Source organism: Erpetoichthys calabaricus, chromosome 17, assembly GCF_900747795.2.
Source record: "Erpetoichthys calabaricus chromosome 17, fErpCal1.3, whole genome shotgun sequence".
Taxonomy (NCBI): Eukaryota; Metazoa; Chordata; class Cladistia; order Polypteriformes; family Polypteridae; genus Erpetoichthys; species Erpetoichthys calabaricus.
In genome coordinates, this window is record NC_041410.2 from 871,667 (window position 1) to 943,476 (window position 71,810).

The 71,810-nt window shown below is 45.9% G+C and overlaps 2 protein-coding genes across 3 annotated transcripts; both read left to right on the top strand.

Moving 5' to 3' along the window:
- The first annotated feature begins 10,451 nt into the window (after window positions 1-10,451).
- mag (myelin associated glycoprotein) lies at window positions 10,452-31,490 on the top strand. 2 transcript variants are annotated; one of them, XM_051920808.1, is made up of 10 exons: window positions 10,452-10,567; window positions 11,273-11,641; window positions 11,934-12,230; window positions 14,069-14,326; window positions 16,971-17,231; window positions 18,314-18,604; window positions 19,936-20,056; window positions 20,176-20,251; window positions 24,893-24,949; window positions 29,091-31,490. In XM_051920808.1, the coding sequence occupies exons 1-7, from the start codon at window positions 10,513-10,515 to the stop codon at window positions 20,037-20,039; spliced, it is 1,635 nt and encodes a 544-aa protein (XP_051776768.1). In that variant the 5' UTR covers window positions 10,452-10,512; the 3' UTR covers window positions 20,040-20,056; window positions 20,176-20,251; window positions 24,893-24,949; window positions 29,091-31,490. The 2 variants fall into 2 exon arrangements, with proteins under 2 accessions (XP_051776768.1, XP_051776769.1); XM_051920809.1 differs by lacking the exon at window positions 24,893-24,949.
- Window positions 31,491-54,479: 22,989 nt separating this feature from the next.
- Window positions 54,480-58,150, top strand: LOC114668084 (sialic acid-binding Ig-like lectin 10). The gene is made up of 4 exons (XM_028823710.1): window positions 54,480-54,578; window positions 56,235-56,305; window positions 57,298-57,645; window positions 57,831-58,150. The coding sequence occupies exons 2-4, from the start codon at window positions 56,260-56,262 to the stop codon at window positions 58,148-58,150; spliced, it is 714 nt and encodes a 237-aa protein (XP_028679543.1). The 5' UTR covers window positions 54,480-54,578; window positions 56,235-56,259.
- The last annotated feature ends 13,660 nt before the right edge of the window (window positions 58,151-71,810 follow it).

Consider the following 71,810-nt stretch of genomic DNA (forward strand, 5'->3'; position numbering starts at 1 on the left):
CTGCCAACTACGTTATCTATCTATCTATCTATCTATCTATCTATCTATCTATCTATCTATCTATCTATCTATCTATCTATCTATCTATCTATCCTGCCAACTACGCTATCTATCTATCTATCTATCTATCTATCTATCTATCTATCTATCTATCTATCTATCTATCTATCTATCTATCTATCTATCTATCTAATCCTGCCAACTACGTTATCTATCTATCTATCTATCTATCTATCTATCTATCTATCTATCTATCTATCTATCTATCTATCTATCTATCTATCTATCTATCTATCTATCTATCTATCTATCTATCTATCTATCCTGCCAACTACGCTATCTATCTATCTATCTATCTATCTATCTATCTATCTATCTATCTATCTATCTATCTATCTATCTATCTATCTATCTATCTATCTATCTATCTATCTATCATATAGTTTAATATGTAAAATATGTCTAACTAATCACATGCTAACACAGTTTATCATGGCACCAGAGAGTGGTGGCATGGGACATGCTGGTCCTGTGCACACGTCCTAACTCAGCCACTACGGCCCTTTCCCGGCATCTTCCTCCAGGCGTGACTATCGCCCCCTATCTGCTCCTCGTTTGCAGACATGTGGTTTGAGCCAATCATTGTGTGATGGTCTAATGGCAGCCCACTATAAGTAAAATGTACAGTAGGTCATGGAACGGCCAGCACCAGTCACAGAGGGTGACCCTCCCATATCCCTAATCGGACACTTGATGGCTGTTTTGTGACGGACGACGTGGGTGTTATGTGATGCTGGACGTTATGTGACCGACCTTGTAAGTATTGTGGGCTGTGGTCCCTCTCTGTTACTCTGTCACTGTCACTGGCTGCTTGTGCCTGACGCATTCCATTTGAACCTTTTATTAATTTGTTTTTTATTTATTTTTACACAGTTATAATAATGAGATGTATTATTTAGCCAGATTGGTTTTGTTGTCAATTCTGAATGTGATTCTCAGTGTTCTGTTACTGACGGGTCTACAAGAAGGGGGTCTGCAGGTCTCAAGCCAAACCCTTCTGTCTCATTCCGGTGATACGCCGATGTTCCACGTGTTGGTCAGACACGCAAGTTAAGGGTCTCAGTAGATGCTGAGTGTAGCACCTCAAATAAACATGGTGCCCTCTAGTGGTGGTCTCAGGTCACTACCTGGAGATCCCCCTTCCATGTTCCACCAATGGCATTTTCATTGCCTGGCACAAATCCACACCTGCTCATCTTTGTAGACCTGAGTGGTGGCAGATGACTTTCTAGAAGGGACAAATGAAGATGGTCAGCTGTATCCTGACATCTGGACACTAAAATGGACAGAAACTGGTGGGTGTCCACTTAAATGTCCACGTGTTAAGACTTCTAATGCCCAACTGGACCCCCTCTGTGACCCCTCATTTTGCTCAGTTTCTCTTGTCCTTGTGTATGAAGGGGTGAGGTGGTCTTTAATTGTTGTCCACGTGGCCACCCCTTCTGACTCAGGGCACACACATTGGTGATGTGCTCAGACGCGGCTGAGCGGAGGTCCCCCTCCTATTTAATGGATGCACAGACGCCTTCATCATAAGCCCCCAAACAGGCCATGCGTTGGGCTTCTCCACAGAGAGTGCACAGGACATACAATGGAAACAAACTGGAATGTCATAGGAGGGCACTGAGACAACACGCGAGGAATGTGTGGTGTGGGATTGTCCGTCCTTCAAAAAAATGTCAGATGAATATTTAAAGCTGCCCACAGATGGAGAGCTGGGAGATTCGACTCACGGACAGCGGCTCCAGGACCTCGCTGGCCAGACTGGGACAACTGGGGATTATGAAGGCCTTCACAGGGAGAGCTGATTGAAGAAAAGCAGCTGGACCGAGCAGAGGAGCACCGGGAGCGAGAGGCAAGTCCTGCGTCTGTCTTTGTGAGGCTTAGGGTGAGGGTTAGAGCTCAGAGTCTGGAGGGCACCTTCTCCTCCATAGCTGAGGTGTTACAACTGTGACGTGTGTGTGGAGGACAGGAGACTCTGACATTCATCACCCTCTGGGGCTGAGACAGAAGAGAAGGCCTTCAAATAAGGAGCTTCATTATCAGTAACACAGCAGTACACACGGCTTGGCTGGCCTGATGGACTCCATCCTCCTCCAGGCCTCCATTACCTGGCACATTCATAAGAACGAGCAGACAAGGGTGGCACAGTGCAGCGCTGCCACCTCACCACAGAGAGACCCAGCAGCGCCCTGCGAGGAGTTGGCATCTTCTCACCGTCTGGGTGGTGTTGTCCATGGTGATCTGGTGGAGTGACGATGCTAAAGTGGTCCTGATGTGTGTGTGACGGTCTCCACAGTGTGATGCCCTGGCATACTGATGCTATCTCCGCTCTGGATAGGCAGGTTTAGCAAATGGATGGATGACACTAAGCTACATGGACTGAGAGATCGTGTGGAGTCAGCTGAGTCTTTATAGGTGGACCTGGACAGATTTGGGGGGACTTGTGGGAGAGGAGACATAATGTAAGTAAATGTAAAGTTTTGCACATCCATCTTCTGAACTGGCGTTTCCAGAGCAGGGTCACAGGGAAGCTGGAGTCCATCCACAGGAATTTTACGTTGTGAGACTCGGATACACAGTAGGGGGTCTAAAACGTGCAAGTCCTCCTCCTCCTCCTCCGTCTAGAGCTGGGCCTGGCGGGAGTGGGCAGGTTATCTGTGTTGCTTTCTTGGGCTGTGAGGTGACAGATGTGGAGGTAATGGTGACTTGAGGGTCCTTGAGGCCCCTATTGTCTTTAATGAGCCCCCAGGACGACACCCTCACATCGGAGCAAATATAAGCCTTAAACATATTGTTACAACTCAGCCAGGGTTCCTCCTGTTTCATGTTGTCATGTTGCTCGTTTTTGATTCTCTTTTCATTCATTTCTGTGCTCCTTGTGTTTCAATACCTCGGTGATGTTCCATGTGTGTTGTGGGTGGTCCCCCAGGAGGCGGGGTCACTTGCCAATCACTCCCTATAAATGTGCTGGGGGTTTCTGTGTTTATTTACCGTAGTTCTGTGTTCTGGTGGTTCTTTGGATTTTGGACCCTTTAGCTCCGTTCTTTGAATGTCCGTACTGCGACTCGTTTACTTGCATTGCCTTTTGGGCTCTTGTGTTTTTTATTTGTAAAGACTCCGTGTGTGCCCTCATTACTAGCCAGGGTTTGACGGTGATATCCCCCTCTAGAGGACTTTTTTGGAAGTGTTTTATTTGGATTTTCAAGATTCTTTATTTAACGCATACACAGTTATACAAGTGCAGCATGTAGGGAAATGGGCCCCGAGTCGGCCATGAGACTGTTAACAAATAAATCATTTAAATTAAATTCACGTAAATTGAAAAAAAGAAAGAAAATGAAAGGGTGAGACAATAGGTAGGAAAATAGTGTATATCCAAATAAACATTACAATTTAAACAAGATCTGAGGTGCATGCAATGTAACAGAAAAGAACATCTCTGTGCCGTGAAGTGCAGTGTGCCAGTGTGCCAGTGTGCGGGTGAATGTAAAGACTTAATGAACAGTTGAAAGGGTCTGTGGTGGTCTGTCCAGGCTAGGAAGTCTTCTGAGAGGCTTGAGCCTCTCTCTTCTGTCCATAACGCTCCTAAAGCCCTCGTCTGATTTCAGAAGGCCGAACAGATGGCCTGAGACGAGTCTCTGGTGGTCCAAAGTTCTCCTGCTGTAAAGGTCCTGTGGAGATCAGACCACTCAGACCACTCTCTGCAGTTCCTTAATGAGCCGGGCACAGATCTTCCCAAACCTGGACCTGGTCAAGACATTGTCAGATCATCGTGATGTGAAGCTGCTCACCGTGTCCACTACAATCCCATTGATGCTGAGGGGGCAGCAGGACCACTGCTGTCTCCCACCGAAGATCAGAACACCAATCAGCAGTGATACGTATGTCTGTAATACGCCTGTTTAAGTGCCGTTCATTACACGTTGGTTTGAAATATCAGGGTACCTCACTTTACTTGTAAAAGCAGAGACGCCGAGCTTTCCAGTGTCGCGGACAGCTGGGGGTCCTGACCGGCCGGGAGGGTAGGAGGGAGAGAGCGTAGTCAGGGTGTAATCTCCCCTGGGGGCACTAGAGGGCAGCCCCCTAACAGGGTTGCTGTGACACCACAGATTCCCACAGGACACACTGGGAGTTCGATGGGTGCCACCTGGGGGAGCTGTGGAAGCTGCAGAGGCCTACTTTGGGCTTTCATCACACCTGGGAGTGAGTCCAGACCTCACCAACGAGCCACCTTTAGCAGCTCAGAAGGGCGCCAGAGTCGGGAGGGAGAGGAGGAGGAGTGGAGGGCACGAGAGAGAAAAGAAGAAGAAAGAAAGTGCCGGGTGCTCTAAAGGGCTCCATTTACTGTACTCTGCTGCTTGTGGGGACGGTTTGAGAAGCGGCCGCGCTGAGAATGAAGTGTGCTGTGTTTGGAGCTTGGACCTGGTGCCTGTCTGTCTGTCTGTGTCGGGTCTGGGCGGCTGGAGCGCCCCCTGCAGGCCACACCACTCACATACATACCTCGTTTACCGTTCTGCAGTTTGCTTCTCCTTAAGCTCTGCGTGTTTAGATTCGCCATCTTATCTCCTGGTCGACTGTGTACATTGTTTGAGGGCCGACTGGACGATGCATTTCAGAGGTTTATAGCCAATGGGAGGCCATGCTGCCAGCCCTTCTTTACAATCCGATAGAGCCAGTCGGGCAGCGGCCATCAGTCCAGGTCAGTTTCAGGGCTCATTGGTGCCGGAGAGTGTCGTCATCTCCTGTTGCTGGTAAGATCACTTTTGGCGGTCGGCCGTTTCTAGGAGGACATGGAGGTGAGACGTTTCTTCAGTAGCTTGTCGTTCAGTGTGTCGTGGTGGTGCCTGTTTCGTATTTTTCCTTTCTCCTCACTGTTTTCACATCCGTATCGTGTAGGACGTTCATAACTGGTGAGCCTGAAAAGGTGGATGTCTGCTGAATCAGAGGTCATAAAGCACTTGATGACTTCTAGAGTCCAACGTCTCCGCTCTACACACAGAAATACCCCACTATGCACAGGCGGAGATTTACGGCCATTAGAGTGCAAAATGAATTACAGTAATAAAAAGTAAAGTGCGGAGAACACCTAAAATGTCACGAGGATGAGTCAGGAATGACGTGTGCGCTTGTGGCCGTGTTCTCTGGCTTGGCTGTGCGGCTCTCCCTCGCTGTCTCTGTGGCCGCACTTGTGACGTTTCCACCTTCATCAGTCAGCCTCTCTGGTTGTTTCTGTTTTGCTCTCTTGTTTCTCTATGTTTGGTGCACCAGGAGTCACAGCACAGACTTCCTCAGCGTCGTCATCATCAGTAGTGGACGTGGACCAGTGTCCCACACCTTCTTCATGCTCCCCACCTGTTTGGCTGTTTCTGAGCTCCTCAATCCATTCTGGATCCCTCCGCTGTGGTGAAGCTCCGTCTCCTTATTGTGCAGAAAGCCTTTGATGGATCTCAGCCCCCAGTACACCTTATACTTTAAGGAGACCCTCTGTGTCGCCCAAGCCGTTCACTTCCTGTGACAGTCTTGCTATAGTGCCTTGCACGTTTGACTCCAGCATCCTCTGAGCTTTCACATTGTGACCATGGATGACACTGGCCATTCTGTCAAGTCTGAAGGGGAATGACAATAATTGATGATGTGGACAGTTTGTGGACCTCAAAGAACATTAACACGTGGGAAAGAACATTTAAACCAGCGCTCTGTTCATCCCCTTGAGTTGCAAACCCCCTACCAGTTGTTTTGTCATAGGACCAGAGAGATGGAGGGCACCTGCCATGTCCAAGTGGTGTTCTCATCGTGGGGTCAGGCTGCTTGCACCGAGTTGCCATACTGAGTGGCCTGCCGTAACCTCTGTTATGTGTGACAATCAGGCACATGGCTTTGACCCCATGTTAAGATGCTGTGCCACCTGGGAGATGTTCAATCACACGATGAGCCGCCCCTGAGAGGTCACATCTTAATAATGAGATTTACAGTCGGGTCACACAAGCCACCTCTTTAAAACAGGCCACTTGTCACCTTGATTTTTGATACGCCCTCACATTTCAATTGTCCTCCTTTTTTAGGGACCACATTTTTAGTAAATTGACCAGCATAACCAGTGCCAACCAGTATCAAAGTAGAAGGAACGAATATGATAAAAAGAAAATGGAACAGCCTATGAACACGTATCGTACAGAATAGGGGCAATGTGGTCAGGTGACCTAAGGGGGGCAGCACCGCCAATGGCAGGAGGACATAATAAGAGGGTCCACAGCTGGAGGCGGACAACGAACATCAGCCACATCAGGTCATATCAGTGAAAGTCTTAGCGTTGATTAACTGACTGACAGTCTGGCTCTGGAGGATGGCGGCCCTCACCTTGACTGTGTGTCTCTGTTTCTTTTCAGAGGATCGTCGTCCCCCCCCGCCGATGTTTGTGTAGAAGACGTCTGCTCATCCGACGAGTCACCAGGTAAGACGGCGACGGAGAGACACGCGGAACGGCGAGGTGTCGGCTCGGCCTCCATGTTGAGACACGGCCCACGTGACGCTCGAATGTCGGGGACAATCAATTAAGGAACAAAAAAATTATATATATATATCATTATCATTTTAAGATACAATTATTTTTATGATATTTGGACAAATGATAAATAATATGTGATGTTCTGGAAAAAAGAGAATTTTACTTCTTAATAATTTCATATTGTAAAATGATTTTTAATACTTATAAAGCATATGTAATATTATATTTTTAAATTCATAATTTCTACATTGTTTATTAACATTTTTGACAATTAATACATTTTTGTAATATTTCATAATTTTTTAAATATTTAATTATGTACAAATTATTTATACAATTAGTCATTTATCAAATTTGAACAAAATTATAATTAATAGCATTATAATATTTGGATAAACAGTTTGAAATAAGTAATATAATTTCTGTCCTTCTGTAAAAATGATTTTTAATAATGCAAAATTTCTTTCATATTTTGTAGAAATATTTGTAGCAATTTACTTGTAAACTATGTAGCTAAAGGTTTTTATAACGATTTTGATTCCGATATTTTTGAACAGTCTGTCCATGTTTTAATAACAAAGAGCTGTTTCATATTTAGTGCCACTGCACCCCCCCTGCCAGCCTCACTGCTGCTGCCCACCCAGCTGCCCAGCAGGCCTCTGCACTTTGTCCTTCATTTGCATGTGGCCTTTTGATGTCATTACACGGCAGTCCTCGGGGACCCCTTGTGTGGTGAGTTGAAGGCCCCTCTGCCACCGGCCCCTCTTCTCACATATTTTCATCTACAAAGTGACCCCCCAATCATCAGTGGACGTCCGTGTCCTCCTACTCCCCTCTGTGGTTTCAGCAGCCCACCTTGTGCTCCGCGGCGCTCCTCAGTCGGCCCCACGTGTCCTACAATGGAACGCGTCTTTGGCCAAAGCCCAGGCCGTCCCACATAAGCATGAGGGGAATTCACTGAAACTCCACAGGGTGCAGGTCACTGGAGTGGCAGCAGCAGCACTCGGTGGACCTCCAGCCTCAGCCTTGGTACAATGTGGCATGCTGCCCAGTGCCACAGTATGTCACCTACTGACCCTGAAGGCTTTGTGTTTTCCTTGGTATGGCAGCTCCTTAGAGGGCCAGGGGGCCTTCCTGTGAGCTGAAGGGTCGACGTGCCCGGCTGGCCACTATGTCTTTACTCTCTTGAGTGGACACTTCTGTTCCCGGCAGATTGTTTGGCCTGCTGTCCTTTTGAAGGTCTCAGTGCCTTCAAATATTGCTAAGCAGTAAAATGAAGAATAAAGAATTTCGCACAAGGAAACCTCATTTACTGGCTAAAGAAAAGGCAAAGTCTGCAAAAACGCCAAGCGTAGTGAAGACCACGACAGGCTCTGGGGGCCAAGTAACCCGGGACCACCTGTCACGTGGCTTGTGCATTCTGTTACCTGCTGCCTTTTATACCAGCCTGTCTCATGGCGCCCTTTCTACATCTCCGTCTGTTATATAGTGCCTTTCACGTCTGTGTTTTCTGTTACAAAGTGCCTTTAATGTCTATCATATAGCGCCTTTCTAATCTTTCTATTATGCACCGCCATTTGTATATGTCTTTTATGGAGCCCTTTCTACATCGCCATCTATTATATAGTGCCTTTCATGTCTATATGCTTGTCTTGTTTTTTATAGTAAAGCGTCTTTTCTGTCTATTATTCTGTTATTGTCACATGTACAGTCCAGTAATATTATGGCACCTTCTTTCATTTTCTATTATTACTGCCTTTCTATATCTGCCTAGCTGTTTTATAGCGTCCTTTCTATTATACCAGCAAACCTGCGATTCTGGAAAGAATCGCAAATCTAAGAATGGCAATCACTTTCTGTTCCCTCCGATATTTAGAGGGAAGAAAAATCAGGGTGAGTGCGTCCTGGGAAAGTTTTCATTGAATTAAATAAATATATTTGTACTAAAGCGGTTTCTTTTTGGAGCTGTGACTCATCTGGTTCTGGTGTTTCAGAAGCGCGTTGTAGGCGCCCTCGTTCATTGTTTTTATACATGCGGTCTCGTTTTTGTTTTTCTATGGCTGCGTCGTTAGCTAGAAGTCGTTTGCTGACGGCGGCCAATTCGCGTGCTGAAGTGACGATGGCGGTGGACCCGGACTTGGAGGGCTACATTACTAAAAGAAGGAGGTACATGCGGTGGTGTGCGCGGTCGCGTTCGTTGTACTGTGTACGGCTTGCTTGTGGCCTCTGGCATCTGTGCATATACTGTATACACCCTGGCGTGTACGCTTTACCTCAAGTTTAGTTGTGTTGTTCGGGCGCCACCTACTGACTCTGGGAGGCTGCTGGGTTTGACTCGGGGGCGCTGAGGCGCAGTGCGCGTGCGCGCGCTTTCGGTGCATATATACAACCTTCTTTTAGTAATATAGATAGTGCCTTTCATGTCTGTAAGCTTTTCTTGTTTTCTACTATAAAGTGCCTTTAATAATGACCATATAGCGCCTTTCTTAACTTTCTCTTATGTGCTGCCTTTAGTATCGGCCTGTTTTACTGCGCCCACCCATCATGTATGTTGTTTTCCATTGTATAGCGCCTTTATTATTCCTGATTTGTCAGATTAGTGATCTCGTAGAGCTTTTCCCCCCTCTCTATAGTACGGTGCCTTTCCTTTATTGTCTGTTACATGACGCTTTTTCTCTTTTATAGCCCCTCGCTTGTCTGATCCTCTTCTTTGTCCCTTGTGCTCTCTGAGCTGGTCAGTTCAAATCTCCTGTGGCGCCCCCTTCAGTCTTGGGTGGTCCTGAGAGGAGTGCGTTACAGTAATCTAGTCGACTGAAAACAAACGTGTGAACTCATTTCTCAGCATCTTCCAATGATATAAGTTTCATCCTCTCAATCTAAGAACTCTGGAGTAGGTGCGACCTACAGCTGCATGGCTTCTACAGGTGTGACGTGTTGTATTTTGTAATGACTGTGTGACTTTGAGGTCACTTAAAGTAGTTTTAGTGGCCTGCTTTATAAACGTTCAGCTCCCTCCTAAGTGACTGCAGGTGTCCACCTCAGTGTTAAATCTTTGGTTGCTCTTCTGTTCCCCCCTTCGGTAATCGTGGGCTTCTCTTCTAGTCGCCCCCCCCCTCTGATGACGGTCTCCTCCTGTCCGTCTGTCACTCACTCTGCAGACGTCACACTGAAGCCAGCACCCTGCCGTGAGCTCCTACTGGAGGGGACAGAGTGCCACCTGGTGGTAAGGACTGAAGTCACAGAGTTGTCCCAGAGAGGCTCCACAGTAACGTTATGGAGAGCGGGCGTTCAGCGAGGTTAAACATTCGGCTAGAAGTGGCCCACCCCATGGGGTCCTGTTAGATTTTGTTACTTCAGCCAGCTGTACCTGAAATAAAAAAGAGCTGGAAATCATTCAGCGTTCAAACCGCTGAGCTCCCGATGGGTCTCAGCCATGGAGGTGTTGGAAATGAACGTCACAAAGCTGACAGCAACGGCGTCACAAATGTCCTCCTTAACATGCCCAGGATATATAAATAAATGGCCTGCAGGATGCCAAGTGCTCTGCCACAGAGCCCCCGAACTCCTCGCCATCACCCTTACACCAACTTGTGACGCCAAGTGTCCCGTTCATTTGCTGATCTCCGTGCCCTGCTGTGGCATCAGTGCCAATGTGACCTGGGAGCCCTGAGCAGTGCCATCACCAGACCTTCATGATAAACTCCTTGTAGAGGCTCTGAGAAGAGCCTGGGAGGCCATTTGGCCCCGGGTTAGGTGGTCTTGGCTCAGTCTTTTTCCTGATGGCTGAAGGCTCTGCTCCATCTAGCGTTAGTCTGCTGCTGCTCTCTCTGCTTGTGTTTTCTTTTATTATGGTGGGCGCTATATGAACATAAATGTGTGGCACGGAGGACCTGCTCACCTGCTTCTTGGTGTCTCTTCTCTGTTTGCAGCACTGCAGCGCCACCATGAGGACCACCACGTGTCTACAGTTCGTCCTTCCTGTTTTCTTACTCATTAAAGGTAAGTGACCAGCAGGACAGCAGGTCATGTGTGTGCGCCCATCAGTCACCAGTGTCACTTAATGATGTCATCTGAGGAGCTGACTGGTGATGTGATGCAGGGCAGCGAATCAGAGGTGTGCGTTCTGTCCTTGTAATGTGTCTATTGTGTTGAGGATGACTTGTATTGTGTTCTGTCCTGTCTACTGTGTTGTATTGACCCCTTTATTTTGACACCCCCCTGGACGCCCAGCCTACCTGGTAAGGGGTCTCTCTTTGGGTTTTTTTTGGGGGGGGAATTTTTCTTGTCTTCTTAGAGAGTCAAGGCTGGGGGGCCATCAAGAGGCAGGGCCTGGTAAAGCCCATTGCGGCCCACCTTGTGTGATTTTGGGCTACACAATAATAAATGGTATTGTATTGTATTGCTGTGGTGGGCTGCTGCCCTGCCCGGGGTTTGTCTCCTGCCTTGTGCCCTGTGTTGGCTGGGATTGGCTCCAGCAGACCCCCGTGACCCTGTAGTTAGGATATAGCGGGTTGGACAATTGATGGATGGATGTATTGTATTGTATTGTATTGCATTCAAGCAGCAGCCTTGTGGTGTAAAGCTGAAAGCAGCCGCTGCTGGTGGTCCGCGATGTCTACGTGATAAAGGTCATCATACGCAGATGTGTACAGGTGTGGTTGCAGCATATACGAATGTGGTCTCATTCCAGGCGTTGCATTGCAGGTGTCGGCTCTCAATGGACAGTATGGATGCCCAAGGTCATGTCCACCATGAAGAGTTCCTGCATCGTCATCCCATGCAACTTTCAGTACCCTTCTGGTGTGAGGCCTCAAAATGGAGTCCATGGCATATGGTACTTCGGAGACCCCTACCCTCAAAAGTACCCCCCGGTTGTGTTCAAGTCCCGGACGGACATTGTTCACGAGAGTTACAAACACCGCACCAAGCTGGTGGGAGACCTGCGGGAGAAGAACTGCACGCTGCAGATCAGCAACATCGGACTCGAACACGGGGGGAAGTATTTCTTCAGAGCGGATTTGGGGGGCTCCAACGTTTACACCTACCCCGACTTTTCAGACGTCAGGGTCTTAGGTATGTGAGACGCTCATTCATTATTTCATATGCCTTGTTCTACAAATAATAACGAATATAACGATTGTGTGATGATGTCACTCGTTGTGACCCGGGCGCTCATAATGGATGCCATTAATATCATGACCACAGCCAGGTGATAAAGGTCACAAAATTGGTGACAAAAACAAATTCAAAGTGGTGCTACAATAGTGTCGCTTGTTGTAACAGTAACATAACAGACATTTACAACGTCAGCGTAGTGCCATCGCTTCCCGAATCTGTAAACCTCTCACGTCTGCTCTCTTTCCAGACAGCCCCATCATCGATGAACCCGAGGAGATCATCAATGAGATGGCAGTGACGCTGAGCTGCTCTGCCCCGAATAACTGCCCTGGCATGACCCCCGAGGTCAACTGGTTCAACACAGAAGGGTTAGAAGAGCCACTCGTGACGGTCAAATTTATCGACGATGTGGACAACACCATGGTGTCCTCTGAGCTCTCCTTCGTCCCCTCGTACACCCACAACGGCAAGGAGCTGGGCTGCAAGGTGCACTACCCCAACACCAGCCTGTCGTATGGAAGCATGGTCGCCCTGGACGTCAAGTGTAAGTCTTCACTCTGTCCTCTGTACAGCTTTGGTGACACATTATCCAGTGATGAAGGCAGGCACTGGCTGTGTGTCGGTCACTTTGTCATCCCGCTAGTAAGATGTCCTCTGTGCAGGTGAGCAGTGCAGCGTTGTACTCGACAGCCGCTCTAGCGATAAGCCAACAAGTGAATCCCTGGAGATCCTGAAAATGGCTGTGAACAGCAAACAAAGGTGCGGTGCGTGGCAAGAGATGACAAACGAAGGCAGGCGATCGAAAGGAGCTCAGAATGTTTGACAGGAGCGGAGCCATCTGAATGGCAGAATGCATACAAGTGTGAAGCCAGTGGGACTAGCAAAAATATCTTCAAGTGGGACCGTCAGATAAGACGCACTCAAAGGGCGAAAAGGGTCAAAACTGAGAGATCGAGAAATCGAGAGACAGAATAGGAACGACAAGCAGATCTCTCTATTATAATAAAAAAGTCCTGGGACGAGACGAGACTTTCTCACAGAGACACGTTCCTGACCCACGAGATGAGACTTTGTGCCAAGAGATTTAAACAGGCAAAGAGTAGATGATAGCATAGAACGTTGTAAAGAATTCAAAAACGTTTGGTGCGTTTCACATGCAGAGCAGGTCAGAGATAAAGGAAGTACAAAAATGTGAAAGTCTCAAAAAACTGATAGTAAAGATCTCATGAGCACAAACAAACGGAAAATATTACTCGGTGAAATAACGGAACAGCGAAAAGAGATTGAATATATTGTTCGGATTTAAAGTTTAAGTCGGAGACGTGTAGATCATCTAATTTGTGTTGCCTTCAGGGAAAAGTAGTGAAGAGGCGTATCTGAGAGAATTAAAAGATTTGTTGTTTGGTGAAAGTGAAATCCACACACGTGAGGGGCTGAGACGAGAAGTTCCTGGTGCGTAATGCAGGCCCCTTGGCAAGTAAAGCGAGAAGGTGGCGAGGCCCCCTAGTATGGAAACAAAAAAAATAGCAAGCAAAGAAGACTGTTGAGGAATTAGTTTAAAGAATAAATACGTTCAACAAGAGGAGTTTTGAATCCGCAAACTCGGATGAGGAAGAGCTCACATTCCTCGCCTTGGGGAAAGAAAACTCCAAAAGGAGTGCAGGAATGTACCGTTTAGTACAAAAACCACCCATAAAAAATATGAAACAACTTCATTCATGACAATAATCAATAAATCAGGTCCCAGGACCCAAGTCTGAGACCCCTCTAGTGTGCCAGTCAATGGGCTCCGATGGAATTAGAACTTCCTTTATCTGCCTTTTTCATTTTCTTTCTCTTTTAAATTTCCACTATTATGTTATAATGTTGATTGCATGTGCCATCTGTTGGAATGAAAAATGGAATGGAATTTAGTAGAACATGCAACAAAATGATTCTTCTTCCCTTCCTGAAGTGAAATCTCCCTCTAAAAGGTTTAATCAACTGTGATAAACAAGGAATTCACTGAAGGGAATTTGGGACTCACCATGGCAGATGTGGAGACTCCATGTATGAGTGGGGTGTGCGTCGGCCCTCAGCCTGTGTCTATGGTGAAGGACAACAGGCCATGAAGCACATGTGTACAATTAGGGCTTTCCAAGGTGGCACAGATGATTTCCTTGAGATTACGTCAAGAGCGCCAGAAGCAGACATTCAGCTCCGACCTCGTCTATCTTCTCATCTGACCGATTTATGTTCCATATATGATGTACGATAATAACAACACGTGATAGACCAATGAAGCAGGGCTACACTACAGTGGTTGTTTCTCCATCTTCTCAGCTGGCCATGTACTTCCATGTTTTTCCTTTAAATAATTTATCTTTTTTTCTTTGCTTTTAGATCCACCCCGAGAAGTGGAGGTGAACATGTCCTTAGAAGCGATGGAAGGCAGCACGGTGGTCCTGCACTGCATTGTGGACAGCAACCCCCCTCCGCTCATCACGTGGTACCTGTTCGATGTTCTCATCAAGGAGGAGGAGGCACAAAACTCCACGCTGGTCCTCGAGAACCTGCAGCCGAGCCAGGAGGGGATCTACACGTGCAACGCCGATAACAAATACGGGGAGAAGAACAATTCCCTCTTTGTGGCCGTCAAGTGTGAGTCCCACCACTTTACTGGCTCTCTGTTCATTAGTGATGACTAGTCGTGAGGGAATCGTGTAATCGATAGCCCCCCACAATTCCTCGTTGTATAATTTGATACCCTGAGAGACACCGGGATTGGGCGACTTTAGCTGTTAAATTTGATGTGCCTTTCAATAGAAGTTATAAGAGTCCTGCAGTGAGACGCTAGCCAAAGGTCCGACTCCGCTGTGACCGTAACCTGACATCCGGGTGACACATCAAAGACTCCAATAGGAAGCCTAAATGTCATTTTAAAAGTTAAGAAGCCAAATCTTTTTTGTGCAATGTGAGTCTCTGCTGGACCCCACTATTCTGAAAGTGGTGGGCTTAGACATGGGTCACTTCAGTTGCACTGAATATCGTAACGTAACGTACTTTGTACACATGACGGTCCTTTAAACATAACGTAAAGCTTAACAAAGGACAATGTAAGGAGTGTTGGGGTCCTGGAGGCCCCCCATTTAACTGGGATGTTTAAAGGACACAAAGTACTTAAAGGGTTGACGTAACACCGATGTATAAAACGTGGAGCTCCGTGTTCCTGGGTGGATGAGCTGATAACGAATGTGACTTCCGCTGGCGAGTTCGGTTAGATGCTGTGTTGACCAGAGGGGGTGGAGTTTCACTGCCGCAGGAAGTGACCTCAGTGCCTGTTCCTCATCCTCCATTAGTTAGTGGCCCTGTCAGGCTCTATTGCTTGCCCGTTTCTTTCTCATCAAGCCTGATGATGGCATCCACATCTGTCTCTAGCTGTGTGTTTTCGGATGGCTCTCCTGGGTCCACACGTCCGGCTGCTTTGGGCCGAGCGTATATAACAGTGGTAGCCATGGGGGAGCTGCTCCTGAGCCTTGTCTTCCACCAGCACACGGGTCCCCACTTGGCACAGTTGCCCCCAGGAGCAGCCTTCTTCAGGTCTATACTTCTTTTGACCTCCAGGTGAGTGTTGACCAAGGTATAACTGGCCATAAAACACCATGCAGAGCAGACGATTAGGGGGCATCCGTATTACATGCCCTACCCATCTTTGGTGGCGCTGGGCCATTGTGGCCTCACTACTCCTGCAGTTGGTCCTTGCAGGTATTTCAGAATGGGCAGCAGGTGACATTCAGATTATGAAAGTGCTCAGGGGACTTGCAGAGGTGGGTGCTGATGCAGAGTGCCTGGTAACCCCTAACTTTAGTGTGGAGATGGAAGTTCTTGTTTTGAAAGACCTACTGGTTCTGGATCTCAGTGTCCTCACCATTGTCTTCAGACAGAATACCCCCTAGATACTTAAAAGATGGGACTGCTGAGATTTGAGTGCCAGCAGCAGCGATGACAAGTGGTGGTGTGGGTGGGATCCTGGCACTCTACTGACAGACCACTACAGTCCCACTAGTGTTGACAGTCAGTCCCCTCCTGCTGTACGCCTTCACTGCCGCAGCAAGGACAGCCTGGAGGTCTTGTGAAGTGCCAGCCACTAGAGGTCAGTAATCTGCACTGCGCATTGCCGCTCCAGAATCAGCTCTCTGGGCAGCTTTCTCTCCATGGCAGAACAAAAGCCATTAACCTGGGCAAAGCCCACTCAAGTGTTGCACCTCTAAGACCTTCCCAGGTCTGATAGACTCAGCGTAGTTCTTGTCCTGCAGCTCTCTTTGTGGTTAACGGTATTTTATGCCAGAATAACGATGAGCTCCTGCATACTTGAGACTCTAAAGTCCAAAGATCATCTCAGAGTCCGTGGTTTAAGTAGCTCTCCCTGTAGTTCTCATGTCACTATGGTGGGCTGCGTGAGTGAAAGTTCTCAGTGTGCCAACACATTTTAAGACCACATATCATAAAGAGTCACATTTAATGGGTACATTTCCCTCGTTTCTCATTATTTTGTGCAGTTTTATTACACAATGACAGCCACCTCGTTTTTTCTGTCAGTTCTCACAAAGTGGACAGACCACAGATCAAAGGCTGGCGTACCTCCTCAGTGGGCCTTGTTTAACGTCGGGTGCGAAACAAAGGAAATAATAAAGGAAACGGTTACTGGCGTGAATTAGGAGGTTGGAGTTCAGGAGCTCCGTCTCTCCTGCTTGCACGTCTCAGACTTTACAGGCACTTCTGGTGAGTGGACTGAATATACAGAGCTGGGTCTACAAGGGGCGGGGCCTCTTGGAGTGCTGGGGGTGTGGCCAAGCGTCTTCCTGGAGCTGCCGATGGAGGAGAAAGAGAAGTTGGCGACAGCGGCCCCTCTTGTCCCAGGGTGGGAGTCCTTACCTCACAAAAGCCCTGAAGGTGTCCCCGTGTGTGTGTGTGTGTGACACTCTATGTCACATCGTAACCGTTATCATGGATCAGCGTCTATCAAAGAGAACTCCTAACTCTTTTGAAATGGCCCTCGTTAATGACTTTGGTCCCAAACTCCAGAACTTGTTTGTCGTGTAGAGAAGATTTAACATTACACTTTTATATAAATGTCAGCCACTCGATGACATCCTGAAGTTCTTGTGGCTGTGATGGATGCTGAGATCGGCTGATGACTCAAATGGGTCTTTGCATTGAGTGGTCAACAGTGGCACACACACCGACCGGGGTAATCGTTTGCCGGACTAACGTCTTTTGTATTTTTGTGCTTTTTCCTTTTCAGACCCCCCACGGGAGCCATCAGTTAATTCTTCAGTGACCATACAAGAAGGGACGACCATCACACTTCACTGCAGCTCCGAGGGCAACCCGGTGCCAACACTGACCTGGTTCAAAGACGGCACCTTGGTCAGCAGCATTGTCTCCGAAAGCCAATCCATCCTTGAAATCCGCGACATCACCTTTGAGAGTGACGGCAACTACCGCTGCTTAGCGGAGAATGAACACGGCCGAGCCAGCGGCCATGTCAACGTGACTGTCCAGTGTAAGGACGCCTTTTATTTCGCCTTGCAGCTAGAAACTGAAAAAACAAGGGTGGGTGAAATGACTGCAGCCTGGTCGTAATGAGAAGTTAACGTGCCACTGTAGTAGTAGTAGGGGTACATGTAGAAGTGTAGAAACGACGACGATCCAATCAACAAGCAACACGCCGGCACTGCCTCAAAGCCCATTGGATATCAGCCTCCTAGGAATTAGCATTAGTGTGTCCACTGTCATTACGTCCGAGTATGCGGATTCATGAAATCACAAACAGCCGGCTTAAGCGTTCAGTCAGATTCATTCAAGCTTTACTTTTATGGCAAATCTCACCTCTGAGTGCTTAGCGTGAATTCAACTCCATTCAGTTCATTTCTGTGTCGCGCTCATCACTTCTCGAGGTGCCGTAATGGCGTCACAGGTAAACTTTAACCGTAACGATAACTAAAACTTCAAAATGACGTTTGGCTTCCCAGGTCCCTCCTAAGTGATTTAACTCTCATTTCGTTATGAAGTTCAATCTTTAATTCCTAAGATATTATCAGAGATGCTATGTGGAACTCTCGTCATCTTGACCAGCGTTTCTCAACCCACTGTTTACCATGTAGTGTAAGCGTCTTTGTGGCCCACCGGATTGATGAATCGAGCATGACTGTCAGAGTTGGGGGGGTCTAAGACGCGGCCCAATTGCAGCCCATTACCATTATGAACAAGAGCGACTCGCGACTCCCCAGTGGCTGCCCAGCGACACGACGCTACCCACTGGTTGAGATCTCCATGCAGTCAGGTGTTGTTAGGAGGCGTTCACTGGATGTTCAGTTTTTAAACCCCCCACTATGCCAGGAAGATCAGCCACATTTCTAAACACAGAAACCGTTTTGTATTCGCTGTGCACTCGACATTCGCGGTTTATGATCTCGTCCTCCTCTGCCTTATGATCGCTGGTTCTCGTCTTGGCTTTTCCGTTCCTCTCCAGTGTGTCTTTCTGGCTGCTGACCTGTGCAGAGGAGAAGGAGGAAGAGTTTCGATAAAAGTGTATCCACAAATCGTCAGACTCCATTTTAAACTGTGCTGCCTTCTGTTTTCCAGTTGCACCCGTGTTCCTGACAGAGTCAAAGTGCACCGTCATTCGGGAAGGAATCCAATGTGTGTGTATGGCCTCTGGAAACCCGGAGCCAAGTGTGGAGTTCACCCTGCCGGATGAGAACCTGACGATCAATGAGACGGAGGACGAGTTCAGTTACTACTCGAGCACCGACGGCTACGTGGTGACCGGAATGATCAAGCTGAAGGAGAAGCCGCCGACCGGACTCAATGTCTTATGCACCATGTCCAACGTCTACGGCAACGAGACCATCAAACTGGAACTGCAGCAGGAAAGTAAGTGCCGTCCGCCATTCTGTAGTCTCATGGGGACCACTGTGACCTTCGCAATGACAGCTCAGCTCTGCTAAAAGCCTCGGTAGTGGGCAGCAGCGAAGTCCGCCACTGGAAAGGCTTTACCTGGTGGGGCTTCTTCTAAAAACTGCCCTTGGGGTCCTCCAGGTCGTGCATTGTAACTGTTTGGGGTACAGCTGACAACACAAGCCAGGCAGCATCTCGAAGGCCTGCAAAATGGATTGAGTTTGTTAAGGCGACATTAACAGTAGCATTTCAAAATGGCTGACTTAAGACTATCGTTTGATTCTGTACTGTTCAAGGCAGGACTTACTTCAGTTATTTACTTAGATGTGCAGTTCCAAGGTGGACGCTGTGTGGCCTCGTCTACAGTCTGTGCGTCTGCAGATTATCAGGCGTTAGGCACATTTACTGTTTCAAGTTTTATTAACTACAGAAGTCGACGTCTTCATGGTTGACTCGCCTAATGGTGGTCACCTCACCTCCTCGTCACGCATGCCAAGTTCATCTTTTCACAAACAAAGCTGCCAGTTCTTTCCACTTCAGATTGACTCTGACTGAGTTGTTGTGACTGGGGTCCACAGAGGGCACACGTAGCTGGCGGCCAAGTCCTGGGATGTCCTTGAATGCCACCTTATTATCTGCTTTTACAGGACGGCTTTTCTCTTGTCACATGTTGTGTTTATTTTGAACCCGTGTTCTCCGCACACACACCTCACACACGTACTTAGGGACCTTCAGCCACAGCTGGTGTGTCCATCATAACCTCAGCCTTGCTCTCGGTTGGAGGACGTTGACAGGAGCCCCTCTGCTATTTGCTGTTTAAATCTCCGCCCCTTTTTTGAGGTCTGCCTTCACGAGGCACTGGATTGGTTTAGAAATGTGACACTCAGTCAACCGTCCAATCACATTCACATTTGCCTCCAGACACACGTCCGGCTCTGTGAGACGAGCCAGTAAATGAAAATGAAGAGAGAAAATAAACGAGCAACACAGAAGGAAAGAAAACCCAGTAAGGTGCCCAGTTGTGTGTTCTCATGCAGAAAGTGGGCAGCATGTCACATTTAATTGGAACTAGAATTAGCGTCGGGGTCTGTCCTCAGGGGCCGGCCATTCGAGCACTTGTTATGTTTAACTCATACATCAAAGTGACTTCCACGTTTGCCAAACAGACTGATGAGGGGCACTGCCAGCTGCCTTATTCTGTACCCGCGAGTGACAAAGAGATGTGATGGGTGTCTGGTAAATGTCATGGGTCCCATCCTGCCATTTTAAGCCACTCCTCAACTTCTGTGCTCTCCTGTACTTTACAGAAAAGATCACTTTGGCGGTGGTCATCGGCACCGTCGGTGGAGTGGCTGTCATCGCTTTCATCATCGCGGCTGTGCGCTACATTGGGCGCAACAACCAGAAGTAAGTGACTCAGTGCACATTGTGCAAAGTGACACTTCACACAAAGCCCAGCTAATCAAATTCCTCTTCCTCCTCTTCCTCGTTTTCATCTTCTTCTCTATCACATCACCATCTTCAACAAGGGAAAATGTGTCGGGCAGCGCCCAGCAGCCAGAAAACCCACCGATGATCTACAGCTCTGTGAAGAAGGAAGCCGAAAGCCTCCGCAAGAAAGTGGTGAGTGTCATTTGGTTCTGATGGGATTGTCACCTGTTGAGGGATGGGGTGACACTTAGAATGAGAGGGTCAGGTGACAAGGGGGCGCTCTATGGAAGAGAATCGGGGCCATTGTATAAAGCAGGTGTGTCCAACTCCTGTCCTGGTGGGCCGCAGTGGCCTCTAGCCCTTTTCTAAATCAGTGATCAGTTTTCGCTGTTAATTAGCTCCTTTTCCCTTCATTTTAATGGCCCTGTTTTTAAGGATTCAGTCCTCTGAGTTGATTTGTTTGTTCATTAAATGAAACGAGCCGACAGATGAGCAGCTGAACTGGAACATCCAACTCCAGCCAGTTTCTTAATGAGAAGCCGTTACTGAATCTCAGGACTTGTTGCTGCTCTCGTTCTGCCACAGCAGACTGTCGATTTTCTGTTTATTCTAAGACCACCGTCAAGATGTTTGGGTGACCTGAGCAGACCAATGTGACTGAGACCCTCACATTTCTTTATTTTCAGGTGAGCTGGTCATGTGGCAGCTCATTTTGTGTCTGATTATTGTTTGGCTGCTCATTAAGGAAAAGAAACAACTAAGGGGGTCCGAGTCACGTCAATTAAAACGAAGGCAAAACAAGTGAAACAGCAGCAAAAACGGCTCACTGATTGAGAAGAATGAAAACCTGCAGCCACTGCGGCCCACCAGGACTAGAGCTGGACACCCAATAAAAAATAAATAAATAAATTATGATGAAAACGTTATGGTAAAAATGAACAACAATAACCATACTGTATATGGAGAAAACGCATTTTATGGATTCGTTAATAACATTTCTTGATTTTTTTGATGCTTAGTGAAATGTTTTTTAGTTATTTACTGTGAACGTATTGTTTTATTTGTCACAAATTGTCAGGATCAAGTCAAGGCTCGCCCTCGTTCATTCTGTTCACTTTTCCGGATTATTATTAGTATTGTTATTTATTTTGTGATGTCACAGCGTCCCCATTTTGCTTGCTGCCATTTTGTGTGTTGCTTTACGGGGGGCCGCTATATCATTAAAGGCTAGCCACCTGAGTCAACACCGATGTGACGCGTCCAGACAGACGGCTGTGTGCCTGGACTGGCATCTTGACTTTGTGTCAGAAACTCGCGATTGTCCACTATGAGAGAAATTATAGAAGGAGCAAAGAATGAGGAAGAGTTGGCTTGGCGTTGAGTAGGAGAGACTGAAAGCCATTTGCAGTTTGGTGACTTGACATCGCTGATTCCTCCTGTTATGCGCCCACATTTTTATTTCATTCTCATTGTCTTCTGATTCGGCGGTTTTGGCGTGTGCTGTTTTCTTTTCCTGCCCTTATTTTTCTTACCTATGTTTTGATGATTTTTTTATCGTTATGTAATCATTGGTTACACGATGCTAGATTGTTATCGCTCTCTTTTTACGGACCTGCCATTCTGCAGTGATAGGAGGTTGCAGTGCCGTGTTTGTGTCGTCAGTGGCCAAGAATCGAAAGTCTTCATCAGCTCCAGCTAGTAAGCGCCATACTACAGGACGGGGAGCCTGGCGTGTTTGTTTTCTTTGGAGTCGGTTGTCATGTTCGCTTTTGGGTAGATGACCTTTGGACTTTCTGCTTTGCACTTTTGTCGTCACAGCAGTTTGCGATTTCTATTGGTCATCTCTCTTTCCTTCTCTGCGTGTCTCATGGCCTGCCACATTCCTCACTTTGGCAGACCACACTGGACCTGCTGGTCTTCCAAATGCACATTTCAGAACTGTAGCTGATCATTTTACACTGATACACAATGTATGCAGTTTGAAATTTGCATTGTGGGAGTTTCGTAATTTTGAAACTTTTCTTTTATAAAATCCAACCATAACTGTATAGTCGTGGAATCACACTGCGGTAACTGCCAGTGGTGGGCCGCAGACCTGCGATGTCTGGATGACAAAGGTCCACAGCGGCCTGGCAGCAGCTTCTGTAAAGCGTCAGCTGATGGAGACTCCATTGGTTGTTCATGAGGGGTCCTGACTGTGAGGCAAAGTGAGGTGGGGCACCTCGTGGTGACATCAGCTGAGCTCTCTCTCCCTCTCACTCAGCCCCCTATGCCGCCCCAGTGCCAGGGACCACCTCCATGATCACCTCACTGCTTTTTTAGCATCACGTCTATTTATTTGTTCACCCCCAGTTAGTTATCGTGGGCGCCGCCATTCTCTTGTATTTTTCGAGTTGGAGACCTTTGTTGTTTCTTGTGATGCGGTTTTGGTGTTGAAAGCAGCGTGAATCTTGTTGTCATCACTGAGATGTCAACATAATAAAACAAAACTCTCAAAGTGTAGCCAGCGGTGCGTGTGAAACATCTTAGGTCATGGACTTTTAGCTAATAATGTTTTGAGTGTAATTTTCGGTTTTAGTACTTTAATTTCTTTTTGACTTTCTGTCCGTTTTAAACTTTGCCTTTATTGCACCAGTCACATTCTTTCAGTTAAACACAGAACAGTCGTTATTAATCTTAATCTTCACCCCCCACCGTAACCTATTGTCTATGTGGGAGGAGCAAAAGCTTTAGGTTCGTCAAAAATTTCGATCTCCGGCTTTCGATGGATCTCGACACTTTAGGGTCCCCTGATACCGAAAACATCGATATCTCGATGATGGGTGTCTGCGTCTGTCTGTGTGTCACCATTTCTTGAGAGCTAAAATGGCTGGATGGAAAAATACCAAACTCGAAACTTACGCCTGTTATGAGATGACGATGTGCTGAGAGTTTTAGAGCAAATCGATGCAATGGAAAGAAGCACTCTCTAGTGGAACCCTCAAATACCGGAATTCTGCAATTAATTATGAATTCTTCTCGTCAATTATTATTGTAATGACCTCTTTTATGTATCAGAAAGATCAGCATGAGAGTGATAAATAATGACTGAAAACGTCAGAGAATTGCTCGGGTTCCAGGGGCACAAAGCCTACTGATGCTCACATCTGTATTTTTCCCCACTGTCTTTTCTATGAGTTGGTATTTTCAACCATTTTTATATTTAACGCCTTACACTGTTTAGCCATAATTCCATTCTGATGGTTCCAAATTCTGAACAAATCACTTTGAGAACTGAAGAATACAGAGTTTTCGAGGTGAGGTCCTCGTCTGACTTGCCTCAATCGTGGCACTGGAGATTGGTGGTGTGGCGCATGTCGGTCAGACAAGCATCGTGAGGATATTTGATGGTAGTCATGGCAGTAAAACTTATGAACTGACCACCTCCAATCTGCCCGATCCAACAGTCAGCAATGGCTGCTGTTCCAATCCGAGGGCCTGACACTGGAGCTGATGAGTTTAAGACTGGAGATGTGGTCTGAGTTATGAAAGCAGGCGTTTCATAGCCCCAATCTCTCTTGGTCCACAGCTCAAGAGGCAGGCTGGTCACATTGTTAATTCTAGCCCTGCTCAGCTCCCAATGGATTCCCTACAGAAAGGAACAAAGCCAGCAGCGCAGTCCTCCCGACTGCAACTTCTCAACCTTCACAGCAGCAGCAGGATGTGGGCAGTCAAAGCCTTGAGGAGGACAAGTAGACACTGTGGTGAATGGAAATGGAGGAGTGGTGGACAGGAAGTTGAGGAGTGAGAGTCGTGAAGGTGCCCTGAGGGCCAAAGTACGTGGAGCTTATTGTGTACAAAGTGAAGACTCGTCCAAGGACATTAATGAGATGGTGGTCGCCACAGCCCAGGGGCCCTTCTGAATGGACTGACAGCTTCATGGGAGGCAATGTCCCGATGTACTGACGTGTCAACTTCTGTGTATTATGAAGTTTTTGTCTGTTAATTTGCTCCATGGCTGCCTCTTTTGCTTTGACCCCAGTGGTATTTCTAAGATGACATTCTGGGATGGGAAGTTGGACAATTTAATTAAAGATGAGAAAGAAGTCCGCAGCAACTCCAAACCTTTTGTCGTGCCCCTAAAGAGAGGAACGAAACACAACAGAAACCAATAAATCAGCAATGCTAAGCTGTTTCTGCAAAAATCAGGAGACAACTAGATGAAAGAATAAGAATTTGATCCAAAATATTTTAAGATTTCGTTCCCACAATAAGTAAAAAAAAAAATATAACACACATGTTACCACTGGCTGTTAACATTCCTAACCAATCACGTCTCTTCTATTGTGTCATATATTTGAAATGTCCAATCATCAATCAGAGGAAATATAAAAAGCCAAATCCCTTTTCTAAATGATTTTCCATTGGGTGGCTGGTGCTCATAGCCACACCCCCTGGTTGGCCCATTCTGAAACGTCATTGGCTTCCCTTCTTCTGCTGCTTCATTGGTCCTAAGAACGAACTCCCTAGAATCTCACTGAGGTCTGCGGCTTGGCAGCACAAACTGGACATCTCCCACCCCAACAGCAGGCGTGAAGGCAGTCATGGTGGTGCCCCCTGCTGCCCACACCTGTGCTGAGCACAGTCTCAGAAGGAGACTTAAGCCACCAGTCCCATCATGAACCCCAGTATGAACCGTGGAGATGTTTCTGTGGCGTATTTGTTACTAGCTTCTTTTCTCTTTGTTAGCTTTGGGCTTTTATTCTGTTAACGTTTCCCATAAAGTGGAGACCTTTGACGTTACTCTCAGCTGACCAAAGTGCCCTGCTTCTGTTTTATCTTTCCTTCTAACAGATTAGGACTGAACTTTTGGGTTCAAAGTTTACGTCAATCCTTGAAGAGCCCTACATGGTAAGGATTCTGTTCAGCCCTAACATTTCACCCTTTTCAGCGATGACTTGTGTCTTTTACTGTCCAAAACATCTCCATCACCTTCATATCATCACGAGCACCCTGACTGTCTGCCTGTAACAATCATCATGGCCTTCACCATGGGTGCCTCACATTAAATGACGAAGCGATGGACGACCGCCATCATTATGAGTAACTAAACATTAAAAGACATCCTGCATCGTCCATTGTACTGCATCTTCACTGTCTGCTTGATCCTCCATCGTCCACAACCCTGAGCTGGATTAGCTAGTCTCACATGTGAACTAATTTGATCCTTCAAGTTCGCCTCAGCTTCTGTTAACTATTACCGCAACTAAAATACATTTTCATCTTGTTACATTTTTGGGTTTTGAGTTTTTTTGCATTTATTTCTTAATTTTGTGTGTATTACGGATTCATTTGTAATATTTTCTTGTTAATATTACTTTATAATGTCATGATATTTAGTTTGTTTAATGTTCATTGTTTATAGTTTTGGCTGCCATTTTGTTTATCACACCTGTCACCATGTTGTAGGTTGTTTTGGGCTTTGGCCGCCATTTTGTGAATAGCAGCACATCTCTATTGCCATCACGTGATGCCAGGGAGTTGTCCACTGCTGTGCCACATCAGGAAAGAAGGAGACTCCTGGTGTCCGAGATTTTGGATTAATTGTGATGATGTGAAATGTGAAAAAGTGAAGCGTCTGGCGACTTTGTGAATCTGCCGTATAATGTTGTGTGGAATACGACGTACATACTGTATATACAAGTACGACATCATTTCTAGAGCACATTTTCATACAAATGATGAAGCTCAAAGTGCTTTACAAGATGAAGAAAGAAAAGTGAATAAAAAAATAATATAAAAATAAGATTAGGCACACATATACACACACACACACACACATATATATATATATATATATATATATATATATATATATACAGTACATATAACCACACACAGACACAGAGTATACATTATAAACACACACAGTGCATATGCACACACTGTTATGGCTGACATATTTCATCTTCTTCTTCTTCTTCTTCCAGTTCTACATACTGTAGTGTCAATGTCCTCGGCCAGCCTTCACCTCGCTTCTCAGTTCTGCACCTCCTCCTCAGTCAGACCCCGTCACCTTCAGATCTTCTTTTATTTGATTCATTGACTTCTACTTTGGCCTCCATCTCTTCCCCTTCCTGTCACTCTTCTGCCCTCGTATTCCTCGTCTCTCATGTCATCGCATGTCCACTTCAATCTTCCTTCCTATGCTTTCGTAGATCTCTCTCCTGTTTCTGTTGTCCCTCTGATGGTCTCGTTTCTTATTCTGTCCTTTTTTGTAACATCACACATCCCTGCCCACCTTCTCATTCCTGCCAACTCCAACTTCTCCTGCGCTCCCCTTACTACTCATGTCTCGGCTCCATACGTCATTGCTGGTCTTACCACCTCACCTGTAACCTTGGCCTTGATACTTCTGATACTTTCTTCCGATTGTCCCATCTACAGAGTGGGTTACCTCAGCGTCTGATTTTCCATCTTGGGCTACCACTGATCTGTGATGTTTAAATTTATCCACCAAATCCTGATTGTCATTACACCTCAGATATTCGTCCTTCTTCTTTCTATTTATCCTCAATGCTCCTCCAAAGGTCTTCTCCATTCTTCCAACGTCCTCCTTTCTGGTGTTTCATATGTTTCATATACTGTATGTTGTGTTTTTTTAATGACTTGGTGGGACATTCAGACTTAATGTTGTTTTTTTTTTCATTAGCGTCTAATGAAGTCAGATTATACCAGAACATTATTAATGAATTATATTAATGATAATAACCTGCAAGATAAACCAAAATGATCGAATCACAAATGGAGAAATCTGCAGCACATCAGAGAAGCACTCGTTCCTCTTCAGAGGTTTTCTTCTTGACATTTGAGCCACATTTCTGTTGTTTTTTCTATTTATTCTTTTTCATCCTTCCATCATGCCCAGTATTTTCACCGGGAGGCGTCCAGAGCACAAAGCAATAGTTACACACGTGTGGGTCGTCACTCCATGATAACGGAGATGAAGTGGTGACCTGACTGAAGTGAAAGGAGTGAGTGCAGTGGGGCCAGCCAGGCCGTTACCTCAAATTGAGTTCCACGAGGTCCCCACTGGTTAAGGGCGGATTTCACACAAACGTTTGGAAGATTTCCTTCACCCTGAGAGCCTCGGACACATGCAGTAAATGAGCAAGTAGTGGAGTGGAGAGCAGGACTTTATTGGCCCTCCAGTCTTGACTTGATTTTACTTTGGACAATCCACTGGTGAGCTTGTTGGGCTGAATGGCCTGTTTTTTGTCAAAAATGCTCTAATCAGCGGACTCGCCACCTTTGAGGAAGTTTCATGTCATCAGGCAGACTCCTTCAGTCCAGCTGACATTACACAGTCAGGGTGACAGAGGAGTCGTCCTCACCACACAGACCACACTGATGATCTGGTGACATCTGCTGCCATTTTCTTCTTCCCTAATAATCTAAATGACTGTATGAATGGCATTGGCACAAATGACATCCGGTTTTTGTTGTTGTTTGTTGGTTTGTTGTTGTTGGTTTCAAATTGGACATTTTTAGGTGCCCAAATACTATAAAAAGTGGAAGAAATGAAGCCTTTTAGTGCAACTCTAGGGTCCGTATTGTCTCATGCGGAGACTCCACCGAAATTCTTACTTATATGTGCTAATCGACATGTAACAGGTCATCAATCTGTAAAAATGAAAATGGAATTAATAAAATTGAAAATTAGTGAATGAAAATGGAATAAATAAAAATCATATGGTTACTCCATGAAATAGTAAAAACAGTCACGTAGTATTATAAAGCACCTTTACGGGATGTTTAAGCACTGGGCCTTAACTGTTACCATTTAACATCCCATTCACGTTATTTTTACAATTTGAATTTACAGAACAAAGGACTGTGTAGCAAGTCACTTAAGAAGATCCACAAACAGAAGAAGCAGTGATGTGACATCGACTGATCAGAAATACTGTGACAAAGGAATGTGCCAAACACCACCCAACCATCTCAAGCCCACTTACTCAAACTCAGACCATATTGGGGACCAATCACAAGCGCACACAAACTGAGGGTTCCATTTGCTGTGACCAATTGACCCAAACTGCATGCCATATGGGGAAAAGTCCACATTGTTATGTTCTGGAGTTTCCTTCAAAGCAAAATACTGTGAGGCTCTGAGAAGCTGCTACTCAAGCAGGCCAGGATCTTCACTGGTCTGTCCAGCCGAGCCTCACCTTAACCCAGCTTGGTCCCCGAGGCTAACTGCTGGCGTCACCCAGAGCAGCCCCTAAACCGGGGTAACTGGCAAAATGATGATAAACGTAACAAACGTACCACAAGAGGGAGGCTGGCCGTAAACCCACAGCTTGTAGTAAAAGAGCAAATGAAGAACCTTTGTAAATGAAAGATTTATTAAATACAAATAGGAAAACACAAAAGAAAGGCTCGAAAGAGCAAAAGAAGGAGCAAAGGAGTTGCCTAAAAGGTAATCCACAGCAAACAAGTCCCAATACAATATTCAACAATCAGAATCCTTAAAACAAAGCAAGGTTTAATCAAACATGCAGAAAATTCAACACAGAAAATGCAATACTCACTGAAACTCAGCAAAAGAATGACTCCCAACTCCTGAGCCTTCTCAGCCGAGTTAAATATCCTGAGGGATGGGCGGGGTCAAGAGTGATGATGTCAGGTTGGCTCCACCTCCTGTGTTTCCACCCACAAAGAGCAAGGAACATAACTACTTTTAAAGTGACAGTGCACTATCAAATATGAAATCATCTAAAGTAATCTGAAAAATAATGAATTTACAAAAGCAACTTTAAAACATAAAATACACATAAATTTGAACAGATACATACGAAACATAGACATGGTAAGAATCAGACATGGGGCTTGAATCTGGAATACTGGATCTATGAAGTAGCAGTGCTAACTACTTTGTTATTATGCCACCCCAGCTAATAAATATGCAGTAATAATCATCATCATCATCATCATCATCAGCCTACCCTTTGTCCCATCAATTTGCTGACAAACTCCTTCTGTCTTACAGGGCAATGACGGCGAGTACCAGTACCCCAAAGGCACCTCGGAGTCGGAGCAGGAGCAGGAGCTCAACTACGCTTCTCTACAGTGTTCGAGCCATCAGTGTAAGGAATCCTCTGTCCAGACAGACATAGTCAGCGATTACACGGAGATTAAACGAAAATGAGACGAGCTCCAGTGCCCTCATGCCAAGCTGATCTTCCCCATTCCTCATCTCATCACAACGTTTGTGGCCTTCCGGGTCTGACGAAAATCAAAACCCGAGCGATGCACCACAAAGAGCCAGTCTACTGCCGAGTTTAACGTCCGTCCCTCACGGTGGCCCTCATTACGATGCCCGAAGAAGACCCTCCCCAGAGCCCCGTCTCGCCCCTCTGTGTACAGAACTGCGTAGAACTGCACAATGTGTGACAAAAATAACAAGCTATTGAGATGTGTGAGCTGGCGCTGAGGAGGGTGGTGAAGTGCAGGGCATTTTGAGGGCCGTTTTGTTCCCTTTATGATGTGTGAGAATCCCGACCTAAAACATACAAGAGTCATTGGGCTCAGTTAGTTTTGAAGGATTCACAGCATGCAGAATTAAAGTAACTAATCCGTTTTCTCCACTGTCACCTGGTCTGTCTGAGTGTTTGCACACAGGAATAACCGCAGCACACAATCCAAACTGAAAATCTCCCGTGCTGAGTAAAGTGAACACACGCAGATCTTTGTCTAGAATTCAGAAATGGGGCCTTGAAAGATGAATGAATGGCCCGCTTAGTCAGTGAAGACAAAATGATATCCTCAGCCCTTCCATTCTTCACATTGATTTCATCCCAAGGTAGGGAGCAGCAAAGAGCTCAAGGTGGGACGACATCAAGTAGTCGATGAGCTGGTGGGCCTACGGGTGGGAGCTGGAAAGTTGAGTCCATCAAGACATCTGAATATCGTTCCCCTCTTTATCCTTGGTAAATCATTGGTGGGTGTCATTTGGTCTCGACTGACGATAAGATAAGAGTGGATGAAACTTACAAACGGCATTGAGCAGAACAATGCGTGCACAACTGTATTCTCAATTCAATGTGTGGAATAATTTGCATTTCTGTTACGATTTGAATTTCCAGGAAGGCTTTTCGCAATCTACACATCTGTTCTGGGGTTTGCACATCCAAGGAATGCAATTCTGATGTTAGTTTCTTCCTGCCGTGAATCTGGAAAGAGTTTCACATTTTTAACGTCTTCCCGTGACACCGTTTTGTGCTGTTCATGGGCGCCGACGTTTTGCATCGACCGTTACAACGGCAGTTACTCACCATCCCCTGGGAGTGTGCGCCGTTATCAGTGGGTCCGTATAAATGTCGGCACGTGGGGTCTCTGACTATCGGAGTATTGGATACAAACGCCAGTAAGCATCTTTACTTTACAATTCTAGCTCTTTTGGATTACCGCACATCTTTTCTGGCATTTGCTTCTTTGATTTTTGTTTGGCGATCAACACGTGAGAACAGGAAGGTTTGAACAACTTTGTCTTTTCTTTTGAACTTCTAACCGCTTTATAGTACAAAGTCTTTTTAAGTCGTTCATTTTGTGTCATTCACCTGAAAGTCAAAGGCGTTGAGTTCCTGCCTGGGAGTCTTTTCATGCTTTAATATCCACAGAAGTCTGCCTGCAATTTAATTTTTAAATGAAGTCCTCTAGTCCAAAAACTAGCAAACCACCAGATGTGTGCATAACCTCAACACGGTCATGATGGTTGCTAGGTAACAGCAGTCGGGGGCGGGACTTGGCAATGGCGGAAACAGAAGCGCATGGCGGTGCGTATGGATGTGGAAAAGATTCACATTTGAAAATACGTACTGCACTGCTCCGCGGCGATATGGTCGACAGGCGTAAACCGAATTGACGACACCGACGTAACTCACATCACGTGTGCTACGGAAACAAAACGGGCGAACATGGAAGGGGGAAACAAAGCTTTAGGAAGCCATGTTCCTTGTTTTGTACCCCCAAAAACTCTTTAGGGGGCTTTGTGTTTAGCAATCATAACAGGGCCTGCAAAACCAATGGTAGTGTCGGTGAAACTGCGTGCGAATCGAAACGGCCATCACTACTCACTCAAATATGTTCGCATTTACCAAGGAATAAAGAATGTAACAATATTCAAAGTTTAGGCCAATCCAACACCATCAAGTAGATCTTTTTATAAAATCGTAAAGATAAAAGCTATCAAGCAGCACAGAGCCCTGTAATTACCCTAAACAAGCACCGCTCTTCAAAAGAAGCTGAATATTTCTAATTAATTCCTTTCTCCGTCATCTTTATAAATTTTAGCAACAGTCTCTTCCCAATTTAAAGTATTTTTGTTTCCCCTGTACTTCTGTCCCTAGTAATGTCACACAACAAGGAATGTTCTAGAAGAGCGATAGCCTCGAAGATGGCTAACCAAAAACAAACATCAGCAGACCAAACTGTGAGATCAGAGAGAATCGAAAGTCCAAAGAAAAAGGACAAAGTCGTTGATCAGAAGAAGCCAAAAACGAAAAGAAAAGTCGTAAACCGAAGCACAAATCCAGCACGCTGCCACTAAATGAGTCCACCAAGGGACAGATTTTAAAATTGTCACTTCCATGATGTCACCGGAGCTGCTCTCTCAGTGACATGATTCCTCCAAGCAGCGTCACATAAACATAAGAGAAGAAGTGTTGGGACCACAGGTGTCCATCCAGTCCAGGACGACTCCTAAGATATCGAGGCTTCAGTTCTTAAGAATAGCAAGAGGACGTTTGAAACCCTGCAGTGTCCTCATGTAATACAAGAACACAGAAACATGCAAAGACTTCAAGGTCTGGGATGGACGAAACTCCATTTAATGACATGAAAGAAGATGAAGATCACAGTCACTATGAGGTCACCCTTTGGTCAGACCGCTGGGCCTCCATCACTGCTGGTCCAAGCAGGCCGTCCTTCAGGGCTGTGTGTTCAGGAGAACAGAAGTGCTGGAGGTGACCTAACAGGAGCTGTAGAGAATATCAACTAGACGTCTGGCATCCCATCAGACCAGTCCTGATAAGGATCACGACATGAGACAACTGAGAGATTAGGTCACCAAATGAAAGGCCATCGTTGCCATCTGGTTAGCTAACATCTCACATCCACATGTTTGCAGATTCCAATGATTGACCATATCGGAAGTTATTCTTCATCAACTGCCTAACTCTGACAAAGGATCTCACAGAGATGTTCAACATTTGCCGAAACCAAAACTGATTCCACATTTTGACAGTAGATTTGTAATTCAATCACTTTGACGTTTTTTAAATCAGTAAATAAGAAATGCCCAGGCCCACATCTGAATTACACCACACCTTCACACCACAAGATTTGCAGTTCCTTGTACTGGGCAATGCCACAAGAGCTGAGGATGGCAGTGCCCGTTCACCTGCACTGTCTCCATCATGAATAAGATGGGACATCTGCTCACTTCAGGATTCTTCATGAAGGACTGGTTGCCAGTCCAAAGAACAGACTGGTATTTTTATAAAACCATTACATGTTTATAACGTAAGACACATTTATGTGCTAAATATGCCAATTTAACATCGAAGGTGTGAACTTGATGGTACAGAGTGGGACAGCGACCAGAAGAGGAGATCTGCGGCCGGGTGTTCTGTTTCAAATGTCTTTTATTAAACAGTTCTAATAGGCGCACAAAGACAAGCACCAGCCGATTGGATGTCATCAGTAGTGGGCGGGGCCTCCTCTGCACATCCCATCTCTCGCTCGCCCTCACCACCTCAGCCCCCCTCTCTCTCTCTCTCTCCGTCACTCGCTCGCCCGCTCCTCTAACCCTCTCCCTGTGAGCGAGGTGCATGTGTAAAGGCTCTATACGCCTGCATGTCCGTAGTCGCTAGATATCACTCACTGCATTTCTCAGCAGACTGGCTCCGAGGACCACCTTGACACATTTAAGTCAGAACAAAATGATCAAATAAGCAAAAAGACGACAGCAGCAGAGAAGAGTGTGTCTGAAAGCCCCATAACACCCCAGAAAACTCTGACGTCAGCGTGCCCCTGCCTTCCGGTGGGCATCTCCAGTGTTTTGTACATACAAGGACTGTATGCATGAGAAATACCCGACTAACCACTGCAAGTCAGCTACCAGGACATCTGTCGTTCGGGCCCCTTGGGTGAGCACCGAGGCCTGAAGTGCGGCTGCAGAAATTTAAGCAAAATGCAAAGAAACTTACCGTAACTTAACCGTGTGTGATGCTAACGGCTTTTCAGTGATGGCCAGGCAGGCAGCGTGTCCCCCTGAGGGCAGCACCTTCATGTCATTTCCTTGGATCTTCTGCTTTAACCTTTTTAATCATGGTGTGAATACAACAAACAAAAAAAACTGTTTTTTATTGTGTAAATCTCAAAAATGAGGAAATGTGAAAAGCGAAAGGCAGCAGGAGCGACTCCTGAACGGCGACAGGCCGGCCTGAGGAAGCTCCTGGCTTTCTCCAAATCTGTATAAAGCGGGCCCAGCTCTGCTTCTGCTGCCTGGCTGTGCTCGTGTCGCAGCGTCACCTCAGCCTGTAAATACACTTAACACCTCGACTTCGATGAGCTCACTCTTATTTATTAATGGAATTCTGTAAATAATACACCAATAAAGGCCACCTGTGAAACGGATCTGTCTGCCTGAGTTCTCTTCACATGAGCCCGTCTTGTGCTCAGATTTTATACGATGGGTCAGGAAGCCTCGATTGTCTGTGTCGCATTCTTACAAACGTAATTCATGTCACTGTTATGTGTTAACGCGTGGTATTCAGGGTAAAATGCTAACCAGTTTACATTCAAATGAACAAAAACAGATAAGAGAGGGCGGCGAGGCCAAAAGGTCTGTGAAGCGCCCCGCCGCTCCAAGTTACGATCACGTTTCTCGTTTTAGTTTTGCTAAATCCATGCAATGTGCTTGTGGGGTTTGTTTCTGGTCTCTTTATGGCTCTGCTGAATATTTTGGCCTAAAGTAATCGTTATTAGAACATTAGAACACTCTAGACGAGAACAGGCCATTCAGCACAACAAAGCTCACCAGTCCTCTCCACTTAATTCTTCCAAAAACATCAAGTCAAGTTTTGAAAGTCCCTAAAGTCTTACTGTCTACCACACTACTTGGTCGCTTATTCCAAGTGTCTATGGATCTCTGTGTGAAGATAAACTTCCTAACGTTTGTGCAAAATTTCCCCAAAACAAGTTTCCAGCTGTGTCCCCGTGTTCTTGATGAACTCATTTTAAAGCCACCATCTCGGTCCACTGGATTAATTCCCTTCATCATTTTAAACACTTCAGTCAGGTCTCCTGTTCATCTCGATAAAGGCTCAGCTCTTTTAATCTTTCCTCATCACTCATCCCCTGTAGCCCTCAATCAGCCTAGTCGCTCTTCTCTGGACCTTCTCTTGTGCTGCTGTGTCCTTTTTGTAGCCTTGAGACCCAAACTACACACAGGACTCCAGATGAGGCCTCACCAGTGTGTTATAAAGCTTGAGCAGAACCTCCTGTGACTTGTACTCCACACATCAAGGTGCTATATAACCTGACATTCTGTGAGTCTTCTTCATGGCTTCTGAACACTGACGGTTAGTTGATAGCTTAGAGTCCACTGTGACTCCTAAATCCTTCTCATAAGGTGGACTCTCGATTTTCCGACCGCCCATTGTGTATTCAAACCTCACATTTTCACTTCCTATGTGTAATTCTTTACATTTACTGACATTAAATTTCATCTGCCACAAGTCTGCCAAAGCCTGTCTGCTATCCAAGTCCTTCTGTGATGATATAACGGATTCCAAATTATCTGCCAATCCACCTATCTTGGTATCATCTGCAAACTTCACCAGCTTGTTCCTTATATTCCTATCTAAATCATTTATTTTTATTAAAAATAGCAATGGCACTAGCATTGCCCCCTGCTGGTCACCACTCTTAACGTCAGTCAGTTCTGATGAGGTTCCTCACATCATCACTCTCTGCTTCCTGTGTCTGAGCCAATTGTGCCCCCATCTACACACCACACCCTGAACTGCCACTTCTTTTAGTTTGACGCCCACCCTCTCATGTGGCACCTTATCAGATGCTTTCTGAAAGTCCTCATCAATAATCTCATCTGCTCCGCTCTGCTCGTATCCTTTTGTTGCCTCCTCATAGAATTCCAGCCTGTCAGTAAAACACGACCTCCCTCTTCTGAGCCCACGCTGACTGTTCCTAATAACTCCTGTCCTTGTCAGGTGTTGCTCAATCTTCTCCTTAATAATTCCTATTTCAGAGTATCGTCATGCGTTAGGACAGACGGTGCTTCAGGTGACATCAGCCACATGACACTTCAGAGGTTGGCGTCTTTGAGGTCACACACCGTACTAACATTTCTGTGTGCTGCTGTGTTTTTGTTTGTAAAAGACTTTTGAATTTCGCCCTCTGGCTTGATTTCTCCACTTTGAGTTCTGAACTGATTATCGGGTCATGAAGTTAGCTTTGTATCGTACTTTATCTCCAGGTTTCATTATTCTTCATAACCAGCCCTCTCTCTGATGGTGTCATGTCATTCGAATGTTGAGGTATTTGTTCATTTCAAATCAGGAGTTTCCTGCTATGCCCAGTAGGCACGAGAGTTCAGAGGGTGACTGGAAGACAAGGACAGAACCAGAAGAACATCTAATGGTAACCTGAGCCAAGATTCGTGAGTCAAGAGGAGCCCAGAGAGTCCAAGAACCAGAGAAACAAAACACAAAGGACACGACTTCTGAAAATAAGGTTTGAAGGCTTTTGGAATCCGTGTGGTCAGATGGGGAAGCGGAGCCCTGGGTGACCTTTTATCTGGTCACATCGTGATTGACAGGCCTCGCCCACTTAGGACACACCCACTCCAGAGTGGTCCTAGCAATGGTATTCATCAATGGTGTTGTCAGAACGGTGGTCCAAATCACAAACCAGGATGAAAACTATAAGTAGATTTCAAAAATAAATGAAGCCAATGAATACCGAAGGGTCTAAAATCCCCGAACAGAAGCAGATGATAGTCAGAACAGGAGTTGTTGACATTTCCATTTCTCTCAACCTTAGTTTTATTTCTCCAGTTTAAAATTCTACCCTACGTGACTGTAAGCTGTATAAGTCTGAGTGTTTTACCATTACGAGAATCATTACAAAGTTGTGTTTTTAATCTCGATATTCCACAACGCCATTTTTGTTTTAGTACGGATGTCGTTCTCTTCATGGATTAGCATTCTCGTTACTATGACGATGTTCCCATCATCCACCAGGAGCTCGCGGTTGCTGACGTGATTTAGGCTGTCACTCTACCCGAGGTCTGGACTTTATTTTTTGGTTTTGTTTAAACACTTGCTGGTCGCTGATTCTCTGCTTTATTTTTGGTCCTCTGATAGTTTAGTTACATTTAGGTTCGGTAGAAGATCGGTTTGACTTTTTGGTTTTCGACTCTGGCACATGTGTTTGACCACATCTCGTTTTCGGTTTCTAGTGAAGAAGCAGGACCAAAACTGGCACATCATCACTGTTCTCTCCAAATGAAATCAAATCACTGCACAGCATCCCAGAGAAAGACCACAGCAGGCCGCCTTGGCACGTATGACACCAGACGGAGGTTTGCCAATTGCTTTATCTCATTTCCTGACAGGGGCAACTACTTCCTGTAAAATGTCCTTGACTGCTAAATTGAGTTTGATCAGCTTCATCTTTAATGTTTAAAAGTTTTGACTCTTTCAACCCTCCGGAAAAATCAAATCTCCAACAAAATAAAAATGGTTCTTTGTTTGCAGTCTTTTGTTTAGTCTTCTTTTTATTTTTATGGATAACTGCGTCATCTGCCCACCCCACTGCACACACAGGATGGGTCAAATATTCCACTGTCTGAAAAGTTCAAACCTTAACCACACGCTCACCTGCTCTTTCGCTCCTTTTCAGATCCTCTTTAGACCATTAAACGTTGTTTCGTTTGTAGAGTTGGAGCCCCCGTCTTCATTCACCTGTCTGAGATTGCGTCTAAGAACTCGCCGGATGGCTTATCATACGAGTTTAATCGTTTGGTTTTCACTCATTTTGGCGTCCTGATATCCACTTTTGTCTCTTTCGTTGGTTAATAAATGATAACTGACTTCATATCTCTCGACCTTCTCGTTGTCTCCTTTTTGACTCTGGTTTCTGTTTGACATTTTCTTACTGGCATCTTCCTCAGTTTGCTTTTCTGACTTCATCTCCTGAGCCTTAATCTGAATCCATCTAGGACTGTTTCTTTCTACACAATCATACAAAACAAATTCAAAAATAACTTGGGAGAGCCAAGCAATACAGACAGAGTACATCATACACAATCAGAATCCAAAAGATGAAGACGAGTCAAGAACCAAAGAGCACTGGCACAATTACTCTTTTGAAATCCACAATCTGAAGACGGCTGAACAAAAACCAACAGGAGTCCAACGTCTCAGTGAAGAGTGAACTGGAGTTTCTTCCAAGGCAAACGATGATGTGAGGCCTCCAAACGCAGGCTTCAACTGGAGCAGGCCCAACAATGTGGAGCTGGCAAAACAACTAGATTGACAACAAAGGCCCCACAAGAGGAGGGACAACCATAAACCTTTGGCTTGTGGTTAAAAGGGCAAATGAAGAATCTTTATAAACAGAATATGTTGAAACAAAAATAGCAAAATATAAAGAAAGGCACAAAAAGAAGCACAAAGAAGTTACCAAAAAGACAACCCACAGCAAATATGACTGAATGCGATATCCACAAGTCAAAATCCTTGAAACAACGCAAGATATCATCTAGAAACATCTAGAAACTCTAACAAGAAACATCGGTTCTCCTGAGACTTCTCAGCCAATTGAAATATTTGAGGGAGAACTCAGGAAGTGTGACTTCAAGGTGGCCCCGCCTCCCAGGGCACCACCCACAAAGAACAAGGAACAGAACTACATTTAAAGGGACAATTATAAAATCAACACAAAAATGACACATGGGCCTGAAAAATAATAACTCATAAAGGTTATATAAAAATAATAAAGGTGGGCCATCAGCTGCAATGTCAAGGGGGTCCGGGCCACAGAGGCTTTATCCTAAGTGGGAAAGGCACAAAACCAAAGCAATAAATATGAACATAACACAATACTTTAAGCAAAGTATTCATTTGCCAAATATTCTCAATCAAAAGAGACAAAACTAATCCATAATAATATTCAGAAAGTAACATTCAAAAGAGCGGAGGAGGAGACCCTGGCTGATGAAGAATGAAGCACTGAGGACTCAAGACGCCTGAACTGACCACAGACAGCTCTCTCTCTCCCCCTGGTGGTCACTGGGACAAACACGTGCGCCTCCAGTACGTCTTCCAGTCGTCGGTATGTTTGCTGCCCTCCTTGATGCCGTCAGTCCACAAAGGCACAACCACTTGTGAGAGCTGCAGAGCTCCAGTGCTGTGTCCCATTGAGCACAGGACCCTAAATGGGACATAAATGGGACTCTTGTTTGACCAAACCCTGCAAAATGGCCTCCTCTTCCTTTCCTGCTCTTTCAGGTGACATTCTTTGTGGTCACACCGCCCACCTCATATTGGCATTGCCATAATTAACTTGGACTTTCCGTCTAAGAGGCTCTCTGATGTCTGTGGCAAAACAGTTTGTAGCAGAATCATGTCAGCCTGAAATTCATTTTCACCAAGAACGTTTTCCGTAAAGAAGCATTTTTAGGACTTTGCAAAGAAAAAAAAGTCTTTTTTAAATGTTGTGGATCTTTGGGTGTCAAATGCAGGAAACCAGAGGAGCTTTCAACAACTTCCCGTTGTCAGACTTCTGCTCTCTAATTGCCCCTCGTCGTGCTGTCGCCCGTATCGAGAAGTGCAGAGTCAGCGCGGGCAGTGATGAGACGTGGCGTCGCTTGTTATGAGTACCTTCTTCTCAGTTTTCAGAGGGGCTTTTGAAAGTAAAACTCGGGAGACCCTCAAGCATTTTGGGGCTCTTCAGTCAGAGGGGGTGACAGTGCCACATACCTTAAGAAAAGAAAAGTTACGGTCAGTAACAGCAATGGTAACAAGAGCCATGATCAGAAAAGTTCATAAAAATAATGGCAAGAAAAGATAAAAAGGCAAAAATAAGCTTCAGCCCTCTGGTCCAATCCAGAATCCTTCCAACTACGCCAGAAAAGGAAAGGCAGCCCCTCATCGACACAACGTCTGGTGCTGAAGTCTCCGATTTCCAGACACATTTTCAGTTCTTTGTCTGACTCATTTTCTAACCTCCTTTTGTCTGACGGTTTCAGTCCGTCTTCTCATCTGTTTGTCCCTCTCCTTGTTTTTTACCTACGATTGGATGCCTGATTCACCCTGTGGTTTTATTCTTCATTTTCAGACAACCCAGACAAGCCAGTAGTCCCCAGAATTGAAGCAGTCATGGAGAACACAACCACCTGTGAGAGCTGCAGAGCTCCAGTGCTGTGTCCCATTGAGCACAGGACCGTAAATGGGAGTGTGGAGCAGGAGGATGGGACCACATGTGTGTCATCTGTTGTGACATTCTGAGCTTCTTATCTGCTGTCGAGTGGTTTATAATGGGAAACATCAAAGTGAGTGAGGCATTCAAGTGAAGGTGAAATGAAAGATTTCTAGGACTTGTCACTACGGCGTACTATAAGCATTGTGCAAATGTAAAGCTCAAAGTTTGTCCACCGTACCCTGAAACCTCAGCAGACTTTCTAAAGGTACCGTAATGGCTGATGTGGCCCTCTCAGCTTCAGTGGAGCTCAAGGACTACACTTCTTCATTCAGAATTCCTCACATCTGTCCATGATTACATTTAAGAAGTTTGATAACTGAAACCCCTCTAACATTTTTCATATGTCTTGCAGTTTTTAGATTCTCCAAAGAGCACAGAAGTGTCAATAACTCCTGACACTGCAGTATCAGAAGGGACAACGGTGACCCTGAGGTGCGGCTCGACACAAACCCACCGAGTTCCTACACCAGGTATCAAGTAAATGGATCTGCTGTCACCAAATGAGGATCTGACTCAGAGTGCGGTGACCCCTAGTGACGGAGGGTGGTATTACCCCATGGCAAAGAGCCAGCGTGGAGCTCAGAACTCTACTACTGTGACTCGGGGTATGCAGGGGACATCCTTCTCTTTTTAAATATTCCATGAAATTTGACTCAGGCTGGCAGGTGGTTTTCTAAGTGTTATTATAGGATATTAGTGCTGGCCATTGCTTCTATTTGGCGTTTATTACTTCAGTATGCACAGTAGATGATGTGTGAAACATGACCCTCAGCAGCAGGACACTGTTACTTGAGGCACCACATAAGAGTTAATGGAGTGTGTAGCAGAATGACGTGGGTCACCTCTGTCCACAAAGTATGAAGGACCTGCCATATCACAACAGCCAAGCCCTGAAGCATAAAGCAGGAGCGGCCTACAAGCACACGGGGCCAAGCCATACATCTCAAGAAAGGGAGAGGGGAGCAGTGGGACCCCTGGCGCAAAAAAAAAAAAAAACAGAGACTCTTAACAATAATAAAGTTCATTCAAAAGTACAAAAGCAACAGCTGATATCAGAAATAGTCAAAGAAACAAAATAAATACAAAATAAAACCAAATAGGAAAGATGAGGTGGTGCAAATTATTGGAAAACAAACCACCAAAGAGAATTTAGAAAATTAAATGAACCAAAGAACACAAGAAAGAGTGTTAAAGTGAGGTGGCGCAGGCCTTAAATGGCCAAGAGATCCCCACTGCTGTACCATCAGGTGGTCCTGCCCCCTTTGGTTTAACATATAAAACACTAAGAATGACGAGAAGGATCTGGCGGTCATAGTGGACTCGTCAATGTCTACTTCAGGGGTGTCCAGCTCTGGTGCCTGCAGGTTTTCATTCCTGCCACTTTGCTGACCAGTGACAAGTTTCTGCTACTCCCTGACTTCTTTTCCCTCCATTTTCATTGACTTGTGTGAAATGAATTGACTCAACACACTTAAAAAAGGTTTGGGGTAGCCACCCGTATATTATTCCTAGCTGCAAAAGAGTCTTTTAAATATAGAGATGTTCTTTATACCGAGTCCAAAACAGAACTGCCGATGGTTTGTCAGAATGGTGGTTTTAAGGGATAGGACAGGAAGTGATGTAAGGGAACCGGAAGTGATGTTCTTCATTATTCAAAGTAGATGCCGGAAGAGATAATTTTCTAGGCGCCGGAACCAGAAGTGATATTTTTCTGGGTGCTGGAACCAGAAGTGATGTCTTCTGTTCTAAATCAGACAGGTTTTCCTGCGGCTGGTCTGCAGAGATAACAGGAGAAAGTTTAGTGCACCCCGCCAACCCCTGGCCTGGCGTGGAATTACCTTTACTTGGTCCATACAATGTCTTCCTAGTCACACGTGTGTGACACTTGCTTTTTTGAGACTCAGACCCCCTAATTGTTTTTTTGTTTTTCCTTTATTAGCAGCCAAACAAAACTGAGATGCCAAGCTAGCCCACGCATTGACCCTTCCTGCTGTAAGAAGGAAGGCCGTTTCATGCCAGAAGGCGCACAAAGCTGGGTTCACACACTTGTTGGTGGAGTTGACTAAAGGAAGCCGCAGGAGCACAAGGAGAGCCTTATACACTCCACACAGGAGGACCGACTTCATCATTGTGTCGCCATTTCTTTTTCAAATGCTCTCTCTATGAAATTCACAAACTCAGAGCCCCTCATTTCTCTGCCCAGTTTCCAGGCTGACACATTTGGACTGTCAGGTCTTTAACTCTTTCTTATCTTCTTCTTCTTCCTTGAGAATGCTAAATGTCATCTCTTTTTTGTCAAAAGGACATCTTGTTTCACTTCTTACGCTTGCCACCTTTGCCCTTTTCATTCACTAAGCTGCCAGAAAGCAGAAGCCACGTCGTCCTGATGCTGCCCGTGCTCGTCAGTCTGCTCAGCGGGGCCATCTGTCTGCTAGGAGGTGCGTGCCAGGAAGTAAGGGCAGGCTTTGATCTTGCTGGTGTTATTTATGGCAATATGTGATCATTTGGTTAGGCAAATTATTTTCTTTTGAAGACTCTTATCTTCAAGTCTTGAAGGTCATTATTTTAAATTCTTTGCTATTTTAGATTACATAGATTAGACAGAACTTTATTTATCTCCAGGGAGAAATTTGGATTTTTACAGAAGCTCAATAATAAATAAATAAATAAATAAATAGACAGTATGGGCTGAGTACAGCAGGATCGCTAAAAAGAAAGAAAATGTTTGCCTTGGCAGTCCCAGTCCCAGCAAGGCGCCATACTGCTGTTGGTACTAAGGAGCCCCCAGTGGTGTTTCCTGACACACTTCTGATGAACAATTCACGTCTGCAAATCCTCAGTGTCGTTTTGTCAGAGACGGAATGTGCCGCATTGTTCATAATGGCATTCAGTTTTGTCTTCATTCTCTCCTTTGCTACGACGTCTGGGGGTCCCGAGTGTGTCCCATAAGTAACCTTCCTTTTTAATTCATTTGTTGACTCAGTGGGCTTCACTTGATGTGATGTCACCAGCCCAGCACACCACACTGGCCATCACAAAGTTATAGAAGATGTGAAGGATGTCACTGCCCACATTACTGTCTGCTCTGCCCTTTCTTCTTTTAAGACCAGTCCAGCCTGTCGTTGATGTGGACCCCCAAATACTTGGAGGAGTGCATCTCGTCCACATTTACTCCCTAAAGAGCGAGCAGACATGGAAGCTTTTTGGTGCGGTGAAAGTCAATCAGCATTTTCTTGGCTTTGCTGATGTTAACTTGCAGACAATTCTCAGAGTTCTCCCCCAACTCCTCTCCTTTGTCTCATCCCCCTTATTGATACCCCCCATAAGTGCAGAGAATTTCTGACTGTGACCTGAACGGCTGTTATATTTCCAGTCAGGGGTGCACAGAGTGAAGAGAGACGGTGACAGGCCAGTTCCTTGTGCTGCTCAAACAGGTGGTCTGTCTGAATGATAGTCCATCATCCAGGACCCCACAGGCTGACGCACCTGCTTATCTCTGAGCTGACCAGTTAACAGGGATGGCCGTATGGTGTAGAAAGCACTGGAGAAATCAAAAAATCAGAATCCTCACCCCGTTGCTCTTTTTGGTTTTAACACTTGTAGTTTAACCTTTTAACTGCCAACTCCCTAAATATTCCCCATGCCAGGAGAAATCTGAACAATTTTCGTTTTTTTACTTTACATTTATTCAAGCAGTATTTACCTGCTGAAATACCTGCTGAAATGTTTCAAATAAATGGTCAATCAAAGGACGTAGCTTGAACAAGCGGTCACGGTTTGGATCTTTCATATCTGGCTCAGATAACGGGCAGCAGTCCAGTTGAGATGCTGGGGATACACCCACTCATCGCCATCATCCGATGCGTCGTCATTCACAGTATCATGCAGCGCACGTTGCTGATCATCATTGTCGCTAAAATCTTCTTCAGAACTGCTACAATCATGATCAGAATTATTGTCCAAAATCGCCTGCAAAACCTCACTTGAAGTCAGCTTACGTTTTGTCATATTCACAGCTTTCACTTTCGAATCACATCACGTGATCGGCCAATTCAAGCGCAGAGTTGTCGAAATACAACGTAGTAATAATACCCACGCCAAACTGTCAGTTATACTACGCGCCAGGCATTCACATAACCACAGGCAAATGTGCCAGATAATTCTGGCAGTAAGGCGTCAGCAATAAAGCTACGATGCCGGATATATCCGGCAGAGGGCGGTTAAGGGGTTAATTGTTTCTTCACAACAGGTTTTTGTTTTCCATGTGGGCACCTCAGTCCTCCAAAAGAGGGTACACTATGAAAATGGGCTACACACCAAACTGTACAAGCAGGCTTCACACCTGCACAGCTCCAACAAAAAGAACTAAAGGCTTTTAAATATGAAAAGCCCAAAGGTGGGAGAGAGGAAAAGAGTAAAACCTCTGGCCCACAGTAACAAAGCCAAGTTCCCATAATATTGCAGCAACCAGGCTGGAGTTTCAGAGAGCTGGTGAGCGAGCTGCGCATCTTCTGAAGAGACTATCCAATCTGCAAATCAAACTGTCCAGTGACGGTTATGTCTGCAGGGCAGGCGAGATTTGGAGTAACCATTTAAAGGGACATGAAATCAAAATTGGTTTAAAGAAAGCCGTGCATCAGGGGTACAACAAAGAGCAAGAAATGAAGTCAAGGATGTAAGCAAACAGTTGAAAGTCAAACAAATGGAACTTAAAGATTTTCAGCCAGCAATAGAATTGTTTCTTTTTTAATTTTTTTCTCTTACATACAGCTTGGACATTTGTTACATCGCAGTACTCAGGTCATGACCTCCAAGGACACGCCTAAAACAGCCATCGCGTGTCCTAAGAATGGCTGACCAACCGCGTGGAGAGCGTGCACGAGTATCTGTGACAGAATAATCCTTATCAGTGTCCGTATGTGGAGACTAACAGGGGCTGGTCGGAGGAATTGGACTGACTGGCATGCTAAACAGCAGTTGGGGGCCGAGAATGAGGGGTGGGGCGGGATACTGGGGTTCAGCCAGGGTTATTGCCCTGCCTTAAGTTTATTTCTTATCTGTTTACTTTTTCTGTTATTGTTTGTAAATGACTTTGTGTATTATGTTAAGATTTCTGTTCTTAATAGATTTGTAATTCTTTGACTTCTTGTTAAATGTCTTTTGTGTTCTGTCCCATCTCCTGTATGTCGAATCGAAGGAGGCCGGGCCACCTAATCATGCAGCTGGGCCTCTGCGCCAGTAGGACTAAAGTCGAAGCTTTAGTGGGTTCATCAGCTTCAGCAGGGTGATGGAGGGGCTCTGCTCCACGGTTGGCTCCTGCCGTGTTCAAGATGGGATCAGGATAGGCTGCAGCCACTTATGACTCTACACACATGACTGATGACGGCTGGGTGGAATTAACGGGTGACACGAGGTAAGAACCTTTAAGATTATGGAAATATGAAAAGCTTACAAACCCGTATGGCCAGACTGGACAGCTGTGTAGTGTGGATACGCTTGATTGCCTTAAACCAACATTTATAATAAGTGATGTTATAGTAACGGGCACACGTGTGACCCAGTAGTCCCCCAAGTTGTCTCAATTCTTCATTTAAAAGTTGTCAAGGTGTCCACTTCATCTCTGTAACTTCTTCCTTTTTGAAGATATAGCATTCACAGAATAATAGCTAAACATGCTAATAACATTAAGAAGAAAGTAATATGAATAGAGTTAGTGACGCTGACTAACCAGCAGGAGGTGCTACTGTGGTAGAGAGTGGGACTTTAGAGACCCTCAGAACTCAACTTGATGTTATTTTGGATGACTTAAGTGGATAGGAATGGTGAACTTTGGGCTGAATGGCCTGTTCTCGTCCTGATTGTCCTAACGCTCTCCTGGGTGAACTCACAGGGTCCTACAGACTTTAGGCACCGACATGTAGTGAGCTCATCAGCTCACCAGAGGGCAGCCTCTGTATTGTAAGTGGGCCCCTTTGAGCTATCTGGGGTTCAACTGTACCCCCAGACAGGCAGAGGGAGATCTAGGCACGAGACCCCTCGGCTTCCACATGATCTCCTGGACCCTTGAAGCAATTCCTTTTGGAAAAAAATTCACAAAAGATGAACTGCCAGAGAGAAGAGCTGGTCAGGAAGGATTTTGTAACTGAAGTTAAATGACTGAGCCTCACCTCACAGCACTCTGGGGCACCACAAAAACAATTTGCCCCTTCTTGTTATCTTCTGTTTTTATGTATTTGTCAGAATGAATGGCTGCAGATCTGTAGACAAAATATAGCATTACTGTATATAAAGGGGCCCAGAGTGAACGTAGGACACCATTTGTAAAGTGGTAGTTAATATTTGTAAGTTATTAGGTTTTCTGCAGAAGTGTTGGCCCTCTTAGTGACTCTGCCAACTGAACACAGCCAGCTTTGTTGAATCTCACCCTACCCACTGTGATAAGGACGCTGTATAGCGCCCGCCCGACCCGGGCACAGACTCACACGGAGGCACGTATAAAACAACACCAAAGTTTATTTTCTTCAGCTGGAGGGCACGTCTTCCCCGTGAACCCCCCAGCCACAACACAGTCCCAAATAAAGCACAAAACAAAAGCAAACCACAAAGTAACACACCCTTCTGGCACCACCACTCCTACCTTGAAGCGTCGTCCTCTCCTCCCGACTCTGGCCACTGAGTGGTGGTGGCTGGACCCTTTTATAGCCCACCTGGAAGTGTTCCAGGTGATTGACCACCTGGTTCTAATTGCACTTCCGGGTCAGGCTGAAGAGTTGTCCAGCTGGGCTGTGGAATCCATGCAGCACCCCCTGGTGGCCACCCCAGCTCCTGACCGGGCTGTTGAGGACTCCATCACCCATGGAGTCCTGCGAGAGGTTGAGGCATCACCGCCGGCCAGGGAGGCTGCCACCAAGCGTCCCAGGGGAGGTATTGAGTTGCCCATGGTTGCTCCCCCGGAACATATGCAGCAGGGGCGTCCCGGCCGGGCCACACCACCTATTGACCCTCACTGTGACGCTGAAGTTGTCACCACAATGTTTCTACAGCAACCCTAGGCGTTGATCAAAGGAAGTTTCAGAAGAAGAACAAAGTCATTGAAACGTATCAGTCTGAAAACGCTTACACAGGCTCCACCGTGAGAGCCATTATTTATAAATAGTTCAATCAGGAATCAACCAGGAATGGGCCAGGCTGCCAAGAGGGCACCTCAGGTACTCAATCAAGAAATCTCACAGGAAGAACATCCAAAGAACTTCTTTAAGAAGTGCACGACTCTGCAACCTCAGGTCAGGTCAGTGTTCAGGATGCCATAAGAGGAAAAAGACAGAAAAAACAGAAATCTCTGCTATCCAAAGGAAATGTCAGTGCAAAGATGGCTGATGACAGGCCTTTCATAATAATAACAATAACAGACAGGTCAAAGGTCTGCTAAGCCCTGAAGGTACTGCCCAGGCCCACCTGAGTGACACCATCAACATGGACAATAAAAACATGGTGTGAGGTCCCACAAAAGGCCCATAAAGATGCCAGGGCCCTCCCTGGCCTGCCAGAAAAGGCAGCACCAAAGGCAGCCTAACCCCCAACTCTCAGGCAGGCCTCAGGCCTATTCAGGCCCCCAGAATGAGAAACGGCTTTTAAAGTTTAAAAATAATTATGTCAAAGTCCCAAAATATATCAAAATACCTCTCCAAGGAAAGGAAAAGCATAAAAAAAACTTTGGCTTGAAATACAAGTCCACAAAGAATCTTTATAAAAGATGAATCCATTTATATAAACAAAAGGACATAAACTGGGCAAACTAAGGCAAAAGACGTTTCCTAAAAAGTCAATCCAAGGTAAATAAACTCCAAATCTTTGACAGAGCAAATTTCAAGAACAGAAAACTCAACACTCAGAAAAGAACAGAACACCCGAGAGTCGCTAAGGGATTTGCCTCCCATCCTCAATATATGGTCTGGGGGGTCCCATAGTAGTAACGCAAGGGGGGTCCCAACACTCACAAATTACAAGGAAGAGCGGAGAACAGTACAATGTACATGGATACGGACTAAGATTAATAATATACATGAATATTAAGAGAGGTTACCTTAACCCGTGGAACACACACAATTAAAACGAAGAAAGAAGACACAAAGAAGGAAGACAAACACACAAGGCAGGGACAGGCCACGCTAACACGTTACAAGCTCAGCGCCATCGCTCCCTTCTTGTAGCCTGTGAAATTGTCCGTGTGCCAGGGCTGCCACCCTGTTCTCCTGGCAGTGTGTGAGCTGGTCACACCTGAGCGTTCCAGTTTAGCAATGGAGCCTGAAGGCCATAACCATAAACTATTGACAACCACAAAGCAGATGTGCAACCCAACAATCCACAAGGGCAACACAAAGACAGTCCAGTGTGCCTGCTGAGGGACGGAAAAACGCACAGGTGAACAGGCCTGCGGAAAGATGTCAGCTCTGTCCTACCGGATGATGTGAAAGTTCAAATGTCGACGTGACTACGACTCTAACAAAGAAATGCCACGAATGGTCAAGACAACAAACAAAGCACATCAATCCAAAAAAAGACCTGCAATCCAAAAGTGCACAAAAGTTCAACCTCAGCTCAGCTCTGATATCCAAGTCAGTGGTGGAGTGTGAAAGGAGAGATGTGCAGCATACAGGATGGTAAATATTTGGTGTGTCTTTATTTGCTGAATTAGCATCTTACTTGTTATAACGTTTGAAGAGCAAAGAACATCGACAAAGCAGATTTGTTTTTCTACCCCCAAAGCTTTAGGAATGCTGTCTTTTATGACTAAATTGCTGGCCATCTGTGACAGAGAGGATGAGTTTCATTGCTGAATGATTTGCATCTCCTTTGTTTGCCGTTTATCTGAAGAAGAAATAACATCACTTGAGGCATTCCATTGGTGAAGGTGTGTGTTTGTCAGGACAATAAAGGGAGCGGCTGGCAAAGGCCATGTTGTATCCGGACAAAAACACAGCAGATGATGACTGGAAGAAAGCAGGCTGGCCGGGCCTGCAGATGATGAGCTGGCCAGGAAGAATCAAATGAGACTAAAAGTCATTGGGTCCCCTGAAACTACACCTCGAGACGTTACCAGGCGGTATGTTCTTGGTTGGCACAGCCATGTTCTCTTTGCTTGTATGGCACTAGTTACAATAAAATGTATTACCTACGTAGCGTAATATATACAGTAGTTAAAGGTGTGCCACGTTCTCCTGCTCGTTCTTTCATTCTGTTTAATTGCTGGAAAGGAAGGGATATGGGGAGGAAGTCTGAAGTACCCGACTGTAGAGTGCAAAGTGTTTGGGATTTAAATAATTTTACTAAAGCCCACACCGTACTTTCTAAAATCATGGTTCACCACTCACCATTATATTCAATGAGCAAGGCTTGTGTACGGTTTGTAAAGGGTCCTGCGATGGGTCGCCACAGACAGTTTAAGTAATCGACATCACTCTGCCACGACTGCTGCCAGCAGTTCTCCAAGGGGTCTTACTAAAAAAGTCAAGATTGGGCTGTGAGAGGAAAAACTTTAACAATCACTGGTCTGTGCAATAAAGAATATAAAGGGGAAGACAGGGTCATCATAGGACCCTGCGAGACCTCCGAGCACACTCCGAAACAAATCTGGACAGAAAAAGACGAGAGATCCTCACTTTTAAAGGTGGCGGCCTATTAAATGGAGACCACCGCAGGCTTCCTCCAAGCAGCTCCTGCACGGCAGGCTGAGACTGTCTGGTGGCACAGTGAGAGAAGTGTGCCCACCAAAAGAGAGCATTCTGGGAAGGCCCCACCACAGTGTTAATGCCCAAAACACTACCAGGTATGTCACACAACTACTAAGCTGGCAGGTCGTCCACTGAACAGTTCGAGAAGAGTCCTGACGTCTGCAGACGGGTGAACACTACACTGGCTAATGTGCTTTCATGTTTATTGTAGCATGGATTTCATTTGAATTTTTAGTTTTGGGTTTACTTGCACAGTTGAAAATACTTGGCACTGTGAAAAAAATTTGGTGTCAGGATCACATCTTGAAATATGTTTCCCAGCCTGCCTTCCTCCTACTCCTTCTTTCTCTTACCACTTGACATGGCAGGCTGTCCCTGCTGTGCTCTGCTGGCTGTCAAGTGTTATTTTAAGCTTTGCCGGTTGACTACTCTGTTTCTCTCTCTCTCTCTCTCTATATCTATATCTATATCTATATCTATATCTATATCTATATCTATATCTATATCTATATCTCTATATCTGTATATCTACTGCTCATGATGTCAGATGCCGTTCCTGTGGTTTTCGTGCCTATCTGCGCCTCTCATGTTCTCACCTACCCGCTGGCTATTCCAGTCCAGGCCACTCCTGAGCTCTGACATCTCATTCGAGTTTCTCCTCTGATACCCTCACTACTGCTGGGTGGAACCTGAACAAGGGTTCAAGGCTAGGACTCTGTCACCAGTAAGTCCCCATCCGTGACCACATCCCATTGTCTCATTTTGACTTTGTGTTAGAGCAGAGCAGACCACGGACCCCTCACAGGTTTGTTGTGCTGCTAATTGGAGTTTTTGTCTTCCTCTCCTCCACAATTCAATGAGAGATGTTGTGAGGTTTAACTTACGTCAATAGGTTTGGAGTTTCTGTGTTTTACAGTGAATTTGAACAAAAGCGCATGTTATGTGTGTGCACTATGACATTAGTAATACATAAAATGGAACTTCTTCTTCTTCTTCTTCTTCTTCTTCTTCTTTCAGCTGCAGGTGTCTACCATGTTTATAGAAAGTTAAACGGTAAAAGAGTTAGAAGTGCCCATAATCCTAAGGGCACAATGAAATCACTACTCCAGCCACGACTGGCAACTGTGGTGCACTCAGATAAGAACAAGGTAGAAAGCTGCAGCTCAATATACGAAAGGGAAGACGTACATGAAGGAAGTCAAATAACTGCAAAGTAAAACACGATCCTTTATAATGATAATAATAATAATAATAATAATAATTCTTTGCATTTATCTAGCGCTTTTCTCACTACTCAAAGCCCTCAGCAATTGCAGGTTAAGGGCCCAACAGAGCAGAGTCCCTATTGGCATTTACAGCAACAGCAATAATACAAAGATCACTCACGTACTGGTACTGTGGCCAGTGGGCTGAGTAGGGGGATCTGTTGGTGAACTCTGTAGGGCATACAGTATCCCACATCTAATATTATACTGGGATTTGAAAACATGATGAATCGTGCCCTTATTTTTCATCAAATAAGAGTTTCAACTTTGTGGGAATTTGGTGCAGTTCTGATTCCAATTATCGCTCATTTAATTATTCATTTGTTAATTGTCATTTTTTTGTCTATCTTCTCCTTCTTCTTCTTTCGGCTGCTCCCATTAGGGGTCTCCACAGCGGATCATCTTCCTCCATATCTCCCTGTCCTCGTCATCTTGCTCTGTTACACCCATCACCTGCATGTCCTCTCTCACCACATCCATAAAAGTCACGTCGTCTTTCAACCAACTTAATCCAGACGAGGGTCACGGGGGGCTGGGGTCTATCCCAGCTAGCACAAAGCCTAAGGCAGGAGCAAACCCCAGACAGGATGCCAGTCCATTGCAGGGCGAACTCACACACACACCACACAAACACACCACTCGGGCCAATTCAGCGTCTCCAGTTCACCTAACCTGCATGTCATTGGGCTGTGGGAGGAAACTCACATCGACACGGGGTGGACATGCAAACTCCACACATGGAGGACCTGAGACACAAACTCTGGTCTCCTTACTATGAGACATCAGAGCGCCACCCTTAGGTTCAAAGTATGAACTGCAGTTCTAAAAAGAGCCCATTCTCTGGTAGCCTGCGCCTCCTGTTGGATACGACACATATGAGACATCGTTCAACTAAATAGCAGATAACATACTTGAGGACACCTGGTGGAGATTTAGGGAAAGTCTATTTAAGACTTAAGGTGTTCTTCATGCAGAGAATTGTGGGAATCTGGAGGATCTTACCAGTACATGTAGTGGAAGCTGAAACTTGAACAACTTTTATAAAGTATCTTGATGAGGTATTGGATCAGCTTAGTGGTCAGGTAACACACATCCAGCCCCACTTAGATATCAGTTCATGCTGGGCGACTGGACTGGGGGGGTAACTGCTGTGCCAATGTGCCACTCACTCATTAGGAAATGGCAAAAGGACCGTGCCAAGGCTTCAAAGACGTCACCCTTCTGTAAAGATCTCCACCAGTTAATGTGGCCTCATTAGACTTCATTCAGGCAGTGAATTCTAAACACCGTGGACACCTCGTGTCTTGCTGTCCTCTTCTTTTTTCTGTAAATGCCATTTGATTAAATAACACAAGTTTTTATTTATTTAAAGTATTTTTCCATTCTAGGTAAACAGGGACATTTGGCCTGGAATGTGGTGAAAGGTGTGGGCCTGATGATGGAAATCCTTGTGGTGGTCACAGTCAGCATTGTGGTGGACTGCAGAAAGTACGTTGAGACTCTGAGGGGCTTAACATACAGGTGAGAGTGGGCCATTGAGAAGGACTTGCCTATTGTCACACACACAAGCTGAAGTGGACAGCTAGCGTCCTACAATTCTGGAATGGCCAAGACTGTTAGCGACAGCGCCCCCTCTCGCTCTGGGATGGCACTGCTTACTAAGTACAAGCCGGGGAGGTGGTCCTCAGACACACATGTGTGACCCTGCCTGTCATCGAGTTGAAAAAACAAAATGGACAGTAGACTGAAACTGGGCAGGTGGGTTAGGAATGGGACGTCCAAGAAGCTCACCGGGGTGTGATGGTCAGGCTCTCCACAAACATGTGGCCATTCAGCTATGAATGTCGATTCGTATTAATGAGAAGCTCGCTCTCCCTCAGACTGCACGAGGCTGGGTGACCAAATTGTGCACGAGAGGAGAAATGAAGAGGAAGCGCCTGTGCGTGACTTTGGAGTTTCTCACTTGCTCCGGACTCGTCGTTTATCATTCGTGTCCATCACACTTTGTGAGAATTTGGTTAACGCAGCCAGCGCCTTCAGATGCACAACTTCCGTTATGTGGAAGCTCAGCTCATTTCGTTTTTAGGGGTGACAGGGTGACGACGTGGAGGTGACGGAGAGCAGAGACCCACAACCACAAGCTTGAGGAGGGGGTCTGCCACTCCTAAAATTGGGAACGCTTAACAACAAAGGCTGAATATTAACGCAGATTGAGTTTGCAGTGCTGACGGATTGTGCTCTTTACTGTAATCGATCATGTGGGTCATGAGGTGGCCTCGCGATTCATTTATTTAAGGTGAGCCCCCCAGTGTAAGAAGGGTGGAGGGCCGGTGTGCCTGTTTTTACCTACAAAGCGTTTTTTGAAGCAGAAGAAAATCGTATGTTTGACGCTGAGAAACTGCAGCAATGCAAATGTGACAGTGACAAACGAGGAAGAAAGCAAAACAGAATGACAAAGGAAGGCCGTGTCACCGCCAGTGTGACTTGGCCATTGAAACCGAAGCTGCCAGGATGGATCCCACCACCCTACAGCCATAAAATGCCACCAAGCAGGCACATTCAATGTGTGGCTCTTTCTTTGTGTAGTGGCCTGGCCTGACTTGTGGTTGGCATTGCACAACCTCACCCCGCATCCTACTTCCCTCACATCTCTCGCTGGCAGTTGGCACTGCTGCCTTGGTCACCGTCTGTGGCATCTCTGTTTGTCTTCCCACATCCCAATAAACAGACACGTTAACTGTAATGGGATGCGTGAGTGTGCCAGGTGCCGAGTTGGTGCCTGCCGTGTGCCAGATGAGGCCGGGATTGGCTGCTGCCCCCTGTGACTCTACACTTGACTGATGATGATGATGATGATGATGTTCAGTCTGACAGTTGAGTGCCTTTGGGTGGTCTGGGGCTGCACGTCATGGCCGTAGTTGTGGTCCCTGGCATCGCACTTTGAGAGGCTCTGACCTGAAGGAGTTATTAAGGAAATACATTGGCGTAGTTTGCAGTGCTCATGGACTGTGCAGTTTGGCGATGACAGGACCCCAAAACTCATTTATTGCATGTACTTTGATTTGATTTGATTTGAATACCAAACTTCTCCTTTAAGTGCTGACTGGAATTGACTGAGCGAGTGTGCCATGTGCTGGACTGGCTCCTGTCCGCAGTCCCCTCCTGCCCTGTGCCAGATGTGGCCAGGATCGGCTGCTGCCACCTGTGACTCTAATCCTGACTGATGACGGCCATTTAATCTCCTAAGTCAACCAACCCAACTCCTCCTCTCACCGACTTAAATAAGCAGCTAGAGGACGAGACCCACAGTCCTCAGGCCTGCCATTGGGTCCATCTTACAAGACTCAGGGGGTTTTAATCCATGTGGGTCCCTTGATCTTCGGACCCCCGGGACAAGCAGGAGCAAGTGTGGCGATCAGAGTCAGGACCTCCCGGACATGTCTGCTCTTTCCAGCTGCTATGAAACACTCTTTAGAAATTCGAATGAAGAGGAAGACATGGCTGCACCACTGAAGGGGTGGGGGTCTTGTGGTGGGCCGCCATCCTGTCCAGGACTGGGGAGAGGCTGTGGACTGGAATTAGACATGAGGTTTTTCTTTTTTTTTTTAAGACCATTCAGTATAAATACGTTGATCTTTGTTGCCTTTGCTATGCTCTGTTGTGCTTTAATGTCTTGGGAGTTTGAAATTCTGAGCGTCTCTGCTGCAGGGGCAGAAGACTCCACACTGACTCCTCCGGCATACGTGCAAGACGTTTGTTAAGAGTATAAAACGTGCCAACCAAAAGCATGAAGTGGCGGCGTGAAACCCCCTTCTGCCCAATCATCCGCGTCATGTGATAAAAGAGAGAGAGCGGGCGAGTGAGTGAGCGAGAACTTTAAAAGGGCGGACACGGGGGGCCGCTGTGCACTCGTCAGAAGACCACAGGAAGACCAGCAGCACCGCCAGGGTCCTCGCCAGCATCCTGACTCAGGTATTCTGTGTGTTCTTGTCGTCTCTTAGAGCGTCTGGAGTGTTGGATTGAACAGAAATGTCCAGGCAGACTGCTGACGTTTGAATATGCGAAGGGCCACCGCTGGGTGAGGGGGGCATCTGTGCGGGTTGGTCTAAATGTGTCTCGTCACCTCACTTGAGCTTTTTACTGTCGTATGTGTCCTGGCGGACCCTCTGCTTGGTGCCCGCCTTGTGCCCAGTGCTGCTGGCATAGGGTCAGACTCTCCATAACTCTGATGAAGAAGGGTGACCAGGGGGTGAGGGCTGTGTGAGGAGGGTTGACTCCTGCCTTAATCCTAGTGCTGCCAGGGCAGGCCTCACTATGAACTGCATTAGGTGGGACAGTAGGAGAAGGACAGAATGTGTTGGGGTCTCGTGTTGTTCTGCCACTGTGCCCGGTTTGGTCTCTGCTTTGTTTGATGCCAACAGGACAGATTAGGGTCTGGCTGGCTTGCTATTGTCAGCCTGTGCATTGTTTTAATCTCCTGAAATAGAAAACTCAAGTCTTGTATTAAAGAAATGACAATCGCATCATTTAAAACACCATTGATGAGTGTTTAGCTCTGCATTTGCCCTCCAGACCCCTGAGACAAACACAGCAGGATTTCAAGTCCCTTTAAAAGACGTCTGCTGGTGTCGGGCGGCTCAGTGGTTGGAGTGGGACTGAATTCAACTCCTAGTCCAGGCCTGCTGTCCTCCTGTCTCTGGCGGTTTTCTCCCAAATCCACGTGTGGCTTACATCAATGGACAGTCCAGGATGTGCCCCGTGATGACCTTCTCCGTGTCCAGTGTTGGTTCTGTGGAAGAATAAAATGAACAGCTTGCAAGCTACTTGGGGTTAATAGCTGACAAAGCCGTTTTACTATGACGGCAGGTTGTTCATACAGGCGTCTGTCGTAAGACAGGGTGCAGTAAGCTGACCAAAGACAATTTCCAGTTTCTTTAGGGACGCCTCGTCTGTTTGACACAGGAAGATGACCCTTTTCTTCTTTAGGGTCTATCTGACAAGTGAAAAAAATAAGAACAGATGGCCCATTAGCACAATAAAATAAAATGCTTAAGTAAACGATATCATGCTTTTTAGATTAAGTAAGGGGAAGGGGGAGGAAGAAGAAATTATAAAAAGCTAATCGAAAAAATGAAACTTTGCTCTTCTGCCTTGCAACGTAGAATCCAGGTACTCCTCTGCGACTGAATTAAAATCTAATTGATTGAACTTGTCCGGTCTTCCTCGGGGGGTTTTTCTTCCACAGTTCCCACCTTGTGCCCCGTGCTGCAGTGACAGGATGGGCAGGCTAGAAGATGGCTGGCTGGCGTCTTTAACATGGCTGCCCTCAGTCCTTTTCAACAGACAGGCAGTGAGTGACGTTAACCCCCAGGGGGCGCTCACCTCTGCCTCTCTTTATTGGCCCCTCCGTCCTTTTTTCTTTTTCTTATTTCTCTCTTTGTCGTGCTGCTCTGCTCAGTTTCATGTTACTCTGATTTTTAAATACGACAATGAAACTCCTCTGCGTCTTTGAGAACTTCTTTCTTTTAAGGCCGACTTCACGTTTCCCCGCAGTGCCCTATTTGGGTTTTCTTGTTGCTTTTTCTTTAATGGTTTTGCTTTTCTTGTCCTCTTTTTATTGATCCTCAGTTTGGTGACCTGACCAACTCACACAATGAGCTTCACTGAGACCACCGTCCTGCTGTTTGGCCTCATCCAAGGTACGACGTGCACTTTATTTAATTTCGATCTGAGTGTGTGATGTCACCCCTAAACACAGGAATAGCCCCCCTTGGTTTGTTGAAACCCCCCTGTATGACAATCCCAGTTGGTTGATCACAGGCTGAATTCTGATCCCTGGCCTTTCTCAGTCCCACCAACGTGACCCCCCTGCCTACGCCCTGCCAGTTTGGCCGCTTTGACTCAGAAAGTCTGCGGTTTGCATTTCCTAAAGTGTTAATCAGCCTGCTGGTGGGCCGTGAGGCCAGTGTGAGGCCCCCAGTGGGGTTGAACACCGAGACGTGACAGGAGGGCCCACCATGTCGTGGTCAGCGCTCGCTCTCACGGAGCTGCATTGTGAACACAACTGTTTTGAAATGTTCGGCTTTACAACTGAAGATCACCTGCAGCTTGGGTGGACCTTGTCCATGCAGTGTCCCCTCACTTGGGGACAACACCAGTTACACTCACAAGACCACCGGCAGCCACGCACCCGGGCCGATGGGCTTCTGTAGAGAAGCTGTGCTCTTGAGGTCTTGGTCAGACACACACACACACACGTCCTCTGAAAGGCCGCTCTGACCGCGGCTCCTGCAGGCTCTGGCCCTTCTGGCAGGGTCTCCATCTCTCATGTCTATAAACAGAACTTTACTAGCCTGAAGCCCACCAAACGCTGCTTAATTAATGAGCTCTGGAACAGGGGGCCACGTGAAAGCTAAGTCTGAACTTGGGGGACTAATGTTCTGCTAACTGCTGCTCTCCACCGACTATTCCATAAGTGGGCCTCCCTTCCAGGACGTGTTCCCGTCGTTGTCCAGTCCATCACTGAGATTCTCCTCACAGCCTGCTGTTAACGTCCCACTCTGAGCTGTCAGATTTTCATGATTTCCACATCCAGTGTGGCTGGGTATTCAGATGGCATTGTGATGTCACCAGTTGTGACTGAATTGTCATCTAACAGGCGCTGATGAGCTCTCATGACCGTCCCCTCCAGGTGTCCTGTGTGCTGAGTGGTCAGTTTGGATGCCTCAGATAATTAAAGCTGTGAACGGGTCCTGTGTGGTCATCCCCTGCACATTCAGTGTCCCCGACGGACAGACAGGTGGAGGGAATCAGACAGCAGCGTCATGGATAAGAAACTCAACGACTGGACAAACGCTTCCTACCTCAAGTGGTGACAAGAAAAGACATCTGCCGCTAGTCGAGGTGATAGGCAACATGTCAGCAAACAACTGCACGTCCATCATGAGAGAGACACTCAAAAGGCACTCTGACGTGTACTTCTTCAGGACTGAATACTTTAACTACACCTACCCGACAGGGGTCTTCATCAACATTACCGGTGAGTGAGGACCACCCACCACGTCTTCATCTTTGTCCTCCTCATTGTTTCTGCTGCACTACTTTGTTTCCTACAGTTCTAAGGGTCACAGACCTTTGTGTTTATTCGAATGTGTCGATTTCTATCTTTTTTGTTCCTTATTTTATACCGGGGGGTCCACTCACAGACCTCTGTTTGTTTTCCAGGCTCCCCAGACAAACCAGTCATCTCCACACTGGCTGAAGTGCAAGAGGGGACATCAGTCAATGTGACCTGCACTGTCCCCATTCCGTGTCCCTCTGAGCCACCTGAGCTGAAGTGGCAAAACACACTGAATGGGACCGTGACAAGGGGACATATGATTAACGAAAACGGGACGGCGTCTCTGTCATCAGTTCTGACATTTGTGGCCTCACCTGAGCACCACAACAAGAAAATCACATGCAGTGTGGACTACGGGGGGAAAAATCAAAGTAAGAACATCACAGTGAAAGTCCGTGGTAAGATGACTCTTCTGTTAATATAAAGACAGTCTTACAACATAAATGCTTGATAACCCCTAAACTCCGATGAGTTTAAAAAGGGCCACAGTAGGGTGACACTAATAAGTAATGCCACCAGTTATCATTTCTAAAGTAACACATTCTAATATTTAAAGACACACGACCCTTTTATCATACGTCAGGCTATTCCACCCACGTAGCTGACCAGACTCACTTCTCCTGTCTCTCCGTGTCAACCACATATTTGTAATTTGAAAAAGACCAAACGAAAGTCAACTCAGGTGTTCTTTTTGACAAACCGCTCTGAAAATGGAAAGTCCACCTTATGAGAAGATTTAGGAGTCGCAGCGGACTCTCAACTGCCAGACGGTGTGCAGAAGCCATTAAGGAGGCAAACAGAACGTAAGCTTACAGTAAGTTACATAACACACCAGTGTGGACTTAGTGCGGCTTTAATCTCCATATTGCAGGAAAGGCTGACAGAACTGGACCTTCATCAGTGCTGGGACTGGAGACCACTGGTTGAGGACCCCCACTGCCACTAACAATTATTCCACCCCGCTACATAAAGTGATTATGTGCAATGAGAGAGCTCTTTGTTGAACATTCTGGAAAAGCAGCCCCATTGCTTATTTTGCGGACCACTTTCAATAGGGGGGGTGCGGGTCGTGGCCCTGTATAAATAACTTAATTAAATTGGGCACCTGCTGTGAAAGACACTATATGAATAATACAGTGGTCTTCACTGGAATTGAGGGGTCTTTGCTGTTGGACTCTCTTTATAGGTGACCTCCAAGACCCGAGCGCTGAGCCGTCACACGCACTGCTAGTTGTGGTAGAGGGGCTGTCGTCTCTTTAAAGTCAAATTCATGTTTTAAACATCCAAAGAGTCAAACTTAAAGTCCATAAACCAAAGATCAAGAAGAGATTTAAAAAAGTAAAAAAAATAAAAATAATTGAAAAATCCAAAACAGGGCCAAAGAACAAAAGAACAACCCAAAGTCGCAGTCCTAACAATTTGGTTTATACAGTCAGGGGGCCCCGCCACCTTCGGCACAATAGAAGAACAACAAAACTGACCAACTGGAACCATAAAAGAATAATAAAACATGAAGAGGCGAAACATTCACTGAGACAGAAAATAAAGTCAACAACATGCTGCATCTACCGATCAAGAAAATGCAAAAAAATCAAAAGAGACCAATACACATATTTACAAAGAGTTTAAAAACAATTAACAGATGACAGAAATATAAAAAACTCGTTTGAACCAGAGATGGAACCCGTGAGTAGAACAGGACCAGCGGCCCACATTCACACTCGGCGGGGTCTTCACTTCGAAAGCTCGATTATTGCCTCAGCGCCCTCCTCTGTCGTGAATGAGAGGAATTTCCAGAAGTTCTCTACTTTAGCGATATTTCAGCCAAGCTTCGTGTGTCTGGGACGTTGTGAGCGTACAGCTATCAGGATACCTGAGGTTTGGATCACACAACAGGACTAACGTTAGGTGACGTATTTGTGGATCTCGCGTGTTCTTAAACACTTCTGTTAGCCATCAATGCGAGGTGCCTCACAGTGCGTAGAACGTGACCATCGTGGCTTTAGGATTCCTTTACGTTGAATCCAGCAGGTGTTCACTACACTCCTTAGGAGCTTCTCCATCTCACGGCCCCACCACAATTGGTCTTTTTGCTTTTCTTCGTGATCTTCCATGATGTCTCCATCCCTAGCTGTGCAAACCCTCAGCGTTACTACTCCCAGAAGGTTGAGCCCCACTGGTCACCTTTTCCATCCCCAGAGCAGGTAATGGCTACTCAGACACTTGACGTCAAGGACCACCATTTTTTAGATAACCTCACAGTATGAACTGCTTCTCCAATAAGAGTTTTCAAGCCATCCTTTACAACGCAGCCAAATGAGCAGAGCCTGTCGTGAGAAAAGGACACCAGGATAACCTGCTGGCAAGCGGAGACCCTTACCTTGAAGGACACTTTTGACAAATGAGTGCCACAAAGTGACAGATGTGCATGCAGTTTATGGTCTTGTCACACTTGCTGATGTCTCCATCTCTTTGTCTACAGGTACAAAGGAGGCCCACGCACCAACAAAGAAGGCCCACCCACCAACAAAGGAGCCCCACCCACCAACAAAGGAGCCCCACCCACCAACAAAGGAGGCCCACCCACCAGCAAAGGAGGTCCACCCACCAACAAAGGAGCCCCACCCACCAACAAAGGAGGCCCACCCACCAATCTCTGCCATAGTTGGGAGTCTAATGTGTGTGCCGTGTCTTCTGGTGCTCGTCTGCCTTGTGAAGCACTTTAGGAAGTAAGTGTTACACTCAAGTGTTGCACCTCGTTGGTGCTTCTACTGTTTTGCTATCTTCATTTTCTTATATTTTGTTCTTCCACATGTCGTGAATTCTAAGAGTCCATCTCTCTTACTTGTAGGACTTGCTGTTTTTATAGGCTGTTAGTGTCAGTGAGGGGACATTCACCTAAATTAGCTGAGCAGACCACACACACCTCATTATTTACACACAACAGTCGAATTGGTGTTGACATGAAGAGCTTGGAAATTGGGAAGAACACAACAGCCTTATAGATTCTGAGGAGCCATTAATAAAACACAATAACACGAACTGGGAGTAACGCGATCACCATGTGGCTGCCAGCCATCCTAATAATGACAGTTCACTCAGTCTGAGGCTGTCCTCCATAAAGTTGACCAAACTCTGACTGCCCTGACAAGAAGCCCTCTGAACCTCCAGCATTGAGGTGTACCTTAACGATTCAGGAGGTCTACTGATGATGATGTTGTGACCATCAACGTGATCTCACAAACCGACCCAAACAGATCAGCACCTCTCATCAGGTGTAAATACAGAAGAACTAAAGAGTAAGAATCAATGTATCAGTCGTTCCACCTTACAGAGGCTTCTGTTGGTTTATGTTTCATGAGAGCCCACCCTGGCCTGTCAGGGATCCATGAATCAGTAATGTGGTCCTGTGGTGGGCTTACCTCTGCCTAGCAGACAGCAAGTGAGACCTGAATAGTAAGACCCAGAGGAACATCAGGTGTCTCCTTCTCAGCACCTTGGAGGTGCCACTGCTCTGGTCTTGTTGAGAATACTAGAAAGAAAAAGACCAAGTGAGGATGGCGAGTCCGAGCGAGTGCTCCGAAGGAGTTAACTTTGGTTCTTCTTGAGGTTCCTTATAAGATTAGCCTTTGATTCTAATATGGCGTTGCAACTGATAGCAGTTTAAATTACATTTTATTGCACTCTAATTTCACGTGGATCACAAGTTTCTGGTGTAGGGGGTCTTTCAGCAATCTCCTTGTATCCCCCCACACCCCTAGTGTGCCGTTGGAGCAGTTCATGTTCTAACCAAGAGTACATAATTCTGCTCGAGGTATAAAACACTTCGTCTTTGTCAAACTGTTGATTTATCTTTTCACTGCAGTGTATCATCATTTTTATTTAATCTTCTCTTATTCTTCTCCAGTAAAAAAAACAAAACAGAACAGCAAAGACGGAAGGCAGATGTCAATGGCGATGAGCAGGTAGGACCTCGCCGAAGTGCTGCTCATGGTGTGGTGTGGCGCCGTCTTCATGTCAAGTTACCAGCTCCTCTGGGTTTTTGTTAACACTTTACGTAATTTTACTTCAGTCTTGTGGTGCATTCGCTTTTAATCCAAAAAGCACATACTGCAATAATCAGGTCAGTCTGACTAACTGTCTGTCCACATTAAACAACTCGGCCCCCTGTGGACAGACTTTGTTGAAATGTGGCACACATATTCTACCAGCATGTTTGTCAAGATGGTGCAATTTTTGTTGAGATATCTTAAACACAGCGTGATGTACACAGTTTTAAAATTTTTAAATCTCCCTTCGCAAAGCACAAGTGGATCTGACATTCTGGGAGACTTCAACTACCAACTACTTCACTGTTTCAGTTTCAGTGTGACAGCACTTAGTCCAACTTGTATATTTTCATCATGGACTCATCTGAGAGCTGCTCTGATGTCTAACACAAAGGCCCGTTTCTGCTCACATTCGCACACACACACACAGACCCCACTGTCTTTATAGTACAAGCGCTCAGTGAGCAACGACGCTGTGTAGTCACAGAATCCCAGCATGTAAGACCCTTCACATATTGATCTCACAGAGCAAACTTTGATTGCCCTGAATTTGTACCCATTTGGCAGTCAGATGTTGGATCATGTAGGTGCGGGTCGCCACGAATCGCTGCACACAACTTTTTTAATTTATCTGAATTCATTCCAACAGGGTGTCTGCTCAGGAGATTCGATGGCCCTCAGCACCCCAAACATATCCATTGAAAATAACGAAGAGGTTCAATACGCCGAGATCGATTACTCCAGAATGTGCTCCAAAAATGAGAGACGTCAAGAGAGCAAAAGTGAAAATGAGAATGAGTATTCGGTGGTGATGGTCATGGCAAAAAATTAGACTCCCAAATCAGATGAGAGGCCTCTGACTTGCTCTGTAGCCGATGATCAGGAGAGTTCATTGCTGACCTGTAATGGATGTCGTCAATGCAGCACGCTCACAACACTGGCTTCTTGGAGGACCTCTCCGTATTTTGGAGGCATCTAAAAAGATCTAAGATCTTCTACTCAATATCAGAAACAATGACAAACAAAAGAAATTGTTCATGTAAAGTGCTGAGGTGCTCATTTAAAGACAGGCATTCACTTCTTGGTGGCTCATCAGGGACTCATTCAGCGATCGTCTTCAGACGCCAGAATGTTCAAGACTACAGAATATCCTCAGGAATCAGGACCACGTCTCACTTTATCTGCTATGAATGTTTTTGTCAGTAACACGAAATCCAAGCCTGGGTGGGAGTGCAGTTGACCCCTGGCTACAGGGGCCCACCCTCACACTGACAGTTGGGGTCAAACTCAGACCCCTGGACTTGCACAGACCACCCAATGTAAACTGCTTACTGTCCCTCCCTCCATTGCTTCCTGCTGTTCATTCTAAAAGAAAATCATAAATGACATGAAATGCTTTACCACATCTGCAACATTGATTATGAAGAAACATCTCCTGGAAGGGGAATCTTTATTAGTCTGCCAGCCTTTGTCATGGAAGTGCAAAAAACCCCTTTGAGAAACCCACTGGGCTTTCAGGCTTTGATTTGATTTGTTTAGGGGGTCTCAGCTCCATCTTTGATAAACCCCATTGATTGTACTGCTCAGTGGACGGAGCGGGCTGAGTGGGCTCCTCTGAGTGTCAGATTGTTCTGTCTTAGCTCATTTAGTATAATGTACTGTATATTTTTTGTAACTATAGAAACAAAAAAATAAAATTACAATCAGAAATAAAATACACCCTCTGTGTTTAAAGGTGCTCACGTTGAAATAAAAATACAATTATAAAATAACCTGCCATCCTTCTGCCAAAATGTGTTACTTAAATTTGAAGACAGCTGAAGGACACAAAAGCCTGAAGTATTCCTAACTGCGAGTGACGCTGTTGAGAAATCAGAGAAAATGCTATGATTTGGGAGAACAGCCAGCCATAGTGGGGTCACAGAAAAGGTGGGCACACAAAAGTGACACTTGAGGGCCACTGGTAGACTCCACTTGGGTTAGTGCAAAGTCACAGAAAGACATACACAGTATTTAATTAAATGATATCAATGAAATGCATACATTTACTACATAATAAAAGATGAAGGTCTTTGTGTCCAGTTACTCAGAGCAATCTGATTGGTCAGTTTGGCTTTGGGTGCGAGACGCTCAAAGAGGAATAAAGACGCACACTGAGAGAGTGGCCCTCAAAGACGTGGAGAAGAGATAAGATAAGCACTACAAACAATGTGGGCTAAATATCAGATAAGAAACAGGAGTGTTAGGTGGCATCGCCTTTTAATCTCTGATCTTTCCATTTTAACTTTTTACAGGTCGGTGAGGTCGGTGAATCCGCTTACGAGACTCTGAACAGAACAGACGAGCCTTCAGAGTATCAAACAATCAGAGGATTTTTAAAGGACATTTGAATGTCCACAGATTGGGATTTGACTTTTTCGTTACTTTGCATAGTGAGATAAAGCCCCCCTGAGAGGACCTCTTCCTTTTGTGATTCAGATTTTAAGTTTATTTAATGATAGCGACTATCATTGTGATGAAGTAAATCTGACAGAATGGACTCCTGTTGTTTAGCTGATGGATGTCTTGCCTTTACACCTTCTCAGTGTATTTTTGTTCATTAAATCATTTCTAATTTCTCCTCCTCTGTGTATTTTCCCTGAGTGATTTTGGATCTGCCCCCCTCAGGTGACGCTGGTTGTGGTCAGCACAGATTATCATGACGTAAAATCAACACAAAATGATCAGAAATAATAAAGAAAGGACCGGATGGTTGTCAGTAACTTTGACCAGAGGCCTTATAAAAATGTGAGCCTCTCACTCACATTGCACTTCAGGTCTCAAGATCACAAAGCAGTGCATATAAAATAAAACGATTACTACCCGTGTTTATCGCCCACATCCCCAAGAACACGCAGGTCAGGTTAGTCAGCCCTGGGTGGGCTGGTGACCAGTACGGGGTCTGTTCCTGCCCTTACCCGGTGCTGCCACGACTGGCTCTGCTCGACCATAGCTGTAAATTGGATTATGAAGGACTGAGAAGGTCAGGTTATGAGAGACAGGGGGTGTGTGTGAGGAGACCCTCATTAGTCCTCATGGCTGTCCGTCCCTTGGTGAGTTTAGAGGTCATTGCAGGTGTTCTGTCTTAAATGGGCGAGACACAGGACCAAACCAGGACATGAAGTTAAAAATCAAATCCATGGGACAAAATACAACAACAAATCAAAGAGAACTGAGAGAGAATGCTAACCAGAAATCGCTGTTAAAAATACCAACCAATAGAAGATAACATCACAAAGACAATTTCAACTATTAGCTCATCACAAGGTGTGGACCAAAGGAGTGGCGTAGATGATAAAATGACACAGTGACGTAGATGGAGATCTCAAGGCAGCAAAGCTGCACTGTTACCACAACAAAATGTCTGGAGCTGGTAGGACAAAACAACAAAATGCCGTTTAGAAAGGTGGTCTCGGTGCAGCACCAAGTGAACCCTGGAGAGGTTCACATAAGGGTCTGAATGTGACCGGGAGCAGGACTGGTTTAATGATATGAAATCCAGTGCATTATGGGTGACATTTTGGGGGCTGCAGTAGTCACGTTGAGCATCTGTGTTCAGTAAGTGGGGAGCCTCATTCGTAGCTTCAGGACTCGAAGATTAACATGAAGCATTAAAAACAATCGAAAAGTATCAAAAAATAAACCTCACACCAGTAAACATGTAACACAATTCACATAAAACGATTTGCACAACTACTCGCTCAATCAGAGCAGCGCCTCAGTCCGTCTGAGCCTCACACACGCGCCATTGGACAGTCAGTCCGTCTGAGCCTCACACACGCGCCATTGGACAGTCAGTCCGTCTGAGCCTCACACACGCGCCATTGGACAGTCAGTCCGTCTGAGCCTCACACACGCGCCATTGGACAGTCAGTCCGTCTGAGCCTCACACACGCGCCATTGGACAGTCAGTCCGTCTGAGCCTCACACACGCGCCATTGGACAGTCAGTCCGTCTGAGCCTCACACACGCGCCATTGGACAGTCAGTCCGTCTGAGCCTCACACACGCGCCATTGGACAATGGTTGACAAAAAAAAGGATCATTTTAAAGATTAATAACAAATATGTGCGAGATTTAAGACAGAAGACGTGTGATTTTGAGGTAAATGGAGAGTAAAAAGTGTGAAATACATGCAACCTGAACTGCAAACTGAAACAAAGGAAAGAAACATCCCCTGATTTGAATGAAAGCAAAGAGAAGTGTGAAGACGCCTTTGGTCCAGCTGAAGGTATCATTGTCTTGTAGTGACAGCAGGACGACTTCCTCCTGCTCAGCTCCTTATCTTGTTCTCTGCTACTTTCAATGCTTTGCACCTTCCGATGCTGTGCTGACCAACTTTGTGGTGTCCTCTGTCACCTGTCCCAGTCTGTCCCTGAGGCTTCAGAAAGTGCCACTGCTGTGGAGCACATCCTGCATTGTTCTTGATGTAGAAAAGGCAGGCGCCTCTTCACCTAATGACGAGTGGCACTTACTTACATCTCACATCATGAAGACCTTTGAGAGGCCGGTCCTGGTAATATAGGAGTCCTCTTGTGGCAGACCACCTGGACCTTTGGACAAAGACTGGGGTGGAGGAGGCACTGATCTGTCTGCTCCATGAGGCTGGTCAAAGCTGGCCGCACTGTGAGGATTTTGTTTTTTGATATCTGCACTGTCTTCAGTACCGTCCTACCATTCCTGTTAAGGGGTCAACTCAGAGATAAGCAGGTGGATGAGCCCCTGTGTCCTGATGATGTACTGGACTATCAATCAGGCAGACCACCAGTTTGAGAGACTCAAGGACTGTGTGAGCATCACAAGGGACAGACCTGTCTGCTGCTCTGCACACCTCCGACTAGAAATGTAACAGCAGGTCAGGTCACTGGCAGAAATTCTCAGATGATTCTGCATTTATGGGGGATACTGATAAGGGGGGTGAGACGGAGGAGAGGAGTCAGGGGGAGAACTTTGAGAATCATCTGCAACTTAACATCAGGAAAACCAAGAAACTGCTCATTGACTTTCACCACATCAAAGAGCCTCCATGTACTCAAGAAGTGGACTCCTACAAGTACTTGGGGGTCCACATTAATGACAGGCTGGACTGGTCTCATAATACAGAGGAACTCGAGCAGACCATCTTATCTTAGGACACTGTGCTCCATTAATGTGGACAGTGCCATCCTTCACATCCTTCTGTAACTCTGTGGTGGTGAGTGTGGTGTGCTGGGCTGGTGATATTACTTCAAGAGAGGACCCCCAAATTAACATGGTAATTAGAAGGGCAGGCTCTGTTACAGGACACACTCTTGACACACTCTTGACACCCTGGAAGTCGTAACAAAGGAGACATTGAAGACAAAACCGAGTGCCACCCTGAACCAAGCTGCACACCCTCTCTGTGACACAGCAACACCGAGGACTGTCAGCCGATGAATTACTCAGGAGAAGTGAGTCAGGAGATGTGACTGGGGGTCCTTTACACCAACAGCAATACGCCTTTATGGCGCCTCATTGGGCGAGTCAGAGGTGTTCTTCTCTTTAAAATGTTCTTCCTTTTTTAGGCATTCTGGTGTGTGTTCAGACCATGGTGTGTCTGTCTATTAATGTGTTCATTTATTTAAAGAGCTTCTATACAAAGACACATTTCCCCCAAGAACAAATAAAATTGTGGGTGGCACGGTGGCGCAGTGGTAGCGCTGCTGCCTCGCAGTAAGGAGACCCGTCTGGGTTTGCTTATCGGGTCCTCCCTGCGTAGAGTTTGCATGTTCTCCCCGTGTCTGCGTGGGTTTCCTCCCTCAGTCCAGAGACATGCAGGTTAGGCGCATTGGTGATCCTAAATTGCTTGGTGTGTGGGTGTGTGTGTGCCCTGTGGTGGGCTGGCGCCCTGCCCGGCTGCCTTACATCTTGTGTTGGCTGGGGTTGGCTTCAGCAGACCCCCGTGACCCTGTGTTAGGATATAGTGGGTTGGACAATGACTGACTGACAAATAAAGTCCTATCCTCTCTATCTTGTACAGTATGTATTATAAATTGATTTGTAAGTCATCATAGATAAAGGCATCTGCTAAATAAATACATAAATAAATAAATAGTGGATTTAGGTAATGCTTTTCAAATCATCAAAGCACACAGTGCATTACAATCACTCACAAGTGCAAAAAAGTGTGAAATGTAATAAGAAGAAACAAAAAGACCCCAGATATTATAAGCACTTCATCTGAACGATAAGACTTTAACAACATAAGAGAATTAAATGAAGACACGGACTCAGCAAGACTGAGCTGCCCCAACAAGTCATTCAGAGCCGAGGTGGTCCGCCATTCAGGCTTTAACTTTGCTGTAGGAACAGCTGAAAGGGTCTTACCAGAGGACATCAAGCTGCGTACAATCACATGACGAGTGGACAATTCACCGATGTACGCAGGGCCAGACCCTTAAAAGTAATCAATAAAATCTTAAAGTCCGTCCTAAAACAAGCAGGCATCCAGTGCAGGGACAACAGGACTGGGGTGCTCTGATCTTTCCTCCTGATTTCATGTAAATGTTTAGCAGCAGCTGCAGCATTGTGTCCCAGCTGGTTAAGACAAGTTAAGAGACCATTTAACTTCTGTATTGTAATGCACACATATCTAAAAAGAGATAAAAAGAAAAAAACCACGTCAACGAGAAGCGAGAGGTTAGACGTGTTAAGATGAAGAGGACTTGAAGGAGGGCAGAAAGGAGAACTGCTGTGCGCTCGCTTTAATACCATAAACGTGAAGCGGCACCGTCGATGGCGCGGAGGTCCTCCCCTGCTGACTCGGGTCCTCACGGTGTTTGATGTGCTCTTCTCGTGTTTTAGAGCAGGACATACCTTAAGAAGATGTTTTACGGGATTTCACAGAAATGTCAGACTATGTGGCACTTGGTGCCATGGCCCACCTGTCAAGTTGTTTTGCCTGCCTAAGGAAAAGTCATCCCAGATGGAGGATCGCAGGAATCATGGGAGAGAGGGGTCCTTTCATCGGATTGGCTGGCCCAGCACTGTTTCAGCTGTGGAATGGCCAAATGGGGGAGGCAGCTTGAAGGATGAGGTCTCCAGGACTCTATACAAATACAAATCTTATTATGGGATATATCATCTACTGTTAAATTCTGCTCTGTACTTCTAAAATTTATATATTTTTTTTTTATTTCTTACTATATTGAGAAATTGTTCTGTGTACTGTACTGTATTGTATTGACCCCCTTCTTTTGACACCCACTGCACGCCCAATCTACCTGGAAAGGGGTCTCTCTTTGAACTGCCTTTCCTAAGGTTTCTTCCATTTTTCCCTACTAGGTTTTTTTGGGAGTTTTTCTTGTCTTCTTAGAGAGTAAAGGCTGGGGGGCTGTCAAGAGGCAGGGCCTGTTAAAGCCCATTGCGGCACTTCCTGTGTGATTTTGGGCTATACAAAAATAAACTGTATTGTATTGTATTGTATTGTATTTAGTTTTGATTTAGAATGTAAGGAGGGCAGCAGAGAGTTTGTCCGGGTGTGTCACAAGTAACACTGCTTGAGCTGTGCCCTTATCACAGACTGGCATTCCATCTCGTTTGGTGATGCTGGCACAGAGTCTGCCTCTGAACTGGATTAAGAAGGTTTAACACAGAATGGGTTCATGTCTTGTACAATTGTGGGGGTCTGGTATTGTATTGAGGGGGCTGACTCCTGCCTTGAACCCACTGCTGCTGTGACGGGCATCAGCACAGAGTGACCTTCAGTTGGGTTCAGAGGTTTAAATAAGCGATGGATGAATGGAGACGTGTGTTGTGACCTTGAGATGCACTGTCCTCCTGTCCAGGTTTGGCTCCTCTTCTGCCTGGTAGATGAGTTAAAGGAAGCAGGTTAAGGAAACGGGTGGCGTGAGATCTTCACTGTGTGCATTTTTGAGAAAATTCAAGTCTTCTACAAAGACATAAAAGAGTAAATGTAGACCTGTGTAACATAAAACATTTCGACTGACGTGAGCGATTAATGTTTAATCCTGCAAAGGCACAATCAGCATGTCTGTAAATAATCTGAACACAGGTCTTCTGGTGTGGGGTGGCTCAGCGGTTCGTGCTGCTGCCTCACAGTGCCAGCTTCAAACCCCAGGCCTGCTCTCCCAATGTCTGTGTGGGTTATTCTGATTGGCAGCTCTTAACTGACCCACGTGTCCCGTGACGGATGGCACCTGTGTCCAGTGTTGGTCAATGCCCTGAGCCCCAGTGCCACCATAGTAGTCGCTGACTTTCACTGAACTTGCACTTGATAAGCAGGCTAGAAAGCGGATGGATGAAGGACTTGTGTAGCGTGGCGGCTCTTAATTCTACCAGGACGTTGCAATCAAGCGTATCAAGTGATGTTGACACCCAGGGCTCAGACCATCATTTTGTGTTCACAGCCTTACTGGTCCCAGTCCAGTCCTTGAACAAATCCGCCAACCTTTTCTTATTAAGAGACTTGTGACGACACCCTGCAGCAGCTTCACATGGTCACTGGGTAACACGAGGGGTCATCACGGTGACATCAGCAGCTTCCTTCCTTTCAGTTAGCTCATGGCACATTTTCAGCAGCGCCCTCCTCACTTAGCCACCTTGCTCTCCTTTGTTCTCCCTTCATTTAATCTTTACTGTTTGTCTTTCTTTATTGATTTAAAGGTTGGAGACTGGAGAGATTTTACAAATGAACTTTGCTAAGATGACTGTCCTGCTAGCTGTGCTCATCCATCCATTTTATTTTATTTTAGGTGTCAAGTCTCCTCTAAAGATGTTGGCTGGTTGCCTCGTTGGCTCAGAGTGTCTGTGGTTTTCCCTCCCAGAGGTGTTAATCCGCTGTGCAGATGGCTGTGGGGGCGATTTACTGTAAAACCACCAGTGTGTCACAGCATTGCGAGGGTCTCATTGCTGACTCTAGTCTCCTTTCTTTTTATAAATTTATTTGACTTGTGGCATGCGGCTGGGGACCAAGCCCAGCCGGGACACTCAGGAGGAGCAGAGAAGGGCTTACACCTCCTCCAGACCATGAGGGGGCAACCGCCCTGGTGGCTTTGGGGGCCACGGGTACAGAGCTTGGAAGCTCAGCCCTGTAGGGATCAGTGGTCACCGCCAGGGGGCGCCCCCATGCCTGAAGGTTCCTGGACCCCAGTACTTCCGCCACACCCGGAAGTGCTGGGGGGAAGATGTGTGGGGACACCCGGAGTGCTTCCGGGGATACAGCTGGCACTTCTGCCACACTGGGGCGTGTCTGTCAGTGGGAGATTGCCGGTGCACACCTGGAGCACATCCGGGTGGTCATAAAAGGGGCCACCTCCCTTCACAAGGAGGCTAGAGTCCAATGGAAGATGGACGAGGTCGGTGAAGAGAGAGAGAAGGAGGCGGTCCGAAGAAAGGCATAGTGTGCTTGGTCTGGACTTTGGGGGAGTTTGGGGTTTGTGGAGCACTTCTAGTGTAAATAAACGTGTGGTGGTGAATTTAAACATGTCTGCCTGTCTGTGTCTGGGGCTCGTTCCACAGACTCTGCTCTTGTATTCATTTGTGACTTATAGCTTTGAAAATGATTGGGTTTCTCTCTCTCTTGTTGTATTTCATCATTTCTTACTGATTACTCATTATTGTGTGTTATTGTCTTATGTCAATTGAGCATTTATTCATTTAGTTTGTTCTTCATCCTGTATCCTGTTTGTTATCCAGGCGAGAATACTTTTTTTCTCTTTAATTCATGATTGAGACCCTTGACATTCCAGCTCACAAAGTTCACTATTTAGTCAAGGAACTGAACGTTTGAATGTTTGCTGACATTTTGTATTCTTGGGTTAAGGCAGTACATTGTACATATGACGTAGCTTTCATATTATTGGAAAGTGATACATCTATGGAGTGCATTGTTATGTGGTCACTGACGGTTATTGGAGTATAAGTGATAAAATAGAAACAGCATTGCTCTCTTTCTCTCCCAAACCCCAGAAATCCCCGTCTCCCCCATTGTGTCTCTGCAAGTGAGGCAAGCCAC

Coding starts and splice junctions, on each gene's coding strand:
- mag (XM_051920808.1), top strand. CDS start 10,513: ATGAGGACCACCACGTGTCTACAGTTCGTCCTTCCTGTTTTCTTACTC. Junction 14,327..16,970: donor CCTCTTTGTGGCCGTCAAGT/GTGAGTCCCACC, acceptor TTTCCTTTTCAG/ACCCCCCACGGGAGCCATCA. Junction 18,605..19,935: donor ACTGGAACTGCAGCAGGAAA/GTAAGTGCCGTC, acceptor TGTACTTTACAG/AAAAGATCACTTTGGCGGTG.
- LOC114668084 (XM_028823710.1), top strand. CDS start 56,260: ATGAGCTTCACTGAGACCACCGTCCTGCTGTTTGGCCTCATCCAAG. Junction 56,306..57,297: donor GCTGTTTGGCCTCATCCAAG/GTACGACGTGCA, acceptor CGTCCCCTCCAG/GTGTCCTGTGTGCTGAGTGG. Junction 57,646..57,830: donor GGTCTTCATCAACATTACCG/GTGAGTGAGGAC, acceptor TTTGTTTTCCAG/GCTCCCCAGACAAACCAGTC.